This window comes from Eptesicus fuscus, chromosome 13, assembly GCF_027574615.1.
Source record: "Eptesicus fuscus isolate TK198812 chromosome 13, DD_ASM_mEF_20220401, whole genome shotgun sequence".
Classification (NCBI taxonomy): domain Eukaryota; kingdom Metazoa; phylum Chordata; class Mammalia; order Chiroptera; family Vespertilionidae; genus Eptesicus; species Eptesicus fuscus.
In genome coordinates this window covers 80,710,451-80,765,536 of record NC_072485.1, presented here as the reverse complement: position 1 = coordinate 80,765,536, position 55,086 = coordinate 80,710,451, and the positions used below count along the sequence as shown (strand labels likewise).

General features: G+C 42.7%; 2 protein-coding genes across 3 annotated transcripts in view; one reads left to right on the top strand and one right to left on the bottom strand.

Moving 5' to 3' along the window:
• The first annotated feature begins 6,644 nt into the window (after positions 1-6,644).
• RTN3 (reticulon 3) lies at positions 6,645-49,576 on the top strand. 2 transcript variants are annotated; one of them, XM_008159034.3, is made up of 7 exons: positions 6,650-6,969; positions 43,794-44,001; positions 45,895-46,033; positions 46,459-46,528; positions 46,954-47,000; positions 47,838-47,896; positions 49,434-49,576. In XM_008159034.3, the coding sequence occupies exons 1-7, from the start codon at positions 6,828-6,830 to the stop codon at positions 49,477-49,479; spliced, it is 711 nt and encodes a 236-aa protein (XP_008157256.1). In that variant the 5' UTR covers positions 6,650-6,827; the 3' UTR covers positions 49,480-49,576. The 2 variants fall into 2 exon arrangements, with proteins under 2 accessions (XP_027991694.1, XP_008157256.1); XM_028135893.2 differs by lacking the exon at positions 47,838-47,896 and having other exon boundaries at positions 6,645-6,969; positions 49,434-49,553.
• Positions 49,577-54,425: 4,849 nt separating this feature from the next.
• ZFTA (zinc finger translocation associated) overlaps positions 54,426-55,086 on the bottom strand; it is a 5,024-nt gene continuing 4,363 nt past the window's right edge. Inside the window, exon 5 of the mRNA XM_054725824.1 lies at positions 54,426-54,939. Coding sequence (XP_054581799.1) covers positions 54,473-54,939 — 467 coding nt within the window. The 3' untranslated portion in view covers positions 54,426-54,472. The remainder of the gene's footprint in view (positions 54,940-55,086) is intronic.

The window sequence follows — 55,086 nt, the reverse complement described above, 5'->3', positions numbered from 1 at the left end:
AACAGCTAATGGAAGCAGTGAAACCCTCCCACCAGCTTTGTCCAGCCTAAGCCATGGCCATCTTTTGTTAACCTCAGGTTTACAGGAACTTTTCTGAAGCTGCTTTGCAAGCACATTCTTAAACTGTATGGTAAATCAATACAAAACAAGATTCTCCGAAAATGCTTTTATTCACACTTCACGTACGATTGAGGAAATGTTCGTTGCCACAACTGAATAAATAGTGTTATTTTGGATTTATTGAGGTAAGGGCAGTTCCCTTGGGGTTAAGTAGCTGGTGAAGCTTATGGGAGGCTTAAAGCATCCATCACACCACCACCTCTTGGCATCACCATGGCCTCATTCACTTAAAAAAATTATTCACTTTTTTTCTTCTGCCTCTGAACTATTATTATAACCTATCTAGCTACTTCCAGGCCCTGCCAAGCCCTTAAGCTGTTAACAAATAGTGATTAGATCAGAGGTGAAGAGGTAAAGATAATTCTACCTAATCTTACCTAAAAAGGTCCTCTTTTGATTTATTTTCCCCAGGCCCTTTTGATTCTCCCCAAACTCTCAAGATTATTTGAATATCTTCCTCCAGATTTTAGGTTTAAGAGTCTAGGTTACATCTGGACCAGCTAGGGCCAGAAGGAACTAGACACGCACATCAGGGCAAGTGTTTACTGGGGTTTCATCCAGTGCAGAAGGCAGGACCTGCAGGATGAGAGGCAAATCCAGGGCATTATCTGACAGGCTCAGAGAGAGAGCTGGGTTAAAAGCCAATGATGTCACAATTGCATTACACAGTGTAAGAATTTAAAACTGCATTTTCTACTTCCTTTCCCCATCTGTCTCCATGAGACTTCTTACCGTAAGACTTCTTACTATAAGACTTCTTACCTGATGATGCACCATCTAACTAGTTTTCCTTTTCTTTTTGTTTATCTTTTCCCATTAGTATGTATGTTCTAAACAGACAATTTTTTGTCTCTTTTGTTCACTGCTATATTCCCATGCCAGGTAGATAATAAAAACTCAAAGATAGATAGATTTAATTTCAGAGAGGAAGGGAGATGAGAATCATTGATTGGCTGCCTCCTGCACATCCAACACTGGGGATCAAGCCCACAACCTGGGCACGTGCCACAACTGAAAATCAAACCATGACCTCCTAGTTCATAGATTCAACCACTGAATTATACCAGCTGGGCAAAACTCAAATATTTATTGAATGGATGAATAAAGAAGGTATATGTTACACCTAACACCCATTCACTCACTTTCTTGTTACTTTAATATAAAGTATCTACTTTTGCATTTGAACAAAATACCCTATTCTTTTATAAGGGCTACCAACAGAGATACACTGAAATCCATCCTTCAGGAAGTTACCAGCAAATACTGATGTAACATCTGTCTCAATATAACATTATCAAGGTCAGCGTTAGCAACATCAGCCTTCCCCATACCTTGTAGAAGCTTTGGACATTTGGAACAACACAGTACAAATTATAGGTACTGTTTAATGAGAAACATGTTTTGTTATTGTTGCTGTTTCCTTCTCAACTATTCAGGGTCATCAAAACAGTGGACATTCAAAATGCCAAATATTGGTGTTACTGATTACAGCCTGCCTTCCGCCATCTCATTCTGAATTGAGTCATGTGGTATAACCAGAGGCTGAGCTTCTCTTGTGGTTTCCCATAAGTAGGTGACAGGTAGACATGTTTGAATGGTTAAGGCCATTGGCTTTGACCTGGCTTTGAATTCTGACTCTGAGGCTCACTAGCTGTGCAAACTTGAGTTACTTAACTTCTTTGAACTCATTTCATCATTGTCAAATGATTTGCCTACTCAGCTCACAGTATTGTAAGTTAAATGAGATGTGTTTGGCAATTGTGACTGATGCCTAGTTAGCGCTCAAAAATTGGTAATCACCATTCTGGAGAAGCAAAACAAAGCCATAAATATTCAGGCTACTCAAGTATTTTTAGGAAGCACAAAAATTGCAAAATTGTTTTCTGCGGTGATATCCACCGTGACTCAGGTTCCAAGGCGCTTGTTAGGTGCCCGGCACAGCACTAGGCAGTGATGCTGCAGGGCACATAAGAAACAGTCCTGTCTTCCTGAGACTCACACTCTTATGGGGTAAACGGCCAAGTAAATAGTCTCTCGCTGTGACTGCGCCAGGACACCGTTCAGCCTTCTGTCCTTCCACCTACTTGCAAAATCCATGTTTAAGCAACAGTGTGGGCACTCGGAGGGACAGACGGGACTACTTGCGTCCTTTGGTGTCATTTAAGTACGTGTTCCTTACTTCGTTGGTGTATAAAATGAGGTAACGACTTGGTGTCCTAGTTTATAAAAAGAAAATCGTCAACCCCAATTCACAGGGTATCATAAAGCTGAATATCTGCCCTTCACATGGTAACACGGTAAAAGCTCAAGACCTGCCAGCTGCTTCCTTGTTGTTATTTCAACCAACAGCACAGCTGCCTAGCACTTCAGAAAGACAGAAGGAAAGAGGACTGGAATGTACTCTTTTTTTTAAAATATATTTTATTGATTTTTTACAGAGAGGAAGAGAGAGGGATAGAGAGTTAGAGACATCGATGAGAGAGAAACATTGATCAGCTGCCTCCTGCACGCCCACTACTGGGGATGTGCCCACAACCAAGGTACATGCCCTTGACCGGAATTGAACCTGGGACCCTTGAGTCCGCAGGCCCATGCTCTATCCACTGAGCCAAACCGGTTTCGGCTGGAATGTACTCTTAAGGAAAGGAAGCAAGATACCTAACGGTGTACAGCACGCTCTCGTTTGTATGAAAAAGGGTGGATGAAGATACAGGTTTGCTTTATTCACCTTTGCACTTGCCACGGAAAGCTCCTAACAGTTACCTACATGTATGTAGAGGGAGAGACTGGTGGGTGGGGAGGGGTTAGTATAGAAGAAACTTGATAGTGTATTGTATATACTTCTGAAAAATATGTGTTGGCATGTATGTGTATATGAACATATATATGACATGTGAATATGTTTTTTAAATGTTTAATTAAAACACATACTTTTTTCTAAAAGACAAGAAACAAAATGGGGCAATGAGATGGCCTAGAAGCCGAGGTGGTAAGTGAGCTGGGAAATAAATACCAGTCCTGTAAGGATAGGGCCAAGGGAGAAGAGGCCCAGCTCAGTGCCTCAGCATAAAAAATGACTCAGCAGAAGTTCTGAGGAATGACTCCACCTCAGGGAACACTTTAACCCTTTGCACTCGCTTTTTTCTCGATTCCTTTATTCTAATGCTAACCGTGTCGAGTCACACTCGACATCCGAGTGCAAAAGGTTAAAAATCCCATGGGGGCTCTAACTGGTTTGGCTCAGTGGCTAGAGCATCGGCCTGTGGACTGAAAGGTCCCAGGTTCGATTCCGGTCAAGGCATGTACCTTGGTTGTGGGCACATCCCCAGTAGGAGGTGTGCAGGAGGCAGCTGATTGATGTTTCTAACTCTCTATCCCTCTCCTTTCCTCTCTGTAAAATGTCAATAAAATATATCTTCTTACCTAATAAAAGAGAAACATGCAAATTAACCATCACTCGGCTACGCCCACAGCCAATCAGAGTGAGTATGCAAATTAACCCAACAAAGATGGAGGTTACTTTGCATATGCAGGCCCTGAGCGGAGTGAAGCCTGCTATGAGGGGAAGGGGGCGGAGGAGGGAGCTACAGGAGCGGTGCTCCAAACAGAAGCAAGTAGATGCAGGCTGCTGGGCAGCCGGGGAGCGGGGACTTGCGGGCTCCCGGGCGGCTGGGAGTGAAGCCAGGGGAAGGAAGGCCTATTCTTGCACGAATATTGTGCAACGGGCCTCTAGTATTAAAATAAAAATAAAAATCCCATGGGGGCCCTTCCCTGCCTGAAAACTTCCACAGAATCCCCGTTAGTCTTCAGACAAAGCCTCAATGCTTTAGTTCTGTATTACAGCTTCTCCACACTCTGACCCCAGTGTATCTTCCCCATTTTATCTCCCTCTTATCCCAGCACAAGCCCTTGGCTCTAGCCAACTTGGGTGAACCACACTCAAAACACCTTATACGCAGACACACGACTGAGCCTCCAGCCACTTCAGGTGGCCCAGGCAGCCTGTGAAGGGGAGAGGTTAGAGGGGATCAAATCTCAGTTTCTTCTGCCAGACAAGCCAGCACTGAAGTGCATCATGGGCTGGGCTGGGAGGAGGGTTCTGTGATTGGTCTGCCCAGAAGGAGGTCTTACTGTGTGTTTTCTTCACACCATTCTTCCCCTGCCTTCAATGACCTCTTTACCACTCCAAACCCGTCTGACTTTGGGCTTCTTCATAAAACCTCCCCAAACCACTATAACTCCATAGTGATTCCCTACCCTCTTAAATTCATACAATTCATTTGCCATCTAATTATAGCATGATAGTTTTGTGTTGTTTGGGATTGTTTGGGATTGCTATTTAATTTGTATTTTTTAACTTTATGTGAGTATGTCCTAAGCCCCAACTAGCTTGTAAGCTCATTGAAGACAGGATAAACTTTTTTTTTTTTTGACCCCTCCAGATTTCCCAGGACAGTGCCACACACACAGCAGGTGATCAGTAAACATTTGTGGGACAAATCATGTATACAAGTAACATCCCAAGTCAGTCTTGCTTACTGGGAAGTTTGCTGGTAAAGTAAGAGAGGTCAGGAAGGAAAGGCAGCTTCAAGAATTGGACCTGGCACAAAGGACTCATATATATGTATATATGTGTATGTATATATATATATATATATAGATATATAGAGAGAGAGAGAGAGAGAGAGAGAGAGAGAGGCTCTTTTATTAAAAAATCTGAAGGGTCTGAAGAGACCACCAAGACCACTTCAGTGTCTTGATTTTTAGCTTCTTTTCTCTGCTTCTAGATATCATGGAAATGGGTTTCCTTTCCTGCCAGGGACTCCAGATTCTAGCAATTGCTGTCATGGTTAGGGACCAGGATCATTCATTTTCTTATCGAGCAGCTACTGTCGTCAATTTTTTTATATATATATTTTATTGCTTTTTTACAGAGAGGAAGGGAGAAGGATAGAGAGTTAGAAACATCGATGAGAGAGAAACATCGATCAGCTGCCTCCTGCACACTCCCTACTGGGGATGTGCCCGCAACCAAGGTACATGCCCTTGACCAGAATCGAACCCTGGGACCCTCCAGTCCGCAGGCCGACGCTCCATCCACTGAGCCAAACCAGCCAGGGCTACTGTCGTAAATTTTTAAACTTTATCCGTTTATCAGGATGGGCTTGGTCACCGGTTGGCTGGTATTTCCTCTTGCCATCTAAAGGACAGAGTGCTGCATTATCAACTGATGCCGTAGGTGCCAGAGTAAGATGTTTGCCACAAAGTTATTTTGGGAAATATGCTTCTGTGCCTTTTTTCAGAGTGATGCAACAGCCAGGAGTTTAGTTTTTCGCCTGTTGGGGTTTACCTGACCTTAAAAACTGTCAAGGGCAGGTGTAGTCCACTGTTCCAGAATATTTCCACTGGTCAGATTGCTCTTTCTTTCAGTGGCCACCTGGCCGAGTACCTTGACCTTCGTGAGGCAGCATCTTTACAGGATCTGCTGATCCTGCAATTGCCCTTCGGGTCATCAATTGCTGCTTTAGCAATAGCAAAGCCTACTGCCTTGATTTTTATTATTTCCAGTCTATGTTCCCCTTTGTAAAGGAATTATGCACATTTCAAATATTTTGACCAAATGTAGGGAGAAGGCTTTGAATTTTGCAGACCAACTGAAGTGAAGCAAAAAAAAAAAAAAAAAAAAAATCTAATATGAGCTAGGTATTTGGTTTCAACATACATTTTCTGCTAATGACCCCTATGAATAAAATTCAATCGTGTATTTTGTACCATATTCTCAATTTTTAGTACCTCATTTTACCATCCCCTCTAACCACAGCCAGGATGCTAATCTCCTGGCTCTTCTTTCCCCAGTAGCTCAGGTTTTTATCCATCAAAATTTGCCTTCTTTACCTGATAGACTATTCGCAGGAGAGGACGATCTTAAGACCCAAGGCGATCTCGACCCCTTTTTGGGAACAGTAATGAGCTAAGAATTTGAAGCAGGTTCTGCAGCTGCATCGCCATGTGATTGGAATGAGTAATCGTTTTCCATTCTGTACAGCGTCTTTCTCCACCTACCGAATGGGAGACCGTGCCGTCTCTGCCTCCTGGGGAGACTATATTATGACACATCCAGAAAAATTGAGAAAGCACCTCGCAGAGTGGGCCTACCCCACACTGTGGTTTGCACGTTTCATTGGTGTCACAGGTGGAAACGCGTCGGACAAAAGGCGAGGGCTGTGGAATTGATGGGGAAGAGATTCCACCTGATGAAAGAGGAAAGAAACGTCTATCGTTAAAACACAATCTGCCGACCCTAAAACATCCACACGAACACTCATTCGCAGGCCCCCCTCCGCGGCAGTCTCGGTGGTGGGCGGGGCTTAGCACTCGGCCACGCCCCTTTGCGGTTGCTTTCCTTCCCCGCCCCCCCCAGGGGCGTGGCGTGAAGAACGCGAAGGGACAATCCTTGCGCCTGCGTCCTGCGTCGCTGGGCACCTCGACGCGGCCGCCGCCCGCCCGAGGGCCCTTTGTGCGCCTGCGCGCTCGCGCTCCCGCCCTCTCGCTGTGCCCGGCTGAGTCGGTCAGTCTGTCGGAGTCTGTCCTCGGAGCAGCAGGAGCGAGAGGATTTCGCAGAGCCCACCCCCGTCCTATTATTTTCTTCCCCCTCCCTCTCTCCCGCCCCACGTCTCGCTTCACCCCTCTCTCGCCCTTGCGCAGCCATGGCGGACCTGTCGGCGGCCACTCAGTCCCCGTCAGTCTCCTCGACGTCCTCCGGGGCCGAGCCCTCTGCGCCCGGCGGGGCCGGGAGCCCGGGAGCCTGCCCCGCCCTGGGGACGAAGAGCTGCGGCTCCTCCTGTGCGGGTGAGGCGCCGGGGGGCCCGTCCGCGGGAGCGGGGGTAGGGGGGCCTCGGGGAAGGCAGAGCGCCCTGCCTCCCGGCGGCGGCAGCCCCGGGACCGGCGTGTGGCCACGGGCTCCGGGGGAGGGAGCGCAGGTCGCGGGCGTGAGGAAATAACGGGGTGTGAGGGCAACAGGCTGCGGGCGGGGAGCTGCTCTGAGGGGGCGTGGGCCGAGGCCGGGGCGGGGACCCCGGGGACCCCAGCTCGGGAGCAGCCCACCGCACCGGGGCGGCTCAGAGGAGGATGGAGGAGATGGAGAGGCCGGGGCAGGCGGGTCGTCGGCGGGACGATGAGTGGCGGTTGTCGGGTGGCGGCGGAAGGGTTGCACTGCAGGTTTGCAGCAGGTGTTGACACAATCAGACGTTCCTGGTGGTCATCCAAAAAACATTGTTTTTTTTGGTTACCCGTGGGGGAGGACGAGGAAGTTTGGTGGACACAGTGGAGCCGATTTCTATACCGTTTCCATCTGCCTTTGATTTTCTGTCGTTAGACCCCCTAAACGCCCGGGTTCTCGGCGGCTCCGGGGCACAGGGAGGCGTGAGGAGAGCGGGGCGGGAGCTGCCGCCGGTCCAAGATGGATCCGAGGCTGCCTCTGCGGCGCAGCCTGCTCTTCCCGGGCGCGGGTGGGGGCGGGGCCGCGCCGGCAGCCGCTTCTGTTCTAGAAGGTAATACATGGAGTCGGGCCCAGCCATCCACGTATTTTGATGTCATGCTTTCTGTGGGCTGCTGTTGATGGCAGCATAACAAAAGGGGGTGTTTACCGCAGAAAAGGGGGAGGGGGAGACAGTCAGACAAAGCTGGTGGAACCCCCTTCTTCCCTCCGTGAAAGACGAGGAGGGATGCTGCGGGCCGCGTTTAGTTTCCATTGTATACGCATCTGCCCGTTGGTGGGAGCTGGCTGGCAGGCTCCCCTAGGGCCGAGATCTGCAGTGCAGATGTCTTCTGGAGGAGGAAAAACGCACCCGAGCAGGTGGTAAAGGAACTCAGTCTTCGAAGGAGGAGGAAAAAATATATATATATATATATATACACACACACATATACACACACACACACAGATAATGTTGCTATTTAGTTACTTAAAGGATTTTTGAGAGATTTAAAAATGCTTTCTTGTCTCCTTTGTCAGAATCTTGGGTTGATGGTTATAAAGAACTCAACATTTCTGATCTCGGCTTTAGGTATATTCTCTACGTGTTTCTTGAACCGTGGATTTCCCACGTGAGCGCTTTGGTACCCTGTTGGGTTTTCCAGTGTGGTTCTGACCATTTCAGTAGAAACTGTAGCAGCGGAAGCTCCTGCAAGGTCAAGATCAGCCGTCCAGCTGAAGGAATGAGGCAGCAGATTTAGAACCCTTGTTCCCTTTACACCGTCAAGCATTTCGCTCCCAATTTTTGTGTTCTGGGCAAAGGTCCAGGTGAACAGCAGCTTCCCTATGACTTAGCAACCTGATTAGCCAAAGCTGATCCCTTGTCATTGCTTACTGTCTCCATCGCTGGTCCTTTGGTACATACCTTTTGATTTTTTCTTGATTTAAAATGTTCTGTTCACCTGAAAAATAAACTCGATCGATGCCCTATCTTAAATTCCTATCCATTGGAAATGTGTGTTGATAGTGTCTGAAAATCATTAATACAGTTTTGGTGGCCCCACTGTAAGATACTGTCATGCAGAGTTACCATTTCATTGCAGAAGCTTTTCCCTGTTGCAGAATGTGTTCTCCATCTCGCAGAGGAAATGTCTCAGGCTTCTGCACCGTGAAAATAAGATGGACTTCGTTATTCCAAAATGTAACTCATTTAAAACGAATACTAAGAAAAATCTTCCTGGATTGTTTAAAGATCTGCGTGTGTTGATGATGTCAACCTTCGCGTTATTTCACCAAGCTCCTCTTGGTTTGAGAGACTTTCAAAAAATAAAAGGAGAGTAAATGGTCACTTGGTGTCCTTTAGGAAACCATTTTGCCTTGTCTGACCTGTTGAGTAATGATTTTAGAAATAATAGTTTCTACCTAAAGGTAGAGAATGCGAGGTGGCACTCTCTGGTCCAGTGCCTCAGATACAGTGCAGCTGGCAATGGAGTATGCTTGCAGGAGGCGGTCAGGGGCCAGAATTGGCTGCCCAGATTTCTGCCTTTGGAGGAAATTGAAGATTTCAAGGCAGAAATTTGAAGTGGAGGTAAAAGAGATTTACATATTTAGTGTTCTTTTCAGGGTGAGAGTTGTATCATTGCTGTGAAAATCATGATGCCAAAATAAAGCTGCATTTCTTGTATCTGTTCTTGGAAATTAGCTCAAAGCAAAAACAGCTTGGACAACTTTTAAGTGTATGCTTTAAATCTTCCTTCACTCATGAAACTTAGTTATTCTATGTACTCTTGATGGCATCATTTTCACACTTTGTTCTAACAAGTCAATCAAATGTAAGTATATAATTTGTATTTTCAGTCTGAACCCTTAACTAAAAAGGAATCTGACTGACTACCTGTTCAACACTGACGTTATCTGTATTGTACTCATGCCAGTTCATCAGTGGCTCTGTCATATGGTCATCAACACAGACTTGAGTCCCAGAGGCATCTGGGTTTAGTCTGACTCATTAACTGTATGGCCCAGTGGAAACCCTGAGCCTCAGCAATGTGGCCTAGACAAATTTGCCTTCACCCTTAAATCCTTTTATTGAATTACAATACATAATATTTTGTACATTTGTTTGCATATTATAAACTTTTGCGCCGAGGTGCAAAATAGCAATTGAATTACCAGTGAGAAATCATAATCTTCCTCATAATAAAGGAAGATCTCAATACCTTTTTCTTCTTTCTAAAAGTGAGTTCTTTCAGCTTTTGACCCCTCACATTAGTGTCTTAAAGCTGCTACCCCTTTCACTCAGCTGGTCTGTTACAAGAAGTGGTGGTTGGTCCTAGCTGGTTTGGCTCAGTGGATAGAGCGTCAGCCTGCGGACTGAAGGGTCCCGGGTTCGATTCCAGTCAGGGGTACATTCTTGGGTTGTGGGCTCCATCCCCAGTAGGGGGGAAGTGCAGGAGGCAGCCGATCAGTGATTCTCCCTTCCTATCTCTGAAATCAATAAAAATACATTTTTTTTAAGTGGTGGTTGGGGGCAGGGAAAGGCAAGATGTTTCATAGATGGCTTGGCATGACATCTGTATGCTTAAATATTAGCTACAGCATTCTGACCAGAACAAGTGTAGTTATGATACATTATGAAATGCCTATCAGTGGAAGCAAGAGTACAGGAGACAGCAAGAATGGTCATGTCAATATAGTTTACAAAATGCCTGTTTATTAGGAAGGTTTTTATTCCTCAGTAATAAAAGGTTTCTTATAATGCTGTTTTCTTTTAGGGTCAAATTCACAAGTAATTTAACCACTCTGATCAAACAAACCAGTTGGTATATATATTTAACAGGCATACCTTAACCTGAAATTGAAATCCAGAGCATCAGTGTTTTTTATTATTTTAGAGATGGTCTGAAAACAAAATAAAACTAATATAATTGCTTTTATTGTATTCTGTGGTGAGAAAATGATATATTCTTCCTGATATAGGAGTCGCCTGTTTAATCCTATGTGTTTTCGGAACTTGTTAAAAAAAAAAGAACTTGTAAATTAAGTTTTATGTTGAAGGAACTGGTGACATGTCATTGAAGGGAAAGGGGAAGTTAAGATTTCCAGTTTTGTTTGAGCCAAGAGGTTGTTCTGTAGTAAGGCATTTATTTTTAGACTAACCATAATCCTAGAATTGATTAACTATGCATATTTTTATAAAGGGATAGAGAGTAGAAGTACTATTTTATTGTATTTTTTTAATTAGTTAATTTTTTAATATATCCTTATTGATTTCAGAGAGGAAGGGAGAGGGAGTCAGAAACATAAATGATAACAGAGAATCACTGATCAGCTGCCTCCTATCCGCCCCCTACTGGGGATAGAGCCCACAACCCAGGCATGTGCCTTTGACCGGAATCGGACCCGGGGACCCTTCAGTCTGCAGGCCAACGCTTTATCTACTGAACCACACCAGCTAGGGCTAACTATGCATATTTATTGTGTGTACTTAGCTTATAGTTTGTGTTCAAACTTAGCTTATACTTTATTGCCTAAACCGTACAGACTTGTGGCAAATATGTAAATTCCATAGTAAAACTTTCTAAAGCCCTTTTAGGAAAGGTGTGTTAAATAAGTTTATCCATAATTAGTATTGCTTGAGATTGCATCATTGAAGTCTCTTACTACATGTCTACATTTCTTTGACTTATGTAAGACATGTCTCTGTGATATTGCAATTTCAGAGAGAATTCCTTTAAATACTGTACTATAAGATTGGTATTTTACATTATTTGGGGTGGGGAGTTGTCAGCAGGTAGCCCACTCTTGTGGTCTTTTAAAATGTCAAATAAATATTCTTAATCTGTTTTCTCCCTATAAAAATTAACTCATTCCTTTTTTCTCCCTTAAGGACATCATCATAACCTAAACAAGAGGGGACATGCGAGCTTTTTGACATGTTTCTCATTTGCAGCTTGCCCTTGAGGGTATATTGAAGGGTAAACTAATACAAAGCTCTTTTTGTCCTGTTACTTGAAAGCATTTCAACAGTGAGCATTGTCTTCATTTTACATAGGAAGTAGAAATATTTAATTTTTATTTGTTATATCTTATATTTGTGTATTGCTTTATGGTTTACTAGTAAATTGTGCCCATATATTAACTTAATTCAACAAATATTCAAGCAAACATTAAAGCTCTTTGTTAGGTGCCTTGGGAGATAGGAAGGTAAATAAAACCCAGATAACCCTTCTAAAGGCTATATTCAATAGAAAGACTTGTGTAATGTTTATCTGTGAGTTAGTTAGGTAGTGATATAAACCTCATTTTACAGATGAGAAATCAGACTCAGATTAAATGATATACACAAAGGTTGTGGCTGTGAAGTTGAGGGTAGGATAAAACTAAGGGATTGAGGGTCTAATTCAGTTCTCTTGCAAATATACACAATACCTCTCTTTAAAATTTGAAATGTGATAAAAAGTGGTTCTCTCACCCTCTTGAATTAAGTTATCAGGTGTTTTTTTGTGTGTTGTGTGTGTGTGTGTGTGTGTGTGTGTGTTTGTTTTTTACTTTTTTTTCCCATTTTTTTAATTAAGGTATTACATGTGTACATATCTTCCCATTGCCCCCCCCCCCCCCGCCCCCACTAAGTTATCAGTTTTAACTTTGAGTTAATTTCTGGTCCCATGGTTTCTAAGCCAGGTGCCTTTTTGCTCTGCTGTTCTACAGAAACTTTCCTCAGGTTTTCAGTTACTTTCCACATTGTTAAATCCAGCGGTCACTTCTCAGTCCTCATCTTAAATGCTCTTTCAACAGCTTTTGGTAAAATTCATCACTCCCTCCTCTTTGAAATACCCTTTTCAATGTGTCCTCCATGTCTCTAACTAGCTGCTCCTCCTAGTCTCCTTTGCTAGCTGTTTTGTGGTGTGTTTGGTTTTTTTGTTGTTGTTATTTTGAGACATAAATTCACATAACATAAACACCATTTAAAAGTGGTTTTTAGTATATATACAAGGTTGTGCAACCATCATCACTGTCTTATTTGAAAATTTTTATCGCTCCAAAAGAAGTCCCATACCTCTTAGCAGTCACTCTCCATTGGTCTCTTCCCCGTCCCTTGGCAAACACTAATCTTTGAGTCTAGATTTTCTTCTTATTGGGATTTTATAATGCTAATTCTTTATCTTCACAACATGTAAAATTTAGTCTTCTAGGACTCACTTCTTATAACTTCTTTTCTACCTGCTTTCATTTGTCTCATTTATGACCTCCATCTTGTGGTTTGAAGTACCATTGATGACTTCCAGGTCTTACCTTCAGCCTCCACGTCTCATAGGCTTCTCAAGCTTACTGTGTCTAAACTGAGCTCCTGATCTTTCCTTTTTAGTCTGTTTCTCTCGCAGCCTTTTCCATCTCAATAAATGGTGATTTTATCTACCTTTTTTGCCCTAATCAAAAAGCTTCTGGTTAAGGACAACAGGGGTGTAGGGGCATGCGTGGGGAGGGGTGTGGGATGGGAATGGGGGGATGAGGACAAATATGTGATACCTTAATCAATAAAGAAATTTAAACAAACAAACAAACAAAAAGCTTGGAGTCATTCTGGACTTTCTTTCCTTCATACAACTGTCAGCAAATCCTACAGATTCTACCTTCAAAATATGTCCAGTGTCTGGCCAGTTTTCTCAGCTTCCATTGCTACCAACCTGCGCTGTTACTGGATTATCGCAATGGCTCCTAACGTCTCCACACTTTCTCCCTTGCCTCTCTTCAGTCTAGTCTCAGCACAGCAGCTGGTGTAAATCTGTGAAAATTTTAAGTCAGATCATGTCACTCAGGGCACATGCTCCATTGGCTTCCCATCATAGAGTGAATGCCAAAATCCTTAGAGGGCGTATGTAGCCCTGTATTATCTGGCCCCAACCTCTCCTCCTCGATCATCCAGCTTCAGTCACACTGATCTTGCTGTTCTTCACACCAAAAATACCCCTCTACTTCAGAGTCCTATTTGCTGTTCTCTCTGCCTAGGTGCTCTTCTCCCATATAATCCTCCCAGCTCTTCACTCTCCCTCGCCTTCTTTACGACTTTGCCTGGCCAAATTATTTAAAGGGCACAAGAGGGGGAAAAACAAACCACCCTATAGGCCTTCCCTGTTTTATTTTTGTTATTACTTGTTATAATCTATCTTACTATATTTGACTTACTTTGTCTTCCGCACCAGAATATAAATTCCATCAGAGTGAAGATTTTTGCTGTTGTTTTCACTGTTCTATACCTAATGCCTGAACAGAACCTGGCACAAAGCAGGCCTCTGGATATTTTTGAATGAGAGCAGAAGTTTTAACCATTTAAAAAAAATTTTAATTGATTTCAGAGAGGAAGGGAGAGGGAGAGAGATAGAAACTTCAATGATGAGAGAGAATCATCGATTGGCTGCCTCCTGCACTCCCCCTACGATCAAGCCTGCAGCCCAGGCATGTGCTTTTACCAGGAATTGAACCACAACCTCCTGTTTCATAGGTCAATCCTCAACCACTGAGCCACACTGGTGGGGCCTGCACTTTGCTTTTTTTTTTTTTTTTTTTTTTTTTTTTGATTTTTTACAGAGAGGAAGGGAGAGGGATAGAGAGTTAGAAACGTCGATGAGAGAGAAACATCGACCAGCTGCCTCCTGCACATCCCCCACTGGGGATGTGCCCGCAACCAATGTACATGCCCTTGACCGGATTCGAACCTGGGACCCTTCAGTCCACAGACCGACGCTCTATCCACTGAGCCAAACCGGTTTTGGCTGCACTTTGCTTTTTAATTTAATGTATTGAGATATATATCAGCATCTATACCTGAACCTCATTCTTTTTTACAACAGCAAGTATTACATAGTTTTCTATTGATGGTCATTTAGATTATTTCTAGTACTTATAACCAGTGCTCTTATGAATATCCTCATACACATGTCTTTGTACATATATGTACATATATCTGTAGGTTAAATTTCTGGTCGTTAAAGAACATGTGGGGGGTGGGAGGTACCTTTAAATTTTTGATTCATGTTGCCAAATTTAGAGGAGTATAATTTTAAAAGATAAAGATTTCTCATGTAGTCCTATTTTCCCTGTGAATTCTGTTTTGTTTTTTAAGTATTCAGGGTCAACTTTGCATATTTGCCAGCTATGTATGTTTAAATGCTCATATTTTCATGACTGACTTCACAAAATGCAGTTTAAAATGGTTAAAAGCAAATATCAGTTAATAATCAGATACCTGTTTTTCCTTTCCCACAAAGAGTTGCAGGGGAGCATCATCTTTCTTGAGGTTGTACTTGTTTAACGACGCTAGGAGTCCCTCTTTTCTTCCTAAGGAGGTGAGACTATTTGATTCTCCCCCCTCCTCCCCAAAACATGGATTAACTTTTAGAAATGCATCTCAAAATGAAATAAGATTTTGCTGCCAGGTGAGTGAAAACAGTAATTGGAAATAAAGACGTGGGTTTTCTCTCTTGCTCAAACCCAATGAAGTTACGATGCTTGGCCAAAGTAAAAGTTAAATTCCTGTGTGAGGGGGTCAAATTCTCACGCTGTATATTTTCTTTCAGATTCCTTTGTTTCTTCCTCTTCCTCTCAGCCTGTATCTCTATTTTCGACCTCACAAGGCAAGTCTGTTATTTTTTTATGTACATTAATAAAAAAGAAAAATGTTGAGAAAGAGGCTGTAACTGGGGATATATGGCACAATCTCTTAAAATAAACACTAATTACAAGCCAGTTCTTTATACTATTTAGCAGTCTCCAACGGATTTTCTGTAAAGGTTAATAAAGTAGAATGAGGCTAGGTGGACCCTTGAACATAGCCTAAGCTTGAGTTCTGGTGTGGAGTATTTCTTAAAATTTAAAAACTCGCCATAGAATTTGGAACAGATAGAATTGTGGCTCAGAAAACAAGCCACCCCCAAGACTGCATTTAACTTACCGATTGGCAGTTATGTAACTGCTTTGGAGAGGTATTGGATTTAGGGGGGAAAAAAAAAACAAAAACAGTATAAAAGTGTGCTTCCACTGAACTAGTATACTGTCTCAGCTAGAGTTTTTTAGTGTGAACTTCTCTGAGATTTGTCCAAAGAGCTAGGCGAGTTCCAAATTGCCTAGAAACATTGAACAAGTCAGTTGACGTTTTGGCAAGCGAGGCTTGTTTTCCTACAGATTAAGCTGTGGCTTCTTCTTCTTTTTTTTTTTTTTTTTAGATCTGCCAACCAATTAGGAAGGGCACCTGAGTGAGATAGCTGTAGGTTTGTGGAGGTAGTAGCACTGCTAGGAAAGCTGGAAGAGAGTGTTGTGTGCTTTGCTGATTTGCACTAATAATAAAGTGCTGTTTTGTTTGTGCTGTTGTACTTGACATCAAATATAGGTCAGTGGAAAACCCTTATTTTAAAAAAGGTAATTAAACTCACTAGATAGGTCTAAGAAAACCTTTGCAGTTTATTGTCCCCGCTGAATTCTCTAGATGCAAACTCTGGATGCTGGCGTGTTAGGAAGACTGACCTTAAAAGAATAAAAACATAATGAGGTAATATGAACCCCACAAATTTTTTTTTCAGAGTTTAATCTGCTTTGTAAGAAACATGATAAATAATTAGTTGCTTTTAAGTGATAATTTGTTGCTTTTAAAGGCTGCTAACATTAGAGCCCAAACCCTTTATAATTTGCCTCACTGTTTTGGTATCTTGTGGGTCAAATTACATTAAAAAATAGATATTTTCTGAGTGTTAGAAAGTAACTGAAACCTACCAAGTGTTTCTTGACATCTGGAACCCGACCAGAATGGTATATTTTTAAGGGTTTTTTCCCCCCTCGTTAGAAATTAAATAATTTAGGTAAATAGATACTATATTTATTCCACTGCAGAAAATAAATCAGTAAAAACACAATGTAAATAGAACAAATAATTGTATTTCTCTACTGTAAATATTTCAGATCTTTTAAAAGACATTCTTTGTAGTTATAACTTTCAGTCACTTTTTTAATGTAGAAGCCATAGTTGATATCCTAAGTAGTGTAACAGTGCAACCCAAGCACAGCATACCTAACGTATGGGATGGTGAGAAGATAACTGTCATAGAGTTAAACCTTATTTTAATCCCTGTTAGAAAAAATTACACATCCAAGGAGTTACTTTGAAATCAATAAGCATGTCCTTGGATGAGGGTGTAGGGGGAAAAAGAGTTATTTTGACCAGTGCAGAGTCAGGAGAGTGCTGTTGCTAAAAGGGTATTGTACAAAGTCAGTTAAAAATGTCAGACCCCTGAAGGTGTTCCAGTCCAGCCTCTATTATGGCACTTTCCTTTGCAAAACACAGACACACGCGCGCACACATGTGCTCCTTGCTCGCATAATGGAAAAGTAACCCAGTTAGTACTCTACCTCATTGGCAGGCCTAAAGATCAGCCTGTTCAGTTGTTTGAGGTAACGCCTTGGCAAGTGACTAGGTGTGCTGGAGGACAGCCAGGACTGGTGCTTCTAGTGTACCTTAATAAAAATAAGGGAAGCCTTATTTTGGTTAGAGTTCGTCCTGATAAGCCAAGGTTGAGGGTTCAATTCCTGGTCAGGGCACATACAAGAATCAACCAATGAATACATAAATAAGTGGAACAACAAAATTGATTTTTCTTACTCTCAAATCAATAAATAAAGATAAAATTTAAAAATAAGGGAAGAGGGACCCTTCTCCCCCTCCCCACGTGGGAATCAGTTCTGTGGGAGTCTGTACTCATTTTCAATAAATCTCCACCTTTGCTATACAAAAATAAAAATAAAATAAGGGAAGAGTGGGCTAGAAGAGGTCAACAAGAAAAGGGGGAACATATGTAGTACTTTTAACAATAACGAATTTAAAAAATAATAAGGGAAGAGGAAGTTGATCGTGTACTTGATGAAAATTCCTGGAAGAACAGCTGAGACCCGTCCACCCAATGAAGCCTCTCAGTAGCTGCTGCCACCAACAGGCACGCCGAGTCCATCACTGGCACTGACCCAGCTAGCATGCCTCTGGCTTCCCTGTCCGGAGCCTGATGCCTTGGAGAACTGTGCCTCACTTTTATGCATATCTGAACCATAGTAAGCAATATGTAGCAATAATTAAATGAGACACTTTCATATTTAAGAATGACATTTTTAATCCTGAAATAAATACTTATCATTATTGGGCTTCAATGAGATGCATGTACCAAAAACTTATTAATTTGGACCGTGTAAAAAAAGGCAGTTTAATATTTCAAAAAGAAATTATGTAATATTTATTAAGTTGTACTACTTTGAGGTATACCGCTACTTAAGCTAGCAGCTTACAGTCTTTGAAAGCTAATGAATAGATTTGTGATGAGAATGTAAGTGGAATAATCCTCCTGAGTAGGTCTTTTGCTTATTGACTCCTTTTTTCTCATTAAAGAATTACATTTCAGCCTAATCTCTGAGCATTTCAGAATAGGGGAGTAAGTTTTGATAATGTTTTCCTGTTCTGTAAAATAAAGATATAAACAGATGTATAGATGTAGTATGTGGCTAATTTTTATTAAGCTTATACGATGTTCAGTACTTTATTTTTTTTTTTTTATTGATTGATTTTAGAGAGAGGAAGGGAGAGACAGACACACATTGATTTTGTTGTTCCACTTATTCATGCATTCATTGGTTGATTTTTATCTGTGCCATGACCAGGATCAAACCCAAAACCTTATTAGCGCGTATCAGGATGATGCTCTGACCAACTAAAATATCAGGCCAGGGTGCAGTACTTTATATGAATTATCTCATTTAATCTTCATAGCCAATTTTATGGAGTAAAGATACTAGTTCTTTTACCAGTTGAGGAAACTGGAGTTTAAAATGGTGAAATAACTTGTTCAAGGTCACACTGTAAGTGACAGACCTAGGATTCAAAGCCCATGCCCATAACCACTACCTAATGTAAAGATGATAAAGTATATTAGTTGTATTTTAGGGTTTACAGGTATTTTTAGAAATGTCATTTTGAGGTTAATGTTAAAATCGTAAGAGCAGAAGAAGCAGAAATTATTTTAACCATATTGCTTTTAGTTAGGCAATTTAGTATCATTTGAGGGATGTATTCCTTTCATCAGACACAAAACTGAAATTTGGTTTCTATTTTTGAAACCTTTGATGAAAGTGTAGGCTTACTATGATTTTATTTAGAAAACATTGGAAGAAAAGTAGGTAAAAATAAGATTGGAGAGGATATTTTATCTACATGCAGAATTGGAATTGCATTTGCAGTAATCAACATTTATATTCAATTTGAGTAACGCAGTAGGCATCTGGATAGGAAGTTATACACTGAACTTTGGGGCAAGCATTGAGGGGGAAATTTTGCCAGTTACAGCCTTTTTTTTAACAAAAGCAAAACATTTTTCTTTGTACAAAAGAGACTTTTTGTTTAGGATCTAGCTTGGCTGCAAAGTGTCTGCTGGCTAACTTCCTATTTTGATGCTGCTGTGGCTGAAAGTTGCTGGTGTTGTTTTGCACGAAAATTTGTCTTTCTTGTTTTGTGAACATGAGAAAATTCAAGTGTAGGAAAACCTATACCTGAATATTTCAAGCCTCCCTTGTATGAATATGCACATAGTATGTATGTTGAAAAAGTAACTCAGTGGCTACTTAGAGGCTGGCAGTTTTTCTTCACTGATGTGTATGGTTTTTCCAAGTTACAGGTATCCTTTTAATTAAAAGTAATGAATGCCTAAGGAGAGGGGGGAGTAACTAGTAACCAAATGGCAATTGTAACAGACTTCTAAGCTATTCATTCTTTTTAGGGAGAACTGAGGGACAGTTTGGGGAACAAGAAACAGTAAAGGGGACATATTTTAATTGTAGAGTGAATGTATATGGTTTTCTTTAATTTGAATAATTTACTTGATGTTATAAAGCATTCACGCCGAAACCGGTTTGGCTCAGTGGATAGAGCGTCGGCCTGTGGACTGAAGGGTCCCGGGTTCGATTCCGGTCAAGGGCATGTACCTTGGTTGTGGGCACATCCCCAGTGGGGGGTGTGCAGGAGGCAGCTGATTGGTGTTTCTCTCTCATCGATGTTTCTAACTCTCTATCCCTCTCTCTTTCTCTCTGTAAAAAATCAATAAAATATATTAAGAAAATAAAAATAAAAATAAAGCATTCACTTGGAAGTTTCTTATAATGTCATTTTTAACTCCCACCTGTTCTGTAAGATAAAATACTCTGGGCATAGAAGAGGAAAAATTCTTCAATTCTCATGCTGTATTTTCTAGCTAAATGGCACTCTTCTTATTCCAAGCAAAATTTCAAGTTACTGTACTTTGCAATTAGTATCTATATATATACAAGCCTAAGCAACCATTACAACCGAACGACCAGAATGACCTAGTCGACCAGTCACTATGACGCACACTGACCACCAGGGGGCAGACAACTCAATGCAGGAGCTGCCCCCTGGTAGTCAGTGCACTTCCATAGCCAACTTTCTGTGGCCCCTCCCCCTGGCCGGCTGGCCAACCTCCCGCAGCCCCTCCCTCCGACCAGCCCCCCCATCGGCCCCTATCTGGGGGGCTGACCAGCCAACCTCCTGGGGTCCCTCCCCCCAGCCAGCCAGCCCCCCCATAGGCCTCCATCACTGGCCAGGCCAAGGGACCCCACCTGTTCATGAATTTGTGCACCAGGCCTCTAGTATAGATATATTTAAAGCAGCACCAAGGACAACACCTGTTCCCTCCCCTACTAACCTGCAAGTTGTGCTCCTGGACAAAGATGACTGGTGAAGAGTGAGAGTGTCGTCTGTGGGGTTTTTACAGGACTAGATTCTGATGTGCAGCTTGATCTTTCTGCTCTTTCAGCAGCTAACAAAACACAGTCAAGGTGTGGTTCTCAAACCAGGTTCATTATCTAGGAAACTCGTCATGCAGATTCCTGAGCTTTATCCTCCGCTGGAATCTCTGAGTCAGTCAGTCAGAGATCAAACCAAGGAAGGACTAGTGCAGGACCAGTTGTTGCTCTCAAGTTTGAAAGGGACTGTAAAAAATGGTGTCAAAGGCTAGTTTTGTGCTAGGTTATTAAATCGTTCAGTTGGTCGGACATTGAACTAACATTTACTTTGACCTTGATAGTGATAAAGATCATTTGCTGAAACATTTTGTTCAGGAAACTTTTATCTTTCAACATTGGCTTACAATTTTTTTTTTTTTAATATTGGGCTGCTTTAAATGTCTTTATCCACATAGAACCTAGCAGTTCTTGGAATGTCGTAGGTATTTGGTTTGTACTAACTGATTTAGAAGTTGCATCACCCAAAATTTGATATAGATGAAAGCTCTTTAAATTCCTTTTTTTTATTTGTGAATGGTAGGAAGGAAAGTGTCCAAAGCCCGGAATGAGGATTTTCTGTACTATGTACCAGGTGAAGGTGGTTATGATTTGACAATATGTCTTTTTCTCTCCCCTAATAAAAAGGCAGCTGGGCCCTAACCAGTTTGGCTCAGTGAATATAGAGCATCAGCCTGCAGACTGAAGGGTCCCAGGTTCAATTCCGATCAAGAGCATGTACCTTGGTTGTGGGCAAATCCCCAGTAGGGGGTGTGCAGGAGGCAGCTGATCAATGTTTCTCTCTCATTGATGTTTCTAACTCTCTATCCCTCTCCCTTCCTCTCTGTAAAAAATCAATTAAAATATATATATATATATATATATATATATATGTGTATATATATATATATATAAAAGGCAGCTGGTCTGGAGTCTCTATGTCAGGAGATTTTTTTTTAGAATGTGGTGTTTGGGGACATTTATTGAGAATTTGGTAAGTCTCAAATACTGTTCTAAGCACTTCACTTGTATTGACTCATTTAATCCTGACAGCAGTTCTTGAGTTAGATGCTTTAAATATCCCCCCTTTTTAGATAAGATTAAGCAATTTGCCAAGGCCACATGATTAGTGTGATAAAGGATCTTGCATTTTTGGCCTGGGAGTGGTCTAGAAATTTAGACTATGACTGCCAACTTAATTTCCTAGTCTTATTTCAGAAATGGAGACTTGTAAGAACTTAGAGTTTAAGAAGATAAGAGTAAGAGTAACCAAGGAGCTCAGTACTGGGACATTTTGGGGACATTCTCTGATCATTATAGAGTTATGACATTTTTATCTCTTACCATATGTTGATTCCCTTCTAGTAGATGTGTAACCCTTATTTGTTAATAGAGTAGTGCCATATTTTTAGGTGATTAGCATTTTTGAAGATGAATGTGCACATTAAGTCTCATTATAGCAAATAACTAGAATAATTCATGATGGAGGAATTTTTTGACAAAAATTTGTTCTGAGTAATGTTGAAAGTCTCTTGTATTACATGTGAAGGGCTATCTTTTGAAAGAGGAAAGGGTATGGACATTTTCTGAGATGTAAGATAACCCGGAGTTATTTCATCAGGCAGTTTCACAATGTATAGTGTTAAAAATTAACAATTTTCAAACTCCCTAGAGTTTTCTGCCATTTTATCAGGACAGATTGGACAACACCAATGACTTATTACGTGCCATACTGACTAAGTGGAAGAGTCTTTGCTTATGGTAGCTGTTCTAAAAGGCTTATTGCATTCTGGCCTTCATTCTATTTAATGTTTTCATTTCTTAATAAACTCTTTACTTCCAGCCCATTTTTCCCATCGTCTTGGTACAACTCAGGTCTGTCCAAGTTTGTTAGGGTTTTAACTAGCCAAGGAAATGTTTTTTCATATTATAGAACCTTTGGTAAAATGCTTGCAGTCGCCCTGGCCGGTTTGATTCAGTGGATAGAGCATCGGCCTATGGACTGAAAGGTCGCAGATTCAATTCTGGTCAGGTCAAGGGCAAGTACCTCAATTGAAGGCTCAGCCCCTGTCAGGGGCCATGCAGGATGCAACCAATCGATGTGTCTTGATTTCCTCTCTCTGTCTCTCTCCCTCCCTCCTTTCCACTCTCTCTAAGAAGTTAAGGGTTTGTTTTTTTTTGTTTTGTTTTGTTTTTAAATATATTCTCATTGATTTCAGAGAGGGAGAGACAGAAACATCAACGATGAGAGAAAATCATTGATCAGCTGCTTCCTGCACGCACCTGACCCTTCAGTCCACAGGCTGATGCTCTATCCACCAAGCCAACCCAGCTAGTAAAAAGTTAGGATCGACAACCACCACAACAGAAATGCTTGCAGTCTGTCAGGCAGTCATGGCATTCAGTATAGGACTTGTTGGTTGGTATTGTGAGAGTAAGATTTCTGACTTAATCTAACTTAATTTCAGATTATTATATACTTCACTCAAAACTTTTGGAGTATTAAGAATTCAAGAAAGATAGGAGAGAAGCAAGGCTTGGGAAACTGACAAATTTGTGTCCTGTTGAATTTGTGTCATGGTGAATGTTTCTACCATGCTTGCCATCCCTCCACCCCTGGCAAAGTGTGTATTCTTTGATTAGCAATCAATATAAATTGCTTTCTTTTTCATTTCATCAAGGCTACCACCAAATCATCCTCATTTTCCTTACTGGTTTTGCTTATTGTCTGTCTCCTGCTCAGTATTGTAAGCTCCACAAAGACAAATATATTTTCTGTTTTGTTCAACTGTTGGTTTGTTTTGTTTTGTTTTAAATATATATTTTATTGATTTTTTACAGAGAGAAAGGGAGAGGGATAGAGAGTTAGAAACATCGATGAGAGAGATACATCGACCCGCTGCCTCTTGCACATCCCCCACTGGGGACGTGCCCGCAACCAATGTACATGCCCTTGACCGGAATCGAACCTGGGACCTTTCAGTCCGCAGACCGACGCTCTAGCCACTGAGCCAAACCGGTTTCGGCTGTTCAACTGTTTTTAACCTAGTTTCTAAAACAGTGTCTGGTACATGATAGGCACTCAAATTTTTGTTGAGTTATTACTAATTCATTTTGCTCACTTTGGCCTGTGAGATGACAGGTCTGAATCATCTGAAATCTCAATCTCTATAGAACAGATAGGCTGAGCATTCTCTGACGTGGAGTCAGTTTTACACACCTCAGAGTTGTATTCCTGTTTGAAGGGAGGGGTTCCAGTTTTACCTTAATCCAGATTTAGTACATTGAATCTTTCCTGACAGAAACAGTAACTAGTAAATTCAATAACAATACAAAGCGTATATTGTGGAATATTTCTGACTTAAATGTAGCCTATAGTTTTTTAAATTTAAGGGTTTTGAACCTCTTAACCTATAATGCTGAGTTCTTTTATATCCTTAATCCAGTCTTGCTGAATATCATACTTTATAATGATAGATGTGACCATGTTTATTTACTACATTAAAACTAAATTTGAGCCGAAACCGGTTTGGCTCAGTGGATAGAGCGTCGGCCTGCGGACTGAAAGGTCCCAGGTTCGATTCTGGTCAAGGGCATGTACCTTGGTTGCGGGCACATCCCCAGTAGGGGTTGTGCAAGAGGCAGCTGATAGATGTTTCCCTATCATCGATGTTTCTAACTCTCTATCCCTCTCCCTTCCTCTCTGTGAAAAATCAATAAAATATATTTTTTTAAAAAACTAAATTTGAGGGATGGGAATGGGGGGATGAGGACAAATATGTGATACCTTAATCAATAAAGAAATTTAAAAAAATAAAACTATAAAAATAATAAAATGAAAAAAACTAAATTTGAATTGCAGCTTATTTCAAATATTTTCTGTACCACCACACTTTTCTTTAAAATACTCTATTTATATATGTGTATATACATACACGTAATATATGTGTACATATATGTACTTTTTTTTTCTTGGAGAAGAGAGAGAGCGAGTTAGAAACATCAATGATGAGAGATGCCCCATACTGGGGATCAAACCCACAACCTGCACATGAGCCCTGCCCGGGAATTGAACTGTGACCTCCTGGTTCATAGGTCGATGCTCAACCATTGAGCCACTGAGTCATAGAATAGTATTGCCTGTACCCAGATTACAGTCATACTATTCTAAAGGCCCAATTCCTATTACATCAAATTTCAGTGATGTCTTGAAATAGAGGATTGTTATCTGGCATTTGGGAACACTTTTATAATAGTGGAATTTATTCATTGCAGTAAGATATTCTTATTTATTTTTGAATTTATAAAATTATCCTACATAATAAAGAGCTAATATGCTAATTAGACCAGAAGGCAGAACGACCTTCCTGAACGACCAGTGGGTGGGGCCAAGGCAGCCGGGGCCCAAGGGCTGAGCCCCCTCGCATGAAATTCGTACGTCGGGCCTCTAGTTTTGAATAAAGTAATAATTTTTCTTTTGTCTAATTATTTAGCTTCTCACATGAAAAAGAATATAAGCTGAATAAGGGTAATCCCAAAGGTTTTTCTCTTTCACATCTTCGCAATTACTCACACTCAAGGCTTTGCTACCCTGAGTCTATTTAGGTCTCAACTGTTCAACCTGAACCTTTGATTCATTCATATGGAATGACTTAAGACCTATTTTGTTCCAACTCTAAAGATCCAACAACGTGGAAGAATGCACCAAGACAAGGCCTGCCCTTGGAACAGTTGTTTTTCATCTTTTCCCCAGTAGAAACTTGCTAGGTTGGGCAGTTGGAAAGCAGTGTGCTAAATCAATGGCTACAGTGGTATTAATAACTGGTAGGCCTTAATGTATACTTTTTAGAATGACATTTTCTCTCTTAAAAGGATTTCTGGAGTTATCTCTTAAGAGATCAATTTGCATAGTTCAGTTTTAGTTGAATTGGCAAATTGGTGCTAGGATTTTTGAGCAGGCAAGCTTTTTCAGTACCTTTAGCTTAAAATGTTGAGGCCATCTGTACATGGGACCAGTCTTCCCAGTGGATAGAACAGAATAATTCTAGTCTGATTTTTAGGCTCAGGGGATTCACTGTATCTCCTAAAAATCAAAAAGAACTCTGGTCACTGTCTGTTCTTCTCAGATTCTCAGACTGTAGCCGTGGATTTATAGAAGCAGTGTCTTCCGAATTGTTCAGTTTACAGATGAGAGTATATCAGTACTTAATAACATCAAGTTATTTTGTATGGATTGCGTTATTTCTGTTAAAATAGCTCTACAAAACAAAGGAGGGTAACTTTCCCAGGTGTCCCAGTCTCATCTCTTCTTTATGCTTTCCCTTTACAATGGAAAAAGCACACTGAAAAGTATTGGTCATGAATTTTTTTTTTTTGTCATTTGCAATTTGCAGCATGATGTGGTGTTTCTGTTTCACCATTGGCAATTTTATGCATGTTTTATAGGATAACTGTTGGCATTGTTTTTGTTAAATATTTGTGTGTGTATATATACATCCTGTGTGTATATATGTATTTTAAAAAAATAAAACGCATGCTGCTTGGCCTGACTAGCTAATGTGTAATTGTACTTGGTAAACACTTATTTTCTTTCAAATTTCAATCATAGAGGGATTGAGCTCTCTCTGCTCTGATGAGCCACCTTCAGAAATTAGGACTTCCTCCTTTTTTGCATCTTCTGAAATGTATAACACTGACCTTACAATACTCCATGGAGAGCAAAGCAGAGAGTTAGGCAGCCAGCCTGTTGTAGCCAAAGAAGGAAAAGGAAAAGGCTGCGTGGCTCTTCCAGATGTGAAAACGATGGAAAAGCCTCAGGGGACCAGTGAAGACGGAGCCAGCGCCCCAGTTTCTGTTGCAGGAGGAGGTCACTGTAACCACCCTTCCATTCCAGCCAGTTTCCCAGATCGTCCTGCTTTTCTCTCAGAGAAAGTTGTTCAGATGGAAGAGCAAATAAATGAAGATCAAGACTCCAAGAACCCAAATGAGATACCAAGTAGGGACGACAAAACTGCCTTGGATGCTGGTGACAAGTTCATTCTGCTAACTGCCCAGAAACCACCCACTGAGCAGCCTAAGGCAGAAGGCATTTGTACACACTCCTTGTCCCCAGGCAAAGTTTCAGGAGGTGGTGTTACTGAAAAGGATTCCCCTGAATCCCCATTTGAAGTAATTATTGACAAAGCAGCATTTGACAAAGAATTTAAAGATGCATATAAGGAGAGCGCAAATGATTTTGGTAGTTGGGCAATGCACACTGATAGAGAATCATCTGCAGACATTTCAGAGTCTAGTGACAAAGTATTTCCACTAAGAACTAAAGAGGCAGGGTGTTACCCAACCTCTGCATTGCTCACCAGACAGTTTTCACACACAACTGCAGCGTTGGAGGAGGTGTCCAGATGTGTGAGTGATATGCACAACTTCACTAATGAGATTCTGACTTGGGATTTGGTTCCCCAAGTGAAACAGCAGAGTGAGAAATCTGACTACATCACAAAAACTACAGGACTTGACATGAGTGAATATAGTTCAAAAATTCCAGTTATAAATCTTAAAACTAACACTCATCAGAAAACATCTGTATGTTCTATTAACGGGAGCACTCCCATCAGTAAATCAACAAGTGACGGGGCAGAATCATCTCTCTCACGAGAAAATGCTGTCATTAGAAAATCTACACCAGACGGTCTCAATTCCATAACAGATGCCACCAGTGAAGGTGGACGAGGCAATGTGCAGAAACAGGATGGCACACTTTCAGAGTTACCTGTGTCTCCGTTTGAGAAGTGTGTCTCTCTGGGTTCTGGAGTGGCCACAGTGACAGTGCTTTCACCGGAAGGCCACCTGAAAGGCGAAGTGAACTGGCAGAGCTCTCTGCTGGGGGAAGGGACAGAGGCTGATAGTTCCGGTGAGTCTGATGACACAGTAATAGAAGACATCACAGCCGATGTTTCATTTGAAAGTAGCAACATTCAGACTGAAAAACCTGTCTCCACTTCAAGTGCTATTGTAAAAGCAGATGAAAGAGAAGTCAAACAAATTCTCCATTATAATAGGGAAACCAAAACATCTGAAAACTTGGAAGGGTCGGTCAATGACTCTGGGCCAAAAGTTCAGCCTGATTTTCTTAAAAGGAGTCCAGCCGGTATGGTGGCATGTTCTCCAGTCCATGATATGATTGTCATGTCAGGAGATGTGATACAGTCAGCTAGAATGAGTGAAATTACTCCTGCTGAAAAGGTGGTTCTCACCGAGGACCCAAAACTTCCTCGAGCAGCATCTTCAAATAATTTTAATGAGACAGAATTCTCACTAAATGTAACAGCCTCTGCCTATTTGGAGTCATTACATGAAAAAAATATTACATATATAGATGATTCTTCCCCAGAGGACCTGATAGCAGCCTTCACAGAAACCAGGGAGAAAGGAATAGTAGATAAAGATGAAGGAAATGTATTTGAAGCAACAGAAGAGAAGCCTACGGATTTCAGAACAACTTTTCCTGTAGAAGTCTTGCATGAAAGCGAGTCCGGTGGTTCTGAAATTAAAGACCCAAAAAGCAAATACTCTGAACAAAACAAAGAAACAAGTGGAAGTGAGCTTTTGGGTGTTTTCCCCACCCACGGTACTTCAGTAGCATCTCTCGACTTGGAACAGGAACAGCTCACAATCAAAGCCCTTAAAGAACTGAGTGAAAGGCAGGTGGAGAAGTTACAAGATAGAATAGAATCTCCTTCTGAAGAAGTACTCAAGCAGACTTTCACATTTGCTCCAGAATATTCTCAGCCACAGAGATCGCACGATGTCCTAGAACACACCGATGTCAAGACTGGATCTGACCTTGGGATTTCTGAAAAGCCCACTGTTATCAAAGAAACTACTAGTATAGATTTTATTTCCAGCCTTAACAAGACTGAACTGGTAAACAAGCATGTCCTAGCAAGACTTCTGACAGACTTCTCAGGTAACCGTCTCTGTTTGAAATACTGCATGTGGTTAATTCTGCTATGATTACTTTATCAGAGTGCCGTTATTCTTAGTCTCTGATTTATATCACCAGATTATGGCTAGGATAAAAACACACTGTAAACTTGGGAGAGGAAGGGTTGTTTTTTTGTGTGTGTTTTTTAATGTTTATTAATATAAAATATTTCCCAAAGCAGACCAATTATTAAGGTTAATATTCTAAAAAAAATTTTTTTACTCCAGTTTTTCTATGTTCTCCTTTCCTTATTGGTTGACCCTAGGGTGAACACTGCTTTTTTTTTTTTTTTTTTTTCTTTTTAAATTTCGTTATTGATTAAGGTGTCACATATTTGCCCTCATGAACACTGCTTTTAAGAATCTCTTGCTCAGCAGGCATGGCTGGTGGTTGAAGGTCAACCTATGAACCAGGAGGTCATGGTTCGATTCTCAGTCAGGGCACATGCCTGGGTTAGGGGCTCATTCCCCAGTGTGGGGTGTGCAGGAGGCAGCCAATCAATGATTCTCTCTCATCATTGATGTTTCTCTCTCTCCCTTTCCCTTCCTCTCTGAAATCAATAGAAATATACTAAATATATATATATGTATATATATGTATATATATATACATATATGTGTATATATATATATATACACATATATGTGTGTGTGTGTGTGTGTGTGTGTGTGTGTGTGTGTTAAAAAAGAATCTCTTTATACCCAGCCGGTATGGCTCAGTGGTTGAGCATAGACGTATGAACGAGGTGTTCACACTGGTCAGAGCACATGCCTGGGTTGCTAGTTTGATCCCCAGTGGGAGGCATGCAGGAGGTAGCCTATCAATGATTCTCATCATTGATGCTTCTATCTATCCCTCACCCTCTCCCTCTCTGAAATCAGTACAAAAATATATATTTTTAAAAGAATATCTTTAGGCTCTTATTTACTTACAAAGCTTATTTAAATCTCCATAATAATAACACTACTTAGCACTTGAGTTTTTTGCTATGGGCCTTGTGCAATCTATTTAGCAATCAAAGATAAAAGAATTCCTGCTGGGATAGACAGTAAATGAAACTTTTAATTAATTTGATCTTATACCATAGAGATTTTATGCTCTGAAAGTAGGTAACCTGTATTGTAGTACTATTTTGTGAGTAATACTTAAGACAGCTTACGTATTCTTCTACTTTGGACCTTACTTAATATTGTTCAGGCCAAACTCATTATATGGTACTAGAAGCCTTTCCCCTAATGGTCTGTTTATTTAAATGATTACTTTTCTAGCAATTGACCTTCAGTTAAAATGCTGTCTTTTCTGGAGTCTTGGAAAGTGTAAGAAAAAAAGGATATTTAAGGCCCTCCAAAAGGGACCATCAACCTCTAATCTGATACCAAGTTCTGTACTTCCTTTTTTCAAGTGAAATCATAGAGAGTTATCTAAAACAAAAATGAGATTTTTGTTAGTATAAACTTACGTGTGATTATACCACTTTTTTTCTGTAAGGTTTTCTTATGCACGGAGTGGGAGGTGGCTCAGACCTCAGCAGCTGGTTTCCCCTTCTTACAGCCAGAACACTGCTCAGCTCCTCCTGCTGGGCTGCCCTTCGTGAGGAGCAAATCACACAACTCTTGGGCCTTGTCCCTCACCAGCTTGCACTGCTTTGGCGTGCTCGGTGAGGTGCCCGTGTTCCTGGCTGTGCCTCGGCTTCCTGACGTTCTTGGTCACTTTGTGGCCCTTGTTGAGGGCCCATGGCCATGGGGTACCACAGAGCCATGGCTGCTGTGGCAGAAGGGCACCATTTACCTTTTATAAAGGCATTTCTGTACTAAAGACCATGGGCAGACAACTGATCTTCCTAAATTTTAATCCTTGCCCAGTTGGTGTGGCTAAGCGGTTGAGTGTCCACCCAGGAACCGAGACGTTACTGGTTCTACCCCAGTAGGAGGTGTGCAGGGGCAGCCAATTTATGTTTCTCTGTCATCGATGTTTCTATCCCTCTCCTTCCTCTCTCTCTAAAAAAATCAATAAAAACATACTTCTTAAAATAAATTTTATTCCTTAAAATAGAGATAGTGATTTATAATATTTTGAAGATTAAATGTGAAAATGCAAGTAACAGTGCCTATGACATAGTAAATACTCATTTAGCACCAAGTAGGACCTGGCCAGATAATTAATTAATTAATTAATTAGTTAATTAATTAGTTAATTGTTAAGTGAATGCATTGTTCATAATTATCAATGAAAACATTGAGGCTTTCTTATAAACTCAAGAATTTGAAATGGCAGTGAAGGATAGCTGTTATTCTCGAGTAATTGAAGATTATTGAACTTGGATTTAGGAGTGCCAAATTCTTCTTTTACTGTGTCTAGAAGTGTGACATTGAACAATCTGTAAAGGGAGGATGTTGAAGTAGATGATCTTTAATATCATTTCAGCAATATGATTCTCTGACTCTGGTATATCTTAGGTTTCTTCATGAGTTGTTACAATTCTGACAGTAGTTCTTTTAAGTGATGAGGCATATGATAATTAGACTGTAAGAACTCCGGTGTCTAATTCTGGCGAGTTCCTGCTTTAGTGTGACCTTAGACAACTGGCCTAACTTGTTCAGCATCTTCCTTGTTAATATGGTGATAATTACTTTGCTTTACTTTATGCTGTTGTCGTATTTAAAGGTGTTTGTAACTACTAAGTAATTCTCAACTGAGTTACTTAATCCAGTGTGAGAAGTGGAAAGGGCTATGGGAATTTAGGATATTTGTCACTGACCAAATTCTATGATTAGTAGATATTTTTAGATGATAATTAAGGAAGACCAGTATAATTAGACTAAGAACATGACAGATCATCCTTTGTGGGTTTCAGAATGGAAAACCTTTTAAAATTGTCTTACTTCATGAATAAATCTTTTCAAATATAAGCTACTTCAGTAAGATGTATCAGTCTCTAGATCTTTTCCAGGTATACAAGGTATACACTCACCAATATAGATAGTATGCTAGGCCATAAAACAACTCAGTAAATTTAAAGGATTAATATAATATTAAATACGTTCTAAGACCATAATGAAATTAAATTTTAAAACAGGAAAATTCCCAAATATTTGGAAATTCAGCAAAGACACTTTTTTAAAAATATATATTTTATTGATTTTTTACAGAGAGGAAGAGAGAGAGATAGAGAGTTAGAAACATCGATCAGCTGCCTCTTGCACACCCCCTACTGGGGATGTGCCCGCAACCAAGGTACATGCCCTTGACCGGAATCGAACCTGGGACCCCTGAGTCCGCAGGCCAACGCTCTATCCACTGAGCCAAACTGATTTCGGCAAGCAAAGACACTTTTATATAATCTATGGCTTAATGAAATCACAAGGAAAATTTTTAAATATTTTAAACTGAATGACAATGAAAATACAATACAGTATATCAAACTTGTGGAACACAGTGCCGAAAGGGAAACTTATAGCTCTAAATACTTAGATAAGAAAAGAAAAATACCTAAATCCAATGTCCAAGGTTTCAATTTAAGAAGTTAGAAAAATGCCCGGCCAGCGTGGCTCAGTGGCTGAGTGTCAACCTATGAACTATGATGTCACGGTTCGATTCCTGATAAAGGCACATGCTCAGGTTGCCAGCTTGATCCCCAGTGGGGGGTGTCAGGAGGCAGCCAATCAATGATTCTCATCATTGATGTTTCTCTCCCTCTCCTCTCTGAAATTAATAAAAATTATTTTTTTAAAAAGAAGAAGCTATAAAGAGAAGAACAAAGTAAACCCAAAGTAAGTAGAAGGAAGGAAATTATAAAGGTAAGGGAAAAAAAAATAAAGGTAAGGGCAGAAATCAATGGAATAAAAAACAAAATTAACGACGCCAAAATTTGGTTTTTGGAAAAGATCACCCTAGTTGATTTCTTGATTAATCTAGAAAAAAAGAGAAAACAGATTACCAATATCAAGAATGATAAGGGGATTATCACTTAAGATCCTACAGATATATTAAAAGGATAATAGAATATTATGAACTATATGCCAACGAATCCATCAATTTAAATGATATGGACAAATTCCTTGAAAATTATAACCTTACCAAAGCTAACACAATTTCTATTACTTGTTTTCTTTATTTTTAATATATTTTATTGATTTTTTACAGAGAGGAAGGGAGAGGGATAGCGAGTTAGAAACATCGATGAGAGAGAAACATCGACTAGCTGCCTCCTGCACACCTCCTACCGGGGATGTGCCCGCAACCAAAGTACATGCCCTTGACCGGAATCGAACCTGGGACCCTTGAGTCCGCAGGCTGATGCTCTATCCACTGAGCCAAACCAGCTAGGGCTATTGTTTGTTTTCAAAAATCTTACCCAAAAAAATGTCCAGGCCCAGAGGTTTTACTAGATTCTTCCAGGCATTTAAGGAAAAAGAGCACTTTCCAACTCAGGCTAGTATATAGTAACACCAAAACTGGACAAAGATATTATAAAAAAATGTATAGACTAATGTCCCTCATGAACAAAAGATGAAAAATTCTTAAAACATTATTAGCAAATCAAATCCAATAATATACCAAAAGGCTAATACATCATGGCTAAGCAGGGTTTGTTCCAGGAATACAAGCTTGTTTTAAGATTGGAAATTTAATAAACATAATTTACCACATTAACATAACAAGAATAAAAACTATGTGATTATTTCAATTAATACAGAAAAGGCATGTGAAAAACATCCTTTTAAAAAAGGCTTGGGTTTGTTTGGTTTTGGGGTTTTTTTGTGTTTTTTTGTTGTTTTTTGGTTTGTTTTTTTGTTTTGTTTTTTAGCAAATTTAGGAATAGAAGGTAATCTCAATCTAATAAATTGCATCTATTTTTTTTGTTTTGTTAATCCTTACTGAAGGATATTTCCCCCCATTGGTTTTCAGAGAGAGAGATATGAGAGAGACACATCAATTGGTTGTCTCCCGCACAGGGATAGAGCCTGCAACCAAGGTAATGTGCCCTTGAGTCTACCAGCCAACGTTGTAACCACAGAGCCAAACTGGCTAGGCTAAGTGGCATCTATTGAAAAGTACAGCTGATGTATTTAATGCCAAAATATTGAATATTTCATCCTAAGATTGGGTAAGGCAAGGGTGCTCACTATGGCCGTTTGTATTCAACATCACACTGGAAGTCCTACCCATTGAATTACAATAAGAAATAGAAATGAAAGGAATGAAGTCTGGAAAAGAAATTGTTAAACTGTCTTAATTTATAGATGACACATGATTGTTTTTACATAGAAAATCGTAAGGAATCTACAAAGCGACTAGGAGTAGTAAGTGAGTTTAGCAAGGTTACAGGCTAGTACAGTACATAAAACCCAGTGTTTTGTTACTAGAGGCCCAGTGCATGAAATTCGTGCACTGGTAGGGTCCCTAGTGGCTGCCGGCTGGATACTCCCTCCCTTCCCCCGGCCATGGCCATCTGCTGTTGCCGCCGCTGGCTGGCTGGCTGGCTGGCTGGCTGGGGCCTCCATCCCTTCCCCCGGCCAGCCCCACCCCCTGGTCGAACTCCCGGTCAAGAAGACAATTTGCATACTATGCTTTTATTATATAGGATATACACTAGCAGAAAATAATCAGAAATGAATTTTTTTAAACTTTCCTTTACAATGGCATCAAAAGCATAAAATAGGAATAAATTTAACCAAAAAAATGTGCAAGACCTCTATACTGAAAACTACAAAACTGCAGAGAGAGGCTAAAGAACTGTCTATGAGGAGAGCTATGCTGTGTTCATGGATTGAAAGACCCGATATTGTTAACATGTAGTCCTGCCCAAATTTTCATCAATGGATTCAAGGCAATTCAAAGTCCACGAAGAATTTTTCTTTAGAAATCGACAGGCTTATTCTAAAATGTCTATAGAAATACATAGAACCTAGCAAATACAAAGCCATCTTGAAAAAACAAAATAGGAAGACTTGGAATACTCAGATCAAGACATAAAACTTCAGCCCTGCCTGTGTGACTCGGTGGTTGAGCATGGACCTATGAACAAGGAGGTCCCCGTTCGATTCCCGGTCAGGGCACATGCCTGGGTTGGGTTTCAGGAGGCGGCCGATTGACGATTCTCTCATCGTTGATGTTTCTATCCCTCTCCTCCCTTTCTCTCTCTGAAATCAGTAAAAATATTTTTAAAAAGACAATTGACCTTTGGAAATGACTGAAGTTGGAGTCAAATCAAGGGCTCCCCCAAAATTCAGTAATAAAAATCAATGAATAGAGAATCAAGGTTCGCTGCTGTTTTCTCTAAAATGGCAGGAACCAATATCTTTTTCCTTAACCTTGAGATTACCATTGGGTGTGTTAGTGCCCTCTTTTGGTGTAAGAAGGGTACTGCAGCGGGCATCTTTTATTAAGGGTAAGAGATAGGCACCCTTTAAAGTTTTTATTTATTTTTTATTAAATTATTGGTGTGACATTGGTCAACATGAACATATAGGTTTCAGGTGTGGGTTTTTATGTTATAAGATCTGTATATTGCACCATGTGCCCACACCCAAAGTCAAATCTCCTCTCACCATCTATCAGCACCTACTTCTCCCCCCTTTAAAGTTTTAAAAATAAAAGTAATAAGGTCACATTATAGAAGATTTGAAAAATGAAAGAATCACTCATAATTCCACCAGCAATAGAAACACTCTGGTGAATACAGACATTCTTTGATACTTCATCTGCCATTAGCAAAATAAGATAACTGAGAAGTGATTGGTTTTGCTAACAAAGTTATAAAAAGGGCTGTGCTATGTATTGAAGTGGATTCTAAGAAAATAAAAGGCATAATTAGTACAGCACAAGACTTGAAACATTGAGACACAACAGTAGGTGTTTTGCATTTCCATAAGAAGATTGGAATTACATCGAATTATAGATAAATTTGGGGACAGTTAACATCTTAGCAATTTTTAGTTTTTTAACCCATGAAAACAGTATGGCATTCTATTAATTTAGGACTTTATTAGTTTCTCAGCATGTTTTATAGATTTAAGTGTACAGGTCTTATATAGCTTTAGCTAGAATCTATGCCTAAGTGTTTTCATGCTATTTTAAATGGTATTTTTAACTCGATTTCTGAGTGGTTAATGCCAATATGTAGAAATATAATTGATTTTGTATATTGACCTTATATTCTGCAACCTTGCTAAACTCATTCTATAGCTTTCATGTAGATTCCGTCAGATCTTCTGCATAGGCAGTCATGCCATCTGTGACTAATGACAGTTTTACTGCTTTCTTTCCAGTTTGGGTGCCTTATATTTTTATTGACTTACTGTACTGACTAGAACCTTTAATGCAATGTTTAATAGAAGTTCTAGGAGAGAAGAACATCCTTGTCTTCTTTTATTAAATACTAGAGGCCCGGTGCACAAATTCATGCACAGGTGGGGTCCTTCTGGGTGGCCTGCACGGATCAGGCTGAAACTCGCAGTCCAATGTTGCCTGCAGCTCCTACCTACCGCTCCCACTCAACCTGGCCCCACTGTGCCTGCCAGCCTGCCATGGGCGCGCCCAGTCAGTCCCGATCAGGAGAGGCTCCTGCTGCCACAGCAGTGCTCACCAGCAATGAGCCCTGCATCTGGAGCCCTCCCAAGGGGCGTGGCCTCGAGATCCGGCTAAAACCGGCTCTCCAACATCCCCCGAGGGGTCTCAGATTGAGAGAGGGCGCAGACTAGGCTGAGGGACCCCACCGGTGCACAATCAGGCTGGGGAGGGACCGCAGGAGAGTTCCAGGGCATGTCCGGCCCATCTCGCTCAGTCCTGATCAACCAGACCCCAGCAGCAAGCTAACCTACTGGTCGGAGCATCTGCCCCCTGATGGTCAGTGCACATCATAGCGACTGGTTGACCAGTCGACTCTCTGCCTCCTGGTGGTCAATGCACATCATAGCAAGCTGTTGAGCAACCTTAGCATATCATTAGCATATTATGCTTTGGTTGTTCAGCTGTTCAGTCTATTTGCATATTACCCTTTTATTATATAGGATGTTAGCTCTAGGTTCCCTTTATCAAGTTGAGGACATTTCCTTCTCTAACCTAATTTGCTGAGAGATTTTATCTGAAAGGGTATTGGATTTTTGTTAAATGCCTTTTCTATATCTTTTAAGATGATCATATGGTTATTCTTTTTCAGTTTCTTGACAGGATTAATATATTGAATGACTTATGAATGTTAAACCAGTCTTGCTTTTTCTTTTATTTGTTTTTTCCTCACCTGAGGATATACTTTTTTCCAAAAAAATTGATTTTAGACGGAGGGAGGGAGGAAGGGAGAGAGGGAGGGAGAGAGAGAGAAACATCATTGTGAGAGAGAAACATCGATCACTTGCCTCCTGTATGTGCCCTGACCAGGATCAAACCAGCAACCTAGATACATGCCCTAACTGGGAATCAAACCTGCCACCTCTCAGTGTATAGGACAGTGCTACAACTGGCCACACCAGCCAGAGCCCAGTTTATCCATTTCTTTTTTATTATTATTTTAATATATTTGTATTGATTTCAGAGAGGAAGGGAGAGGGAGAGAGAGAGAAACATCAGTGATGAGAGAGAATCATTGATTAGCTGCCTCCTGCATGCCCCCCACTGGGGATTAAGCCACAACCCAGGCATGTGCCCTGACGGGTAATCAAACCATGACCTCCTGGTTCATAGGTCAGTGCTCATCCACTGAGCCACTCCAGCCAGGCTGGCATAACATTTTTGAAAAATATTTTCTTATCCTTGTAATGTCTGTAGAATCTGTAGTGATGTCATTTCTCTCATTCTTGATATTGGCAATTTGTGTATTTCACTTTTTCTTGGTCAGTCTAGCTAGAGTTTTATCTATTTTGTTGTTATTCTCAAAGAACTAACTTTGGTTTTATTAATTTTGTTTTTTATTGATGAGAGAGAGAGAGAGATCTATTTGTTGTTTCACTTATTTTTGCATTTATTGGTTGATTCGTGTATCTGCCCTGACCAGGGATCGAACACAAAACCTTGGCGTATCTGGACAACACCCTAACCAATTGAGTTACCTGGCCAGGGCCTCTTTGATTTTTCTCTCTTTTTCTGTTATCTGTTCATTGATTTCTGCTCTGATTTTCATTAATTCCTTTCTTCTGTTTCCTTGGTTCAAGTTGTTCTTTTTCTAGCTTTTAAGGCTGAAACTGAGATTGCTGATTTGTCATCTTTTCTAATTACAGGCACTTTCATACTATGTATTGTTTTAGCTGGATCCGACAAATTTTTATTTTCACTCAGTTCAAAATACTTTGATTTTTCTGTTGATTTTTCTTTTTTGATTCATGGATTGTTTAGAAGTGTTGTTTAATTTACAAATATTACGGGTTTTCCCAAGATCTTTCTGTTACTGTCCTTAATGTCAGAAAACATATGCAAGTGACTTGAATCCTTTCAAATTTATTGGGGCTGTTTGATGGCCCAGGATTTGTTTTATCACGGTAAATGTTCCACATGTACTTGAAAAGAATGTATATTCTGTTGTTGTGTGGAATATTCTGTAAGTGTCAAATTGGATAATAGTGTTCAAGTCTTCTATATCCTAATTGATTTTCTGGCTACTCTCTCTATTAATTATTATTAACCCCTGACTATAATTGCAAATTTGTCTATTTCTTTTTTTAACACATTTATTGAGCTATAGTTTACATACTACCAATTCATCCATTTAAAGTGTACAGCTAAATGTTTTTTATCATTAGCACTATTCAATTTTAGAACATTTTAGTCCCCCCACTACTTACCCCATTCCTATTAGTGGCCACTCCCCATTTTCCGCCATCACCACAGCCATAAACAACTAATAATCTACTTTCTGTCTCTATAGATTTGCTTATTCCTGATTTTTTATATAAATAACATCATATAACATGTGGCTTCTGTAATTGGCTTTTTTATTTAGCCTAATGTCTTCAAGCTTTGTGGCGTCAGAACTTCATTCCTTTTTATTACCAAGTAATAATCCCGTTGTATGGGTATACTACCCTTTATGTGTGCATTCATCAGTTCTTGGTGTTCGGATTGTTTCCACTTGGGGCTATTATGAATAATGTTTCTGTGAACATTTGTGTGTGCAATTTTTTGTGTTGTATGTTTTCATTTCTCTTGGGCATTTGCCTAAGAGTGGAATTGCTGGGTCATATAATAACTATGTTTAACTCTTTGAGGAGCTGTCAAATTGTTATCCTAAGTGGCTGCACCATTTTTCATTCCCAATAGGAAGGTAGGCTCCAGTTTCACCACATTCTTGCCAATATTTGTTAATGGAATTCTTTATTATAGCCATCCTAGGGGGTTCAGTGTGGTATTGATTTGCATCTCCCCAATGACTGATGATGTTGAGCATCTTTAATGTACTTATTGGCTATTTGTATATCTTTGGAGAAATGTCTCTTCAGATCCTTTGTTCATTTTTCAATTGGACTAATGTTTTTTATTGAGTTATATATAATTCTTTATATATCTGGATACAAATACTTTACCAGATACATAATTTGCAAATATACTGTTATTTTATGCGTATCTTGTCACTTTCTTGGTACCATTTACAGCACAGAGGTTTTTAATTTTGATATAGTCCTATTTCTCTTTTGTTGTTTTTTGTTTTGGTCATTTGTGCTTTTATCTGAGAAGCCATTGCCTAAGGTCACAAAGTTACACTGTGTTTTCTTCTAAGAGCTTTAGGACACTTCCTCGCTTTTCTGAAATAACCATTTTATATCTCTTCCTCTCTCTGTAAACCTTCTTTGCTCCCCTGACCCCACCCAGCCATGATCTCAGCTCTTTCTTACTGAGAAAATAGAAGCATTCAGAAAGAAGTCCCTCTGCCAATCTTCAGGTCTACGAATGGGCCTCAGAATTGGGCCTTCTTCCCTCTCAGTACTAGGTAGCCTCATCCATTCCGTATCTCCAGTTCAGACTTGCCTGGGTACTCCACACAGGTGGATCTAACCACCTCTTTAATAATGGATCTCTCTAGGCATCCCTCCCAAAATTAACATGCTCTGTACTCGACTCTTCCTCTTCTCAGCAAATGACACCACATCCATCCATTGGCTCAGGCCCCAAGCCTAGGTGTCATTCATATTTCATCACCTTCTGCATCCAGTCAAGTTCTGCCTGTTCTACCTCAAAAATATAGCTCACATCTATCCACTCATCTCCATCCTTATCTAAATGACCGTCATCGCTCACTTGAACCTCCAGGTTAGCCCCCTAGGGAGCCTTTCTGTTTTCACGCCTGCCCCATCGCAATCCATTTTCTCTTTACAGCAGTAAGAGGGCTTCTCTTGTTAAAATATGTTATCCCCCTGCTTGACATTCTTTAGTGACTTCGCATTTCATCTGAGGTAAAATCCACGGCCTTTTCCTTGTTCTGTGAAAGTGCTCCGTGATCTAGCCCTCCCTCAGCTCCAGCCGCATCTCATGCCACTTTCCCCTGCCCTCACTAGATACATGTCATCCAAGCTGTGCCCTGCACACCTCTAGGGGGCACCACTCACATGTGTTAACCATTGTGGGTTTGGGTATTCCTTATGACAGTTTTCCAGCAGATGGCAGTAAAGTCATGAGGATAGGGTGGTTTTCTGGTTTGCACAAAGGTAGATTCATTTCCTTTAGAGACTGTCGCTTTCCCTTCTCGATACAGCATGGTCTTTTACTCTCTGGGGCCCAGCCTTATTCTCTAAGAGTTTCTTTTTCTTATTCTTTCAAATATTTCAAATTTAAAGACTAGCATGCATAGTACAAAAAAACTCCCATAAACCCTTGGTCTAGTTCACCAATGTTAACATTTAGTCACTTTTGCTTTATCACTCCCTCTCTCCCTCTTCTCTATAGATTCACGGTTTTTCCTGACTATTTAAGAGCTGGTTGCAAACACCCTGCCCCTTTATCCCTAAATCAGTGGTTCCCAACATGGAGCACATGCCCCACAGGGGGGCAATTTGACTTTTAAGGGGAGCAATTTGAGAATGAGTTATTAATAGTGAATTTTTTGCATTTCTTATGGTTCTAGGGGCCTCATATACAGTATATAAATATATATTGTGACATTTATGCATTTCAGTTCTCTATTATATGTTTTGAAACTTTATTTGCTATTTTCCATATCACTTCATATTACTATTTTTTAAACAATTTCTTAATGATCCCTTCCTCAGTACTTCAACTGTCCTTTCATTCTTTTATTTTTCTCTTTCATGGATGCCATGTTCTTTGGAAGCTTGTTTAGACCGAGTTAATGGCCTCTTATCCTTCCTCCATGAATAGGAGTTCACTTTTTGAATAATAAGAATTATATGTCACAGGGGGGCATCAGGATTTTTAGAGAGGCTTTAGGTGGGACATGGCCAAAAAAAAAAGGTTGGGAACCACTGCCCTAAATACTTTGGAGTGTGTTTCTTTTGAATGATAATTTTTCTTTGTTTTATGGTACACTTAAATTCTTATCACATTTAGGAAATGTAACATGGCACAGTACTTTTATCAATTATACTAGAGGCCCGGTGCACGAAATTCGTGCACGGAGGGGGTTTGTTCCTCAGCCCAGCCTGTACCCTCTCCAATATGGGACATCCCTCTCACAATCCAGGACTGCTGGCTCCCAACTGCTTGCCTGCCTGCCTTCCTGATTGCCCCTAACCGCTTCTGCCTGCCAGCCTGATCACCCCCTAACCACTCCCCTGCCAGCCTGTTTGCCCCCAACTTCCCTCCTCTGCCGGCCTGGTCACCCCTAACTGCCCTCTCCTGTAGGATTGATCACCTCCAACTGCCCTCCCTTGCAGGCCTGGTCCTTCTCAACTGCCCTCCCTTGCAGGCCAGGTGCCTCCCAACTGCCCTCTACTGCTGGCCATCTTGTGGTGGCCATCTTGTGTCCACATGGGGCAGGATCTTTGACCACATGGGGGCAGCTATATTGTGTGTTGCAGTGATGATCAATCTGCATATTACTCTTTTATTAGATAGGATAGAGACCTGGTACAGGGGTGGGGGGCCAGCTGGTTTGCCCTGAAGAGTGTCCCGGATCAGGATGGGGGTTCCCTTGGGGTGTGGGGCGGCCTGAGCGAGGGGCCTGTGGTGGTTTGCAGGCCGGCCACACCCTCTGGCAACCCAAGCGGAGGCCCTGGTATCTGGAATTTATTTTCCTTCTACAATTGAAACTTTGTAGCCTGGAGCAGAGCCAAGCCTGGGGCTCCCTCAGAAGCCAGCAGCCATTTCTTTTGGGGTTATAATTGAAACTTTGTTGCCTTAAGCGGGTGGGCCCGGCCAGGGTGTGCGGAAAGCTTTGCTTCCCCTGTTGCCGGCAGCAACCCTGGCCTGCTCTCTCAAGCTCCGTTCTGCCGCCATTTGTTTGAATTTGTTTACCTTCAATAATTGAAACTTTGTAGCTTGAGTGGAGGCTTAGGCCTGGCAAGGGCAGGCGGAAAGCTTGGCTTCCTCTGTTACCTAGGAAACCTTGCTCTCTGTGGCTGTAGCCATCTTGGTTTGGGTTAATTTGCATGCTCGCTCTGATTGGATGGTGGGCGTGGCTTGCGGGCGTGTCGGAGGTATGGTCAATTTGCATGTTTGTCTATTATTAGGTAGGATAGTTCACATCCACATGTTGTCAATTGTCCCCATGATGTTCTTCACAGCTAATTCACCCTGGTGGCCAGTGTCCATCTGTGATCTCACTTTGCATTTATGTGTGATCAGTCTCCTGTCTTTCACACCATGGATATTTTTGAAGAATACAGGCTAGCTGTTTTGTAGACTATTTCTCAGTCTGTGTTTGTCTAGTGTTTTCTCATCAGATTCAGTTTTTATGTTTTTGGCAAGAATACCATACAAGTGATGTGCCCTTCTCAGTACATTACATCAGGAGGCACATGGTCTCAGTTTGTTCCATCGCTAAGCGTTCTGTGTTGAAACTGCTCCTGTAGATATATGGAAAATGACATACATATACTTGGACTCTGGCTACAGGAGTTGCTCTCATAAGTTGGTGGCATTCTGTTCAGCTTTCCTGCTCAGTCCAGTGAGCCTGAGTTGCCTCCCGTTTCTCTCTCCTTTGCAACATCACTGCCTGGGACTCTCGAGCTCCCCGCAGCGATCCTAATCCCTACTTTCTCCTAATAGTCACATCCCTTAACTGGGACCTTGGAACCAGTGATTTCTTATATACAGTAAGTTCATCTTTGGTGTTTTCTTAGTTTCAAGTTAGGTTCCCTTGGCTCTAGCCAAGGTTAGGCTTCAGAGAAGAGTATTGAAGCGGAATATGGGGAAGAACGAGGTGCCGGTGGGTCAGCTGGACTCAGGTTCCAGTTCACTTTACCCTCAATCACAGTCTTCCATATTTTGATTATAGTTCACATTTGAGTGGTTACTGTGTGTCATTTACAATGCTAAGCTTTCTGCATGCATTAGCCATATTCCTTAAAACAACTTCGAAATGGGTGTCACTTTCTTCACTTTATAGATGAGAAAACAAAGGTTTAGGAAGGTTAATTAGGGTATATGACTAAAAATTACCAGGACTCATACTCATGTTTTTCCAATCCAAAGCCCTTGCTCTTTTTTGTATAAGCAAAGAATATCACAGAGGAAACTTGAAGTAGAGTTATTAATGTTGAAGTCAGCCTTCACAGATTGACATTCAAGTGTAGTGTCATTGCTAGATTGGGGGTAATTGCCAGCAGTTTACACCCGGGGTTGTTGAGGTTTCTTCAGGTAGAAGAACTTGGATGTTTCCGGTTTGGATGTCCCCGATCATAAGCCCCACTTGCGTGGGACAGCCTTGCTTTATTATACCTGTTTCCTAACTATTACTAATAGTAGCCCCACTTACTCTCAAAAGTATTGTTTTTTGGATATTGTTCATAATCCTTCCTGAGTACTCTTCAGGTTAACAGAGACTGGTGTTTAATTTTAACACTAATAGAGCTTGATATATTTTTATTCACCACTCTCTCTGCCCCAGCCCAATTTATAAATTTCACTTTAGCTTTGGTTTTATAGCCTATTGACCGAATTAAACTGTAGGCACTGTTTGCTTAATTTAGTCAACAGTTATCAAGATTTTACCACACTTGCTCTACCATCCTTTCTGCTGAAACATTGGAAGTAAATGATACTTTACCCCATTGTACTTCAAGAGCCACCTCGAAAAAATAAGCTTCTACGTTTTTATAAACCTGTCCAGAAACCAGAGGGACCTTTGGCAGTGTGAATCACCCCCCTGACAGATGTGATTTTCACCTCTTAGAGTCTCTGTAATTGAATGCCAGTCCCGGCTTCTCGGGCGTGCAGGACACAGCCAGGGACCGGCCTGGCCAGGGCTCCGGGTGTTCCGTGGAGCTGACGTTGCCTTTCTCTTGGCAGTGCACGATCTGATCTTCTGGCGAGATGCGAAGAAGACTGGGCTTGTCTTTGGCACCACGCTGATCGTGCTGCTCTCCCTGGCCGCTTTCAGCGTCATCAGTGTGGTTTCTTACCTCATCCTGGCTCTCCTCTCTGTCACCATCAGCTTCAGGGTCTACAGGTCTGTCATCCAAGCTGTGCAGAAGTCAGAAGAAGGACATCCATTCAAGTGAGTTGAAGGATCACAAGTAACACTTTACAGTTTAGTAAAGGGGTTCACTGAGACTGGGCAGGTCTCATGTAAAAATGAGACCTGATGAGAAATCAAGAATTATAGGGTCCAATCGGTGACATGAAACGTCAGCTAGACACCATGGGGCCACTCTAAGAAATGGCCAAGGACTTCTTGGCAAGCTAGAGTCTCCCACTTTAAGACCAAAGAGGACTGTCTGAATCCTGAGCAGGGAAGGGTAGCGCTCTGTTAGACGGGGGCCCAAGCACATGTTTAAGCCCCACACGGCCAAGTCTTAAAACGACTTGAAAGCTTGGTGTTGAGGCTGCACTGTTGGTGAGGATCAGAATTTGGTGTGTTAACCTTGGTTTTATGCTGATTTCCTTCTTTTGTGATATATATTTATTCTTTATATCATTAAAACCTGACTCCATTTAAAGGTGTGTGATGCAAGGGCGAGTCTCGGTACAATAAAACTGTACAGGTATGATCTGCCGCCTCCCTCAGGCTAGCTGCCAGGGTTTCAGCACCATGGGGTTATCTGCAGTGTGAGGGTCTGCACCAGGCAGGTGCGCCCTGGCCGGGGTCTCAGGGCACGCAGCCCCCTCCTTATCTTTCCTTTCGTTTTCTTAATACCAGGGGCAAGTTTTGATGAATGTAGGCCATGCATTTCTGAAATCCAGTTGCTAGTTTTTTTGACTGGGCTGTTCACATTAGCAAATGACAATGTTTTAAAAGCCCTTTTCTCATAGAGAAAGAAACCCTGTTGTGACGGCTCAGAACTGTGACAGAATAGGTGTCCGGCTGTGGCTCTGATCCTTGTGTTCCCTCTTGGTGAAAATAGAAGGAATAATTTAAACTCTATGTGGCATTTGAAAAGTTACTGCAAATTAGCTTTAACAAATCAATAGTTGTTAAATGAAGGGGTGAATACATTTTATTTTGCCATAAGCTCAGATGTCATGTCTCTTGCATGACACTGTTGTGGATTTGTAAAATGTGTTTTACCAAGTTGCATTAATTACAACTAATTTTTATAATTTTCGTATTTGGTGGTAAATTGTTTTTAATAAATAGGACAGAAAACATGCCTGTTACTCTGCTTCCCCCACAAGACTGTGGGCTCCCTAAGGCAAAGCCGCCTTGTCTTTCCTGATGCCCCAGCACCCCAAAGAGCGCTCTCCGCAGGCACTCAGAGTCCTCGGTGAATGACAAGCTACAAGCAAATGTTTACTTCTCGGTTCTGTAGTGCCTCTGGGAACTGAACCGGGTCTTTCTTTTTCTGTAGTTTTCAACCGTATCAAACTCAATAGCTCCCCTCCTTTATGTTTTTTTAACAAATATGTTATAATGCCTCCTTTATCATTTTGAAATGAAATTTAGAAATAATATATTTATAAACAAAATTTTAAAAATAGATCCTAATTGTAATATAAAGAATTGACAAAATAGCCATGTATAATAAAATAATATGTGTTCCAGTCGATATATAATTGCTTGGAAATGAGTACACAAAAACAATAATAATAATAAAACATGAGACACTTGCACCTGCATGTATAATCTCCAGGACAGATGTGCTGTTCCAAAATGGTGGGGGGAAACTTAGCAAAGTTTAGTAAACAGAATACAATTTTAGAAAATTCAAGGCATGTTAAAACTGAGGAAAACCCCTTGTGGGCTGTCGTACACTTCGCAGACATCTGACATCTTTGCCTCTGCCACTGAATGGCAGCGGTGCCCCACCCCATCCGTGACAGCAAAATATGCCCCAGAGGTTTCTAAGTGCGGCCTTGGGGGGATGTCACACTCTAAGGAACTGCTGTGCTCACAGAAAGAGGCCGCCTCCTTCCGTGTCAAATGTATGACTGTTGTTTCTTCTTCTGGAAGATCCTACCTGGATGTAGACATTACTCTGTCCTCAGAAGCTTTCCATAATTACGTGAATGCTGCCATGGTGCACGTCAACAGGGCCCTGAAGCTCATTATCCGTCTCTTTCTGGTGGAAGATCTGGTTGACTCCTTGAAGGTTCGTTCCACTAACCTTAAAGCTTTTGGTGGTGAGGCTGAGGAAAACCAGAGACTAGGTTATGCTTCAGAGGAAAAACCATAAATAGGGTTTCCACAGATAAAAACAACTGTATGCTTATCTCCATCAACCTGTAAAAATGAAGAGAGGAGTCGATGGAGAAGGTCTCTTGTGAACCTGGAGAACTAACAGGATAATGTAATCAACAGATATGCAATTACAGTCTTTGGGCCTAAGAGAACTACAGAATTCTTTTATCCACCCTCAAATGTATAGTGCAGATGGGGTAACCTTTATTTTGAAATTATTTATGGCATACATCACTAAGTTTATGTAGACTCAATTAGCTAGAGGAAAAGGGCATTGGCTAACCTGAAGTTAGTGTCATAATTATTCCTGCTTAACCCCGATGTTGGCCTTCGCAGCTGGCTGTCTTCATGTGGCTGATGACCTATGTTGGTGCCGTTTTCAATGGAATCACCCTTCTGATTCTGGGTAAGGTGGCAAGGAAAATGTCTCCGTGCTCTTTGAAGTCATTGGTAAGAGTTAAGAGCGAAGAGAAGGCCCAGCATGGCTCCATTGCTTCCGAATGGCCCAGCCTTTAACATCTATGGAGACCTTGAACCCCCCAGATATTGTGTGGCTGTAGGTTTATTAATTTGGTCCTAATTTTAAATATCAGAACAGCTAGAAGCAAAGGAGAGTCGTCTAGATTTGATTTGAATATGGGGATCTTAAATTTATAAAAATCAATGTACCTGTATCTAACTGTCCTTAATTGAGGGATCTAGACATTTCTCATATTGAAGATCTGCGCTTTGCTATATCTCATGAGGAAAAATCTGTGTGTTACTTGAGTCCTGAGACTTTGTGGCTGTCTCACACTTACACTTGCCGTGTCCCATGATTCTGTCTTCCAGCTGAACTGCTCATTTTCAGTGTTCCCATTGTCTATGAGAAGTACAAGGTAAGCTTTGGCCTGCTTCAAATCAGATAAGCCACTTGATGTGTGACTAGTTTTAGTTCATTTTTTAGGTATGGAAAGCTCAGAGCAATCTCTTCTGTTCTGCAGTCTAACTTTGTAAGTCAGGTGCCTCTAAGAACCTGGTAACCGTGGTTTCCTAAGTGGACAGACTGTCTAGGAGAGACAGGGCAGGAAGACTTACTTTCTATGCTTAGTTGTGTGCCTTTTGTGTTTTTATCACATAGCTGCATTATCTGTTAAAATAAGTTGGAAAAATACTTAAATAAATAAAAGCTCTTATCTAAAAAGAAAATATTAAGTCTAATATGGGACTCCATCAGTGTGAGCAGGTGTTTGCATTGTGGAATGGTGCCTAAAGAATATACTAGATTTATGAGGTTATTATTTATGGATTAAGTCATCCATCAGCAGACTTTTTGGTATTTTGGTGTTAAATGAATTAGTCTTACCCAGGAGCCAAAATACATTTATGATTACAGGAAATACATTATATACACATTATCTACTATTCAGAAAATGCTATTATAAAAAAAATGCTATTATAAGTCCAGTTTCTCTAAAGAAAACACCTATCAAGTAAGACTCTGCAGAAGAAATTAGTGGTTTTTAACTGCAACTAAATATGGGATGTTTATGGTTTAATTTAAAGTCTGAAATCTGGAGTTTTAAAAATGCTCGTAAAAGCTGGGCAATATTTTCGTTTCCAGAATATTCAGTAGTGTTTTTAAAAAATAGTTACACTTAGACAAAAGAGCATTGCCTTCAGGAAAATTGTTAATCTTTGTGTTGCCACAACTAAGTCACTTTCCTTCCTTAAAGACCCAGATTGATCACTATGTTGGCATCGTGCGTGATCAGACCAAGTCGATTGTTGAGAAGTAAGTATGCTTAGGTTCCACATTTCCTCCTAGCGTGTGCTCCCCCCCACCCCCAATGGCTTTCACCCCTTGTGTAAAATGTTGATGCCAATTTTTCACCCTGAAATGTGATTGTCACCCTGGCCCAGGGGGTGGGGGGGGAGGACACCTTGGTTAATAGTTTGATTTTTACAAGAAATTATTTTATCTTTTTTTTTTTTAAATCCTCACCTGAGGATATGTTTTATTGATTTTTTTTTTTTTTTAAGAGGAAGAGAGGGGGGGTGTGTAGGGAGAGAAACACCAATTGATTGGCAACATAGGACAACTCTCAACCCACTGGGCCACTCCGGCCAGGCTCTTCATATATTTTTTTAATATACATGTTGTTGTTTTATTGATTTCAGAGAGGAGGGGAGAGGAAGAGAGAGAGAGAAACATCAATGATGAGAGGGAATCATTGATTAGTTGCCTCCTGCACGTTGGACCGAGCCCGCAACCCAGGCATGTGCCCTTGACTGGAACCGAACCTGGGACCCTTCAGTCCGCAGGTGGACGCTCTATCCACTGAGCCAAACCGGTTAGGGCTCTTCATATTTTTTAAGAAACAAAACTTCAGCCCTGGCTGGTCAGCACACGCCCAGGTTTCAGGCTCCATCCCCGGTGGAGGGTATGTAGGAGGCAGCCGATAGCTCTTTCCCTCTTCCTCTAAAAATCAATAAAAATATATTTGAATAATAAAAAAAGAAACAAAACGTCAGTTAAATCTACTGTTTGTGTCAGTCCCTTTCACACACCCGATTTTAGTACTTTTTCCAGCTTTAATAAGAGGAAACTGGTTATGTCCAGACAGCTCCGGCTTGATGGCAGGGTCTTTACCGGCTCTTGTTAGGTGTCCATTGGAGCTAACACCAGGCAAGGACAGTTAACACAGACGTGTATCTAGTTGCTGTTCACTCCTGATTGTGACAGGCGATCCTGCTTACTTGGCTTTGAACCTAATGTCTTGAATGGGTAGTATTGGCTGACTTGGCCCCCTGCTCTGGGATGTAACACTTGTGGGGAATAGCTTTGGCATTAGCTGAGGGGTGTGAATGGCCTTGGTCATGGGGAAACTTAATAAACAAAACAAAAGGCAGCTTTGGTGTCCCATGGGGCATTGGGAACTGTTGCCAGCTCCTATAGTATTTTACTATGTCTCCTTGACTCTGAGTCCTGGTTTCTTTTATGGCACCAGTGGGTGAGCGGGCATTTCCAGAGAAAGGGGCTGAGAGTGGGTAGTCAGCAGTTGTTAGCCCAGGTACTCCTTATTCTTCTCTGGAACCCCCATGAGGACCCAGGAGGTCCTGGCAGTGAAAGAGGCGGCAGGCAGCAGGCTTGGTGCCAGACCCCTCACCTTGACCCACACCAGACTCTTCATCCAGAGGAAGAGGAAGCCTCCGGAAATGGGGGGGGGGGGGGGGGGTTCACACTGTCCAGCAAGTCTAGGACTGCCCGCCAGCATCACTGATAAAAACTAGAACTGATGTCTCCTTTTACCTTTTCCTCCCCTCAATAGGATCCAAGCAAAACTACCTGGAATCGCAAAGAAAAAGGCAGAATAAGGACATGGAAACCAGAAATGCCACAGTTACTAAAACACCATTTAATAGTTATACTGTTGTTGCTTGTACTATGAAGGAAAGTGCTCAGTGTCAGCTTGAGCCTGCATTCCAAGCTTTCTTTTTTTTTTGCAATTTGGTGTTTCCCCCTCCTTTCCCTTTACCTGCAGAATCAAGCACAAGAATTATTGGACTAAAAAATGAACTGATCTCTTAGAACATAAAAGAATAAAGACAGATTCAATTGAATAGGCAAAATCAATACCTTAATGATGGTGGAGCCTTAATGGTGATGTAGCTTGAAAGGGGAAAGATTGGAGGGTAAAGGAGAAAAATATAAAACACCCCTCTTGGGTTCTATTTAATTTTCAGAGCTATGTAATTTTCTTACATAGCTGCCATCATAATTTTTTCCTTATTTTTAAGTTAAGAAATAATGGTTAACTTAAGAAATTATCTGGGGATAAGAGTGGGATTCCTTCCCATGAGCTTGTGGGGTTTTTTGCAGCCCTTGCCGCCCTCTTCCTGCCCCACAATGTGAGCAGCTACTCTTCATATTCCTCTTCTTCGCTTATAGATAAAACTTTCAACTCTGAATAACTTATAGGTGATAGTAATAATTCCTGGTTCCCGGAATGCCCTCTGGTAGCCGAAAACTGAAACAGCCGGTGGGATTGGAGCCGGAGCCCACGGCTCCCTCCCGCCGACCCAGGAAGGAGAGGCTCCGCCATTGGGGAAGGTGGGGGGTGGGTCCTGTTGGACACTAGTTCCAAGCTTTAGTTTGAGAGCTTATTCCTGAATGTGCTTTCCTCCCCCTTCCCTACCCACCTCGCCTCAAGTTTAATAAATATGGTTGTACTTTTCTTATTCTGAAACAAATGTCTGTAACTGCTGTATACTGCTGTAAACCTGTTAGCAGGGAAAATCTGCATGTGGGCTCCTGGGTTGTTGAGTTTTGTGATCCTATCTCAGTCCGCGGAGGGGGGCATGCTCCAGAGGCGAACCACAGAAACAAAGGCTTTTTCCTTTCTCTCTCCCCACAGCCTCCCTCACAGGCTACACCGCCAGCCTGTGCTCAGCGCTTACCCAGGGCCACAGCCAGCTGCTGGGAGGAGGGGTCTGTGCGGAGACCACAGATTAGTGGAGGGAAGTGCATTGTGGTCCAGAGGCGGTTTTAACGGAGGCGGCTCTGGGTGTGTGTGATGTCTGGAGGGTTCCTTTCCTTTCCAGGCACATAGAATGTCCTAGCACCTGTGCCATGGCCCAGGGTGCTCCTTTGGAGAGTTTTCCAGGAAGCCAGGTCAGGGCCCGGCAGGTCAGAGGTGCTGATGGCCTCTGTGCACAATTAAGACAACAGAACATCGGGTGAAGGGCGACGGGGGACCTTGGATTCCTGTTTGAGACTAAGTGTCTTCCTCCCCTTCCCGCATGAACTCAGTAAACTTGGACGGCACCTGTGAGTCCTCGGGTTGTAACTCTGACAGCCCAGAGGGCGTCTGCATGGTGACCTCAGCGTAAGGGCGCCATGGTTGGTGGCCCCGACGCACTGCGGGGTAGACTAAGGTGGCAGAAGGGAAGTGTCTGCTTTTGGGGGCAATTACTTAGGAACTTAGATGGGCAAAAGGCACCCTTGCCTTACTCCGTTCTGTTTCTTAGCCCCCTTTCCTTTTGGAACTTTCGGCTGAGTTCATGTCATGGTATAGAACGTGCGTTCCGCGGCCTCCCAGGAAGTCGGGCGCTGGTGATCTCTGGGTGCCCCTCCGAAGACTGCCTGCGCCGGAAGCCTGCGCGCCCAGCTCTGTTTGGTAGTGCTGTGTTAGCTACTTGGGCAGATCTTTGTGCCACACAGGGTTTTGTGTTTTTTTTTTTTTTTTTAAGAAAAGCCCATAGATGAAAAATTCATGAAACTGTGCGTGTGTGTGCGTGCAACATAAAATACAGTAGCACCTAAGGAGCTTGAATCTTGGTTCCTGTAAAACTTTAAACTGATGTGGTATTAATAAAAATTTAAGAAGTCTGGTGTCATTCTGCTAACTTTATTCTTTATACACAGTTTGAATAAAGAAAGAACCAAACCAGGCTTCCACCGGCCCCACCCCCACTCCACTTTTGCGGCTTTTAAAAGCAACTGAGAGTTGATACCAGTATTGATGCCCAAGACTGCAGAACTTCCACAGCACAGCCGGGGCTGCATTTGGTTTCTGAAAGGAAGTAGGAGCCCCTCTAAGAGGTGAGCCTCAGGAGCAAGTGAGGAGTGGCAGGGCCAGCGGGATCTGCTGTCCCCGTTCAGTCTCACACCAACTGAGGAGGGTCCCGCCTGCACACAGGAAGCAGCCTCCAAATCGCACATGGCCACGATGACTCAGTCGGTCGCCATGGAAAACGGAACTAAATACATCAGGTCTTTGCCGAAACACCTTGTCACCTGGGACTCTCTCCTCCAAAACCAAGGCTGCCACGCCCCTTAAGCTGGATTTTTAAAATTTACTCAACATACCTTACAAAACTTAGGCTGAAACTTAAAAAAATAGTAACTGATGCAAACTTGACAAATATGCATACAAATGCTTGAATAATGTCACTAACATGGTACATAAATATGTATTCAGAGTTAACACTTACATATTGGCCATAAGAGCAAGCATACCATTACAAAAAGTTCATGAAGAAATGTCACCTGTTCACGCCAGACTCCGAGGCAAGGAGGTACACACCTAGATGGCAGCCTGACCCCTAGGCAGTGAGGCCACAGCTCCGGCCAGCGCGGGGGGCACCCCACTGGTGGCAGCACTGAAGTGAGCTGCATTTGTGACCACTGAAGGGCTTATCGGAACAGATTGCTGGGCCCCACCCCAGGGTGGGATTCAGTGAGGTGGGGCCCAATAGCCTCGTTGCTATTGGTTCCAATACCATGCTGTCTGGTGGCTACTCAGAATCACTGGAGTGCTTGGGGCTGCGTGAAGCCTCCCACTCCTGTCCCAAGGGCCCTCCCTCCCCATCAGGAAAAACCATTCCTAACCCGCGCTCTGCCCTGCTTACCTGAGCTTCGGCAGTGGGCTTGGGTGAATATAATAGGTTGCCCCAATATGCCTACTGTTTCTGAACAGGCAGAGTAGCAAAAGTGGTAGAATACTAATTCTAGGTTTGAAAGCAGCTTGTGTGAAGGAAAATAAGAGAATGGCAGTGCCCAGCCTGGTGCCACCCATAACCCCTGGTCTCAAGCTTGTAATACTGTCTCTCAAACCCTGGAGGTTCCAACACTCATTCCCTTTCCGTCAGCTGAGCGCCCTGCCCCCGAGGCCTGACTCCCGGAGGCCTCACCACCGACGCGCACATGGCCGAGCCCTGGCCCTACGGGAGGCAAACCCACTGGGGTTCTGGTGGAGGGCTGCGGCCCACGCCTTCCTGCTGAGCCTGGAGCCGCTCCGGGGAAGCGTGCCGTTCTCCGCCCCCAGGTCACAGCCCACTGCGCGGGGAAGGCCTGCAGCTCCCAGCGCGCGCCATCCGGCGGTCGGTCAGATGGGAGCATTTTCATAACTTACCAGAGATTGGGAGGCCGCGTCATATAGTGCAAAGAAACTGAATTGGGCGTTTTTTATCCTAGTTTTTGTACTGTTCCTAGCTGGCTGTGGCAATTCAGTTTCTGGGCTTCGTTTTACCTATCTGTGAAAGGGGTGGAGGCAGATACTAGTTACTCTCCAAGGTCTTTCCAACTCTGACTATCTGGAATTATATAAAAATGCTATAAAATCCGTGGTATAAAATCCAATTCCCAAATCAGGAAGAGTCGAGGGGACCGGGCCTGCGGCACTCGAACCCTGGGCTCTGGCCTGGCGGGGCTGTTCCCCGCCCAGAGGCAGCCGCGGACCTCCCGCTCTCCGGCCTTAAGAGCCCAAGAGCCGGCCGATGTGAAGAGCAGACACGGGCCGGGAGTCACCGAATGGGACCCTCTCAGCCTCTGCCCTCGCTCCTCGAGTCCTTTCTCCACCACCTCGCAGCTTATCTCTGATCCTCGCGTAATAAATAAGACATTTGCACGCAAAGGTGACTGGGACAGCTCTCTCCCCGCCCGCCCCGCCCCTATAAAAGCATTAAATACAGTTTCAAAATAAAATACAAAGAGCAAAAAGGGCCTGACTTGGGGGCCACCCGTTCTCCACAGGAGAATGAATCTACACATCCCTCTCGGACCTGCCTGGGAGATCGCGGCCCCTCCCGGCCCCGCCGCGGGGCGGAGAAAGGAAGGCCGAGGCCCGGCCCCGGGCCCTGAGGACGGGCGGCGCCCACCGCGTACAACGGGGGACAGGGAGGGGACGGGCAAGCCGCCCAGGGCCGGGACCTCCGGAGCCCCGGGTTCGGACCCACGGGGGCGCTCGGGGAAGCAGCAGCGCCTGAGCTGCGGGGTGGACGGAGGCCCCGGAGCAGGAGCAAAGGACAAAGTGCTAATCCCTTCGGGGATCTCGGTCCGGCGGGCGCGGACGGCGCCGGGAGGCGGGTGGGGCCGCCGCCCGGGGGGCCCAGCCCGCTCCACGCCGCCCACGAACAGCCGCCAGCCCGGGTGCGACGCCCCTTCCCCGCCGGGCGGGCCCGCGTCCGCGTCCAGGCCTCCGAGCGGCCGAGACCAGTAAGGCCAAGACGCCGGCCCGACCCGGGCTCCCGCTGCCGGCGCGCAACGCTGCTGAGCCGGGCTCCAGGCCAGGAGCCGGCGCCGCCTCCCTTCCCGCCCCGCGGCCCTGTCTCGGGGTCCTAATACTGACTGTCGGCGCCCCCATCCTGGTCCCGCAAGCTCTCGGTGCAAAAGCCTGGAGGCGGCTGTGGCTCCTCGGGAAACGCGGAGCCCCGCGGGGGGAGGGCCAGGGCGCGAGGTCCGACGAGCACCGGGAACTCCACGGCGCCCCACCGCTCCCCGCCTCCGCCGGCCCGGCCAGCGGGGGGCAGCGGCAGCGCTCTCCCAGGCAAGGCCGCCCCCGCCCGGCCCGCGGGTCCGCCGCGCCCATTACGCCCGGCACACGGCGCCCGCCTTGAGGTCCGCGCCGCCATCGCGCGGCGCCGGGGCGGGCGGCCCGAAGCCCTCGTGGCCGTAGCAGCGCAGCGCCGCCTCCTCGTAGGCCTCCAGGATGGTCTGGCGCTCCTCGGGCGTGAAGTCCATGGAGAAGGGGTGCACCTGCAGGATGTGCCGCTTGATGGTGCTGACCTTGAGCGTGGCCAGCGCGCCCCCGCACACCATGCACACCAGGCCGCGCCGGCTGCCGTCGTAGTCCATCAGGTACTCGCCCCGCCAGCGCGGCTGGTAGTTCCGCCGCTGCTCTCGGCTGCGGGGCGGCGGCGGCGGGGGCGGGGGCGGCGGCGGCGGCGGGGGCAGGGGCGGGAAGGCGAGTCCCCCGGGCTCCGGGCCGTCCTCCTCGTCCTCCTCTCCCTCGGCGGGCCGCTCCGACGGCTCCCCAGGAGAAGGCGGGGCGTCGCCTAGGAAGGGACAAAGACCGCATTGGAGCGCGTGGGCCGAAAGCCGCAGCGTCCTGCGTCTCCGCTGCATGACCCCCCACCTTTGCTCTCCTGTCCCCTCCTCCCCCATCTCTTCTCCAGCCTTCCCCTCTCACTGCCCCCTGCGGC

Excerpts from the sequence above, each read along its gene's own strand:
- RTN3 (XM_028135893.2), top strand. The coding sequence starts at position 6,828 with ATGGCGGACCTGTCGGCGGCCACTCAGTCCCCGTCAGTCTCCTCGACG. Across the intron at positions 6,970-43,793 it reads CTGCGGCTCCTCCTGTGCGG|TGCACGATCTGATCTTCTGG; the intron begins GTGAGGCGCCGG and ends TTCTCTTGGCAG. Across the intron at positions 46,034-46,458 it reads ATCTGGTTGACTCCTTGAAG|CTGGCTGTCTTCATGTGGCT; the intron begins GTTCGTTCCACT and ends TGGCCTTCGCAG.